General features: G+C 41.7%; 1 protein-coding gene across 1 annotated transcript; it reads right to left on the bottom strand.

Annotated features, from left to right (window-relative positions):
* Window positions 1-21,409: 21,409 nt before the first annotated feature.
* LOC124625715 (lazarillo protein-like) lies at window positions 21,410-54,763 on the bottom strand. Its single transcript, XM_047149191.1, has 6 exons — window positions 54,630-54,763; window positions 49,132-49,263; window positions 41,267-41,400; window positions 30,748-30,836; window positions 29,871-29,960; window positions 21,410-21,747 (listed from the first exon to the last, which is right to left on the bottom strand). Exons 2-6 carry the CDS (start codon window positions 49,255-49,257, stop codon window positions 21,620-21,622), a joined length of 567 nt encoding a protein of 188 aa, XP_047005147.1. The 5' UTR covers window positions 49,258-49,263; window positions 54,630-54,763; the 3' UTR covers window positions 21,410-21,619.
* Between the last annotated feature and the right edge of the window lie 17,326 nt (window positions 54,764-72,089).

Raw genomic sequence — 72,089 nt, 5'->3', positions numbered from 1 at the left:
ATTCTAGAAATCTTCAAAACAAATCATTTTCTTCCACCATGAAAGCTGAATGGAAAATGGCGCTTCACAGTGATCACAATCGTTCGTACAATCAAAATCGATGGCGAACTCTTTGGGAGTTAGAAACCGTGTAGGACGTTCAGATAGGCATCCACTCTTAAACAATGCATATAGTCATCCTAGTGTAACGGGGTGATGAGAACTGATGGAATGTGACGCCAAGCAGCCGAATGCGAAACAGTCTGTCGTTGAACTTATCATGAAACTGGTTATCCTTTAAGGCGTAGCTACAGTGCGATAATATGTTTTATAGGCACGCAGAAAGCAGGCATTCAGAGGTTGAATCTGTCCAGTTGTTCCAGATGGTATTAATCGCAATGTCACGAAGGAGGGATAGTTTGCTCTAAAGGAGTATGATTTTTGTACGCAGACCAGAAATGAAGCAAAAGCAAGTTATTTTGACGAGATACTGACCAGAAGCAGTGTTTATATCATAGTTGTATTTCTGTTATGGCTATTTTTCCACTCTTGCTTACTGTGACGTAAATAATCCCTTCAACCAGTGCAGGATCACTCACACGAGAACGAATCGTAGGGGCCAGAGCACCTCCAACATCTTGCAGCACAATAAATAACTTTCCAGCCAGTTTACCATCCAGACTAACAGTCGGCGTAACTGTATACGAATGCATTAAGTCATAACGTTGATACAACTCTTTTCGTACCTCTAATTTCCTGAGTTCATTTCATACGCATTTCCTCTTCAAATTCCGATAGAGCGGAGTTCTCAACAAATTGCTTACTGAACTATGGGATAAATTTATCTCATCTACAAATTTTAGGGCCGATTCCGCAGTTTGCTGTACATCGTCATGTTGATGCTTTGTTTGAAATTTCGTTACCTTAGGTTTTCCACTTGTTACGCTACCATCTACCGCTTTCCTTGACATCACTAAAATCGGTTGTGTGCAGTTCGATATGCATAACGTAGTAGGTCACTATCATGCACACCCTGAAAATTGTATAGAGCATCCTTGAAACTCAAATACCCTAGTTTTTGCAAGAAATGTGCCTTGTTCTCCCTTGAATATCCATAGTTTTTCTTATGCACTACACGGTCATATTGCTGCGGGCTTATTTGAAAATTGTTCACAATTTTTTATTGTGCTGCGGATGATGTTCCACGTACATAACCATATTTAGCACGCGCTCCCTGGACAACGATTGTCCTTTACTACGTTTCACTGCAGACGGGATATGCGGCTCACTGTCCGACAAGGATGATGAGCTACATGGCTCAGGTGCTTCAATATCAGTTTCACTTGTTAAGCACGTATCGTCACAATTGTACTCCTCACATACATTGTCCGCACAATCGAGTCTATACGACACCACACATTACACTGACGCATATTGCAGAAACACTAATCCTTTCTCACTCCTTGGGTCCCTCTCTGAGGAAATATCAACTATGGCAACTATTGTAGATATAATGCAATGTTCCCTATGTTTATCGTTGCCATTGCTTTGTTTTGTGTCAACACCACTATCACTGTAGCAGTGTGGAGTTAATCGTTGACTTAGTAGCTGAGGAGGAGGGGATTAGTGTTTAACGTCTCGTTGATAACGAGGTCATTAGAGACGGAGCACAAGTTCGGATTGAGAAAGAATGGAGAAGAAAAGCTGCCGTGTCCTTTGGAAGGAATCATCCTGGCATTTGCCTTAAGCGATTTAGGTAAATCACGGAAAATCTAAATCGGGATCGCCGGACGCTGGTTTTAACCATCGTCCTCCTGCATGAGCGTTCAGTTGCTAGCCACTGCGCTATCCCTCTCGGAACGAAGCATTTCAACTAAGATTTCCAGCCTCATTCCGTACTCACCACTCGATAAATACAGTCCCGCCCCCTGTTGCCATCAGCAGCCAATATTGTTGCTGCATGGTAGGCAGTATGTGGGACGTCGAATGCGTAAACATCATCGGACTTTTGCAACCTCGCACTCAAGGTTGCATGTCATATTGTTTGGAGCAGCAATTCAAATAAAGCAATCAACAGTCCCACATCTGACACCTGTAGCCGATCTAATCATAAATGAGTGCCTTCATCTGGAAATGGAATACGTGAAAAAGTTACTTGTGCACACTCTTTTCTCGCCGAATTGAGCCCGTTACGAAGGGCAGAGGCAGTGTTACATGGTATTAGTGTGATGTCTATTGCAGGTAAATATTCTTTGAAGATTAATTATAGAAGTAAAGGCTACTAAGGAATTCATCTACTTTTTCCCCCGAAAATCTGTGGATTTGCAATTTGTTGCCTGTGTCTACCAACAAACGGTTATAGACTTCGGCACCAGAGCATAAAACTCTGAGTCCTAGAAAGGGGATTATAGTTTAAATAGAAATTATTTTCACTTTTACTATTGAAGTTGTGCATTGCTCACTTCATTCTAAATTTATCTTTGTTATTAACCATCAACACAATTAAGGAAGAACATAATTATATCGGTAATCGAGGATAACAATCCCTACGCACCTGAAATGAATCCTACAAGATGTCTTGTTATCGGTTCTACGCAATGTCGACACAGCACACTTCTGTAGAATAAATTCATTTTGACCTCATCAGCATGCCCTAAAAATTGTGCCATAGGACGGTATTCAGTGAAAGTATGCTTGTATTGCCATCTGCAGTTCAAAATAATGACATTTCCAAGACAAAGAGGTCAGAACCGAGATTTTTCGCTAACTTACTTATTCAAATGCTTGTGCCACCCCAGGATATTATTGATATGGATGTCAAGGAACTTCCCGCATGGAGCCTCGTGCAGTTAATGCCAATCGATCTGTTTTTCTTGTAACTATACGTCATTTCCAACACGGTGGGCTGAGCTGTTTGCTGCGAACTTGTAAACCTACTCTGTCTCCCAATGGAGATATTTTTTCGGGTTCCCATCCAGGAAACTGTGTTGAAATTCCTCGATCTTTGATGAATTGATGAGCGTCACTCCCATCATCATCTGGCAAATTGTTGAGATTACACTTGTTCCATATATACATATATAAATGGTAATACATTATCAATATGCTTGTTATCACTAAATATAATAGTTTTTAAGGAATTTTTCTGCGCATTTAATACCAATTTTTTTTAGTTTCCCTAGTAGTTTTATGATCTACACAGTCCAGCGTTTAGGCAAGATCAGACAGTACCAACAGAAATTTTTTTCTTGTTTAGTTCTACCGGAACTGATACGTAACATTATATATTGCTTTTCCAGTAGAGAAGTATAGTATCTACAGAAGTATAAGTGAACTATTGTTGATAATTTTTTCGGAAGGTTGAGCCAACACTGTTTTCTAAGTCACCATCTAAAACTTCTTTGAGAAACAGGAAGGGAGAAAACAGGTCTATAATATAGGCCAGTTGTTTATCTCCACTTGTATAAATGGGTGTCACAAGTACAAACTTCAGTCTTTGAGGAAGTACAACTGGACGCATTGACTGGCTAACGAAGTTAACTCAATAGTGGTGCAACCAAGTATGCACATAAAATAATGTCGTGTGACAAGGGCCTCCAGTCGGGTAGACCGCTCGCCTGGTGCAAGTCTTTCGATTTGACGCCACTTCAGCGACTTGCACGTCGATGGGGATGAAATTATGTTGATTAGGACAACACAACACCCAGTCCCTGAACGGAGAAAATTTCCGACCCAGCCGGGAATCGAACCCGGGTCCTTAGGATTGACAGTCTGGCGCACGCTGACCACTCAGCTACCGGGGGCGGACAGTATGCACATCATTCTAGTTCTTTGGTTGAAATACCATCATAACAAGAAAAATTAGTGCTTTTTCGTTACCTACTGATTTTAATTAATTCGTTAACAGATGATTGCCGTAACTGATGTTAGTGGTGGAGAATGTAATATCTGGCTAAGTAAAACTAATACACCAATTATGTCAGTGTAATTTCAGCTCCCATTAGAAATAAATCATTAAATTTAGTGGCCAAAGATTTGAATTTAGTGTCATCTCTTTCACTACTATTGTTATCAGGAGACTGAACTTAATTTGTCTCATCAAGCTTGCTTCTTTCAACTTAATAACCCTCCAGACTGCCATTGAAGACATAGTGAAAAAATTTACAATACTGTTTTTTGTCCCCTCTTAAGTGTTGGTTATTGTAGTTCTCCGCAAAAAAACTCTTCTTAGCACAATATGCTTTGAATCTAGATGTTAGCCACCCTTTCTCTCGACTTCCACCCATTATAAACGGAAACGGATTCATAATGTTGCAAGGTTATTTTTTAGAATAGAATTTCACACTGTAAAATCTCCTAGAACTGTTTGCTAAAATATTGGCCTAGCCTGTACTTCTGCTGACTGTAAGTGCTTTTATGGAAAAGATACTAGTCTCCTGACCAATTTTTCCGATGTCGGGATTTTTGTTGAAAAAAGGAGACTGACGATTTCCTAAAGTATAAGATTTTATTGAATCCATCGTAATCCGACAAAAACTATAATTTCACAAACGCCGTAGATGGCATAATGAGAACATTTTGATTACTGTCATTATCTCCATGACTGGTTCAGTGTAAATAAGTTAAATGTGTACTTTGAATGTTGCGTATGCTATTCCACTGTAGCCACTATGGTGAATTCATAAGACGTCCTTTCAATAATTTCAAAACGTTTCACCGACCTTCAAAGGAGCTTATGAATTCAGAATAGCATAAAGAAGTAACTAAAAAGTCAAATATTGTTGTTAATTTTATGACAAAGAAAACTAAGAGTGGAGAACAACTCGTCAGAAACTAGTACAAACTAATCACACTAAGTGGAAGCCAGATGCTTCGCGTATTGCTTTGCGCATTACGTGACTTGCCTTTAAGAGGACCGAGCGAGGTGGTGCCGTGGTTAGCACACTGGACTCGCATTCGGGAGGACGACGGTTCAATTCCGCGTACGGCCATCCTGATTTAAGTTTTCAGAGATTTCCCTAAATCGCTTCAGGCAAATGCGGGGATGGTTCCTTTGAAAGGGTACGGTCGACTTCCTTTCCCATCCTTCCCTAATCCGAAGCGGACCGATGACCTCGCAGTTTGGTCTCCTCCCCCAAATCAACCCAACCCCTTTAAGAGGGAAAACAAATTCATAGGCTAGTTTTGAATATTTGTTTCTGTTTAGAGTGGTCAAGCGACGAAAAACTGCAGAAACATTCTGAAAGTGTCCCTAAAGATTCGACCGATATTTCTCATAAAACACAAGAGGTATAGATTCTGAAAGAAGCTGTACAATTCGGTGTTACGCATTATCATATAGATTGTACTTGAGTGGGAACACGACGTAGTTTACACGTAAAACGATTTTAAAATCGGTTTTGAAGCTTGTAGTAGTGATTCAGAAGTGCAAAATACGAGAACTATTATCCGTTCGAAAGTTTTAATGGCAGGAAAGCACTTAAGAGAACAGGACATACGACGGGACGAAAAGAAATGTCGTTGGCCCTAAATGGCGGGAAAACGTAAAACATAATAACAAGTTTTACTATAATTAACCATGCTGTTAGTTTTTTTATGTTTATAACATTTATCGGTTGCTAAAAGTGCGCTGTAGAAAGCAATAGGAGAAAGTGGTAAGCAGGTAACAATGTCCCACAAATTTCTAAATCACATACATAAGTAAAATATTTTGCCCTTCCTGATATGGAAATCTACGTGCGACCTTGTCTGCAAATATGTACGTTGAGGCTCTCTGTTGGCTTCTCTTTAAAACTGAGAAAGAAATTTAAAGGGAGAACGTCAATTACCAATGGCCAACATAAAGAAAAGAAAGGCCAATATTAACACTCAAATTATTAGCAACCGGAGACACGTTAGTGACTGTATCGCATTTCAGTAGCTACTGTGATTATATATCAGATGGTTTCTGATGTCTGCAGTGACATACGGAAAGCACTTCAAGGATATTTTTGAACGGCGTGTAAGGAAGATAATACAATAAATTATGATTAACGAAATGTGAAACATACATAAGACCTGTCACATAGCGTACTTGGTACAATCTGCGTACAGTTTGTTAGAGAGCAAATAGTGTGATCCCAGTTAAACCATTTTATTCATCAAAAATTGCTAACAGTGATACATCAGCCATGCAATTACAGATAGCGTGAAGTAAATGATGAGAATGATCAGGTCTTTCGTAGATTTTTAACTTTAATCAACACAACAGATATAAAATCGTATTTGTTTACTTTCACGGAAATTTATTGTGCTTCTTTTCTCCCCCTTTTTTTAAAAAAGAAGAAAAAGAACTACGAAGCTTGTGCTTATTGACTCTGTTCCCGTCTGGTGCAAACATCTAATACATTTGTTGTCTTTCTCAAGTACGTAGTTGGGTCTTTGAGAGATTCGGCAGTTTTCTACCAATCATATTTCTCTTCCTTCGGCATCTGCTATTCGTCTCTTAGATGCTGAATGAAGATTGTTGAAGATTAGATAATTGAGATGGTACTGAATAGAATTGGTAAGAGGAGCAATTTGTGGCATAACTTGACTAGAAGGAGGGATCTTTTGTTAGGACACGTTCTGAGGTATCAAGGGATCATCAATTTAGTGATGGAGGGCAGCGTGGCGAGTAAAAATCGGAGACCAAGAGATGAATACACTAAGCAGATTCAGAAGGCTGTAGGGCGCAGTAGTTACTTTGAGATCAAGAAGACTGCGTAGGATAGGGTAGCATGGAGAGCTACATAAAACCAGTCTCTGGATTGAAGACCACAACAACAACATCTCTTCGATTGCGGACGCAGGTACAGGGGTTGGACAAAAACATGGAAACACCGGAGAAACGCATGCATGCATGCGTGAACATAAATGCAGATGCTAACCAAGCTTACAGGTTGTACTGTTGTATCTGGATACGAATGATACCTGTGCAATGCCCTCAATAAGTTGCAAGTGTCAGTCGTGGTCAGAACTGTGTCTCGTGTTGTTGTGAGCGTACTACGTCGGAGCTAAGTCAGTTCGAAAGTGGGAAAATGTTGGTGCTCAAATGGTGGGTGCTTTCGTACTTCCGTAACCACAGTAGCCAGAAGTGTATGGTTGTCGAAGAGGCACCGTATCGCAGATTTTTGACATATAGAGAGAAATCGCAAAACATAATCCTCCAAACAACAAGCCGAAAGAAAGCGTGTGCTGAGCGATAGTGACAGACGGTGATTACAGCGAATTGTGAGGAAAAATAAGAGGACACCGTCTGCAAAATTCACTGCAGAACTGAATGTCGCACTCGCGAACTATGTTACCACCAAAAGAACACGAAGGCCGAGCTAGTACTCCAAGACCACTCATCAGTGATGAAATGCCCGTAAAAGGATGTCGTGGTGCCGAGGCCATAAAACTTGAACTGTGGAGCAACAGAAGAATGTAGTTCGGTCGGCTGAGTCTTGTTTCACAGTGTTTTCAACTTGCAGCAGACTTTACGTCCCGACAGTGGAACAGGCCAGGGGTTCGGCGATGATATGGGCATCCATGTCGTATTATTCCATGGGCCCCATGGTTACTCTGCAATGTCACATTGCTGCCAAGGATTATGAGAATATTTTGGCTGGTCAGGTCCATTCCATAATACAATGTTCGTTCCCCAGTCGTGATGCTGTGTTCCTAACAACAAGGCCCTTGCTGTTCGCAAAGTTTGCAAACTGTTGCATCCATATTCGCAACCAGTCACTAGACCTCAATATTAGTGAGCCTTTGTGATCTACCTTGGAGAGAAAGAGGCGTGATCGCTGCAGCCTCACTCATCGCTACTTCAACTTGCCACTATTTAGCAGGAAGAAGGATAAAAGATTCGCTTGAAAACCATACAGGACCTGTATTTATACATCCTGAGACGACTGGAGCTGTTTAGAAAGCCACCTGTTTTCCTACACCGTGTTAGGCACGATAATGTATTGGGCTTTTGGTAGTGCAACACACAGCTACAGGAAGCATCACATGTGTTGGCTAACAGATACCTTACAGATTGATTGCTGCATAGTTTTTAACAATATTCTGCTTTATGACTGTTGAGGTAACAGGGTTAAATAAAAGTTCATTGCTCTCTTTGATGCTTCCTGGGAAAAGAGAACCATCTGCCTATAATTGACATGGATCTGTTATAGATGATAGTAAATAGATGGAATAGTCGGTTGAGAGGGTTGTACCAAGGTATGATTTAATGGTAGACATATGATGCATTCTAGAGAGAGGGAGATGTTGCAGCATGTCATTTATCACACATATAACCATTTTTTCCGTTTCTCTCTCGGGATGCATCAACTTTATGGTATAACCTGCGTTGCAGTCGTGTACAACAGCGTGTTCTGTGTGTCACTTAGGGCGCTATCTACCTGAGATCGTTAACAACAATCCTATTCATACCGCAGTCAGCAAAGGACTTCCAGCGCTTGTGTGATGAATCATGTCCACCAAACAGATGCGAAACCTGTTTCAGCACCCTCCTCTAAACGAAAGAACATGTGTGCGAAAAGTTCCATTTCCCTGCCACATTTTGGACCTAAATCAAATCCCCATTTTCGTAACTGCAGTGATTCTAAGTTTTGACTTGCGTTTCTGAGGTACTGCAAACCCTGTGTATAGATTTTCTTGACAGATGTGTGTGGAAGAGAGTGTTCCGTTCACGGACTAAGGGCAGCAGGCCGTAATTTCACACGTGAAACACCGCTGCTATGCGTTTGTCTATTTCCTTATAAGATGATGTTCTCTTATGCATTTTCCTCTACTGACCATCATTTTATAGGACTAATGCGAGCATAGCAAATATCCAAACAGTAATCGGAAGTGAACAGTGGGAGTCATATATCTCTGCAACGCTATAGTGCGTGGATCACAAAGAAGGATTTTTGGAAAAAAAACATGTATCGGACATTGGATTGCAGTGCTGACATTTCTAACATTAAGGAGGATAAAGTGGATGATAAAGTCGTTAAGGAAGACAGATTTCGATGCCATTATGACAAAGTGGCTGGTGTAACATCTTAGAAAATTCAAGTTTTAACTTTAGCTCCTCCCTCTTGATTAAAAGTAAAAATGTCAGACTTCAGTGTTGTGGTACAGTAGTTTTTCATACAGTATAGTAATTAGGTTTTATTGGTGATAGATTCTTTTCTTATTTTATAATCTATTACTATCATTTTTTTCTAATACACTTGAAGACTGCAGACAAGCTTACAGAAACTCCTCTCAATTTACTTTACAGTTTTAGTATTTACATGAAAACGGTTTTAAATATGGCATATCGACATAGACAACAGGCTAAAGAAATTTTTGCCTTGCAGCTTAAGGTAGACATCAGGCTACAACGTTGGAGGTGGGAGAGGTGGGGCACTGTCTCACTCCAGCTGCCTTGCCTTACAACTGTACTTATTATAAAGGGCTTTGGAAGTTTCGTCGATCAACTACCATTAGTCAGCTGGTTTATGATTTAGATTTGGCAGTTCAGCTTTCCTTTCTGAAAAGGAAATTCAAGAAGTACAATGACAAATTTGAGTATTTATGGTAGTTTTGTCTTTAAATTTTGTTATTCACACACATTCAACAATTAGCCGAGATATTGGCGCATGCCTTTGTGTCGCAATGGATATCGCGGATTGGCTGTCTGCTCCACGTCACCACTGATAGAGGCAGACAATCTGAGTCTGAATTGTTAGCAAAACTGTCAGTACTTTACGGCATGAACAATCTTTAGACAACCAGTTATCACCGAGCAAGCAATGGAATGGTGGAATTATTGGCATTGCACCTTAAAAGCAGCCATGATGTGCCATGCGACTGGGTGAACTGAAGCTTTACCAGTCGTCCTACTAGGACTCTGAAACACGTACTGACTCGACAAGGTTGGTTCCTCGACCAAGCTAGTATATGGGAAGGCACTGAGACTACCCTGTAATTTCGTAGAAGCAGCTCCATGACAAGAAGTGGATCCTTCTAAGCTCGTTGGGTGTCTCAGAGAGCACATCCAGAAGATAGCCCCCCCCACCCCCCCCCCCTCCCCCACAGCCATCCAGGCACTGTTGATGCACAAGGACCTCAGCTCGTGCTCTCACATGATGCTACTTAGTGACAGCATAAAATGGATCTCTGACCGCCCTACACTGGTCTAGACCAAGTGGTCGTATAGGAGATTGCACACTGGATAAGTCTCCTGAGTGGGAAACGTACTACTGTCATTATCGTCAGAGTCAAGCCGCCAACGTTTTTCTAGAGAACCCCCCAGCGAACAGACAACTACTGTCCCACCCACCGTCTGTTCCAGCGCCGACCCAAGCAGCAGAAACGACCTGCTGACCCGAACCGACTATGCTAGCAGCTCCTGCAACATAACGCACCAGGAAATATGGCAATCATGTGCACTTCCCAGAGAGTTTTCTGGATGGCGTTCCGCTCCCACTCGGGGTGGGGGGGGGGGGGGGGAGGGGGCTGATGTAGTGACCCACCTACCATGTGTGTGTGTGCTAGTGGAAGTCAACACTTCAGCCGCAGTGTAAATGAATTAGGTGCTCCGACTCTGCCACGCCGTTAGTAAAACAGCTACACTGCGTGCCAGATTTTCGCTACATGTCCTGCCTGTACTGACAACCTGGTGTGGACCGGTGTAGGGCTGTCGGAGAGCCAGTTTTATGCTGTCAATACGTAGAATCATGTGAGAACATGAGCTGAGGTCCTCGTGCATGAACAGTGAGCCAGTGTCGTGCCTGGATGGCTGTGGGGGTGGCCGTTCTCCCGTCAGCCGACAACTCATCTAGCATGCATTTTGGCGCATAGTAGCTGTTTTACTAGCGGCGTGGCAGTCGCAGGATCTAATGCATTTACACTGCTGTTAAACCCTCCTTGCGTTTCTGGTAAAAAGAATAAAAAATGGCTCTGAGCACTATGGGACTTAACTTCTGAGGTCATCAGTCCCCTAGACTTAGAACTACTTAAACCTAACTAATCTAAGGACATCACACAGATCCATGTCCGAGGCAGGGTTCGAACCTGCGACCGTAGCGGTCGCGCGGTTCCAGACTGTAGCGCCTAGAACCGCTCGGCCACCCCGGACGGCGGTTTCTGGTCACAGTGGATGTATAAAGATATTACCACTTCTTCTTTTTTGTCGTTTGGCCTCTACTGAGGACCATGGGGCTCATACTACTCTTCAGTAGGATTTTACTCTTTTTTCAAAATGGTTCAAATGGCTCTGAGCGCTATGGGACTTAACTTCTGAGGTCATCAGTCCCCTAGAACTTAGAACTACTTAAACCTAATTAACCTAAGGACAACAAACACATCCATGCCCGAGGCAGGATTCGAACCTGGACCGTAGCGGTCTCGCGGTTCCAGACTGTAACGCCTAGAACCGCACGGCCACTCTGGCCGGCTTACTCTTTTTCTTCTTCTTCCAGTACTTCATATTCTGCCTGTGAGTGAACGTTATCCCTCTGTTCACCCACTTAGTCCTTGTGGTCTTGTTACTGTTAAGCAACATGGGGAAATTCCCTGTCTGATAGCTTGCCAGAGCCACAGTATGTCTTACGTTTTCGCCAGTTGGTTCTCCAGCTGTTCCAGAATCAACTTTACTGATGTGATTCACTTGTTCTTGGAGGCCTTCCCTCTACCTACCACAGTGAAGATCCTGTTAGCGAGCCTTTTGAGATTAATGCAAGTATTATGTCCTTAGAGGGACAGTCAGCGTTTCCTTACAAACATGACAATGTCTCCCTGGTGTTCGTAAAGATCTTCTTTGTGACAGACGCTGTAGGTGAATTCCTCTTCTCTTATGGACCCTTATTGCCAAGCTTGACCTCTCTGCCTTTCTGCTTCGCTTAAAGCTGTTGGCAAAACTGGAGAAACAGACGGGACAAGAGTAGCACACAGCTACTGGATATTCTCGCGAAAACTCACATTCACTCCTTTCAGTCACGCACCGCATGATGTAACAAGGGTGTGGAAGCGATTGAGGTGTCGAATTATTTGCAACATAATAAAGAAAAGGAAAGAAAACATATCCATGTAAGCGACACATTCTTTTTGAGAGGCTAGTGGCACACAAGCAACAGTGTATATAAGAGGTATCTGATCGAGCCCTCTCAAACATAGGCACAAGGTAAGAATCATCAGCCCATATCATCACATGCATGTATTTTGTCCCCAAGGACAAACAGCAGCATCGAACCCTCCGAGTCGACATCAGCCAGCGAAGCGAGTGGAAAATCACGGCTGGAGGAAGAGATTATGAAAATTAACCTCAGATTTCCATGCGCTCTGATGCTGCAATGATGGAACCGAATGTGAGACCATTGGCAGAAGAAACCCCATTCTATGAATGTGAAATTACGTCTGAATCGAATGATCAGGGAGATAAGACAACAAGAAATTCGGCTAGTTTCTCTGGTGAAACAATGCCTCTTAGCCACGAGCAAATAGTTCGACGTGCACAGTCGCTTGAAAATAAAGCAGCTGCACAAGAGCCAGATCTAAACCAACATTCAAAGCGCGGTGATACGAAGTACGTGAATGTAAGGTACCAAACACGAGAAGATCCATTAAAATTAATAATAAACCAGAGAGTGCCGGAAAGGACGTACAAACGAGAAGTTCTAAAATTTCGCGACGGCGCGTTTCATAGGAAGAATATCGTAGAAAAGGTTAAAACATTGGCCTATGCGCGCCACCGCTACGGTCGCAGGTTCGAATCCTGCCTCGGGCATGGATGTGTGTGATGTCCTTAGGTTAGTTAGGTTTATGTAGTTCTAAGTTCTAGGGGACTGACGACCTCAGATGTTAAGTCCCATAGTGCTCAGAGCCGTTTGAGCCATTGGCCTATGCCAGGTGTCCTTGGCAACGAAAACTACTGATTTGGCAGAGTATAGAGAAGGTTAACAGTGCATTCGTTATGTAAATAAGGTAACTAGCATCAATCCAGCCATAAAGTAATATTTTCTCAAGTTTTACTCCAACAAACTTAATGACCGCATGGGTCCTGGGAAATGGATGGGAAAGGTAGACAAACCGAGTGCGATTTCGAGGGAGCAAAATGTCGAATTAATGGATTCATTTTCAAGAGAAAAACTGCTCAAAATATGTTACGCTACTCAAAGGACCGCCTGTACAGTTTTGCTTTAAAATTTGGCATTTTCCGTCTGACACATAGGAGCCCACATGCAACGAAATTCTGCAAGGGATAATGCCACCGTCTGAATTCACCTGAGCAGCCGTAATTTTAACTCCAGAAAATACCAAATTCACTTGCTCTTCAAATATCTGGCCCATGGCCTTGCTCAACACTTATTTGAAATTACTTACAATAACAAGAAACGTGCGCTTAAAATGGCGTTACAAGAAATCTTACGATCCTATCAAAAGTCAGCAGTCTCTGGACGTAAAATGACACCATTTTAGCGGAATATCGGGACTCTGTCCACCTCACGTTAAAAGGTGTCCGTATCTTGTTAAATCCCTCTGCTTCTTTTCCTAATTATTATTCACGTAAGATTTGTTATTTCTCGGATCACACTTTCTGCCATGTGCCACGGACTTTCGGAAACTACTACAATTCTTATTTACAGGAGGAAAAGCCATACTGTATCCCAGTTCCGCCGTGTGCAGTGACATATGAAGGCTCTATGAAAGTTTACTTATATTTGACCCAAGGAATTATTTGAGCCGGCCGCGGTGGTCTAGCGGTTCTAGGCGCTCAGTCCGGAACCGAGCGACTGCTACGGTCGCAGGTTCGAATCCTGCCTCGGGCACGGATGTGTGTGATGTCCTTAGGTTAGTTAGGTTTAAGTAGTTCCAAGTTCTAGGGGACTGATGACCACAGATGTTAAGTCCCATAGTGCTCAGAGCCATTTGAACCATTTTTTTGAATTATTTGAAAAACGTAACGGAAATTTATATTGATACTTCAGCACGACGATCGAGGGAATTCATTTCGTTAAATATTTGTTATTCATTCCTCAGGCACGAATATTTTAATCAGTGATTTCACAGGGGATATAGGAAAAGTGGTGGCATTGCATGGGAGGAAAATTATGGATGAATTATTTTCCATGATATAAACATTTATTGGCTAGACAGACCTTTCTACGCGACTTGCACATAGTATATCAAGAAACGATCATACTGATGCGGTTTCTTAACAGGTGGGCCCATTTCCCCTTAAAACATACTTTACATTTAATATCAGCAAGTGACCTTTGCTACAAGACAATTGGATTTGGATACTTTGCTATTGGGAAGGTAATAACCTCTGCACACAGCAACACATGACACTCACAGCACCAGGAAAAAATGTTACATGAGAAGCTTGCACAGGACTTTTGTACCAGCATGCACTATCTCAAAAGAAGCTGACAAAGGTCTAATACTTGCAATAAATCCCAACCCATTATCATCTTCTCTGGCTTGTAAATATTCTTTTCGTGCAGGAGATGGAATATGATACGGCTGTATGGTCTGTTGTGAGTGGACACTAAGTTCAAAGTCAACTTGCCAATAATACGCTAAGACTGCCAAAATTTGTCACACATGAATTTGAATATATATCTAGGTATTCCTTCCACTCAGTGGAAGAAGCGTTTATGGATTTACGATACCAGAGAGCACTAATTCGCTTGATTATTAATTGAAGTAAGGGCGAAGATTACCTACATTGGAATATTTAATGAATCCCAATCAAAACTGAAATTTCTACTGCTTTGTTTGATGGCTTGCTTGACCCACCGAAGATGTTCAATGTCCTCGGCCATATCAACCCACTACCGACGTTTGAAGAAGGTTCAACAAAATGTTCGTAAGATTCTACAAAGAGAAAAAAGATCTGTACTGGTACATATGTGCATCCAATAACCCTCACATCCACCCATTACTGAATTTGTTCATGGTAGTGATTACGTCAAAGGGTTAAACAGGTTGTTGATGTGAAACCCAAAAACAGTAACAGATAAAAAATGACTCCTTATGCAGTCCTTCTCCTGACATTGAAATATAAAAAAAAGAAGGAGACTAGTCCGCTAGACGAATTCAGACTGGCAAGCTAGGTACTACGAATTACAGTTATATAAAACGGGAATGAAACAGGCATCTTTCAACAAGAAAAGCTCACATGTATCTGGCTGTTGCCTTTTCAAATTTCCAAATAGTGTACGATAGACTCAGTTACAATGCCTTTCTCACTTCATGGATAAAATGGGATTTAATAAAGAATTTACGATCGCAGTAACAAATTGTATGCACAGTGCTAGATTTAACATAAAAATAGGTCACACCTTCACAGCTCCACATTGAGCTCCTACGGGGACTAAGACAGAGATGTCCTTTGTCGGCCTCACTATAAGTTATGTATGCAGAGCACCAACTGAAGAACTTGCAAGACTATCTTCAGGAATCTACGACTTTGCCGCATAAACTGTCCGGCGCAATTATGCTGATGATCTCTCCATTGTAGTGAGCAGCTAAAGCAATGGAACACCAGCAGAACAAATCACAGGTGAATAATCGGACTAGTGGCGTGGTGTTAAACAAAAAGAAATACATCATTCTCCCTGTGAGTCTGACGGTTCACCATTCACATGGCAACTGGCTGAATACAGGCGACTATAGACGCCACATGGATGTGGTCGTTACTAGACCGCGGATTTTAGGTAAAAACCTATTTTGTTCCTGACTTCCTATTTGCATAAAAATTTGTACTTATGCCTTTCATGACTATTTACACTTAATAGCGTTAATTCTATAGGACCTAAAAAATCCTATTTCGACGTTAGTGCCAATTTTTGCCTATTTCGGTTTTAACATCCTAAAAAGTGCCTATTTCATCATATAAGACAGTGGCTCCAAGTTTTTCCACACTATACGACAGATGGAAAAAATTATTTTCTGCCCAGCGTGCAGCAAGGTGGCTAGTTGATATGCGCTCATGCTTCGTATTTGCCTAACACTTCGGTCTTTTTTTATTTTTTTATATCGCTATCCCTGTTAATACCAAATACTCTTTATAGGTATTTTAATATTCATATGTAAAATATGGATCACGGATCTTTAGGTTAAAACCTATTTTTTCTCCTAAGCTCCAATTTGCATATAAGTTGGTACTTATGCGTTTCATGACTAACTAAACTGAATACTGTTAGTTCTATAGGGCCTAAAATTGCATATTTCGACGTTGACGCCTAATTTTGCCTATTTCAGCGTCAAAATCCTAAAAAGTACCTATTTCGTTTATCTGACATAGAGTTCTTGTGTTTTCAAAGATTAGAAAAATGAAGTAAACTTAGGGCTTTACGTCTCGTCGAAGGCGAAGGTCGTTAGAGACTGTTTACGATTCCTTTGCTTGCCTTACTACCAACAGCAGCCGGCACGGTTGAATGGTCATCCATCCAAGTATGCGCCGAGCGCGACAGTGCTTAACTTCGGTGAGCGAATGGGAACCGGTCAAAGATTTGAGTTACACATTAGAATCGAACGTGGGAGTACTAAATGTTATATTTGAAAATATTCCGTCCGTAGGATTCTGGCCAGCTGTGTATTTTCACAAAGAAACGGTTTCATAGGCCTTAAGCTGAGCACGGAGTAACAAATCACAATGTTAATCGTAGACGCCCTCTATAGCTAAGTTACTGCCCTTCGCGCATTTTCTCGCTGCTGTATACAGGCAGTCCTATCAGACTGCGCTGTTTCGTGAAAGCTATTATACGTGAATTTTCCGGTTCGAAAAATAATTTGCCAGTAGTGAAATGTTTTCATCTGAAGCACCGGTAGATTCCATTCGCTTGTTCAGAAGGGGCGGCCATCTGTCAGGTGCCATATGTCCAGCAACGAGTACGGTACTTCCCCTCCCACTCCTATGCACCGCAGTAAAAGAAAAAAAAACAGGTCATCGTTCACTTTTTCCCAGCGAAAACAAATCCGTACATTGTGTAGTGACCGACGTGTTAAGTGTTACTGACGTTCTAAGTGCAAAATAAATTCTAGTTTCTGTGTGAGAATACTAAGCCATGCCGAAAACAGCTAGTTCAAAGTCTACTCATATAAGGCAGTGGCTGCAAGATTTTCCGCATTATACAACAGATGGGAAAATTATTTTCTGACAAGCATGCAACAAGGAGGTTAGTTGATGTTTTTCTTAGACTTCTTATTTTCCTCTCACTTAGGATTCTTTTTTATCGCTATCCTTCAGTAATACGAAATACTCTTTATATGCTATTCTATCTGCATATCCCTTTTCTCTTGTATTAGGTTTCGAGTGTTAAGAAATCTCACTTAACTCAGCATGCAGATGGAAGCGCACATAAAGCCAATGCTCAACGAAAGTCAAAATGAAGCAAACTCTTTTAACCAATAAATCTGGTGAATCCTCCGAAAAAAACAAGTTCTACAGTGATTTGTGTCATGCACTTGTGGCAGCAAACATCCCCCTTCGGAAACTAGAAAACCCTATTTTCAGAGGTTTTCTTGAGAAGTACTGCCATCAGTCTATTCCTGCAGAGTCAACTTTACGTAAGAATTATGTGGATTCAGCTTACAATGCTGCAATGCACAGAATCCGAGAAGATGTTGGAGAATCTTGTATATGGATTTCTGTGGATGAAACTACTGACAGTCTTGGCCGTTACATTGCAAACCTGATTATTGGCAAGCTAGATCCAGATGCTTCATCCAGGGCTCATTTGATTTACTCAAAACTGCTTGCAAAAACGAACCAACAAACCATAGCACAGTTTGTGAACAATGGGCTTAAGGTGCTATATCCAAACGGAGTGGATGAGAATAAGGTGCTTCTGACCATCACTGATGCCGCTGCATATATGATAGCAGCGTTTCAACTGTTAAAAGTATTCTACCCATTGATGCTGCACGTAACTTGTCTAGTGCATGGGATCAACCGCATAGCAGAGCAAGTAAGGCTACAATTTCATAAAGTAAATAAAGTAATATCTATGGTGAAGAAAATTTTTGCTAAGGCACCATCAAGAGTACAGGCGCGCAAAGAACAATTCCAGATGTCCCATTGCCGCCAGAGCCTGTTGCCACCCGCTGGGGCACGTGGCTGATAGCATCAGAATACTATAGCACGCATCTCTCAGCTGTCCAGAAGGTGGTTGAAAATATACCGGAGGATGCTGCATCCGTAACTGCAGCAATGGAGTTACTTAAAGATTCTTCTTTAAAACGGAACTTATCTTACATTAGGGCCCACTACACATTTATGGCAAGAATGATTTCACAATTAGAAGGCTCAGGGAGACCTATCTACGACAATATTTCTTTGCTTGAAGAAGTCAAAATGAAAATTAATGAAGCGCCAGGTGAAGTAGGGGAAAAAGTACGAAAGTACGGGCAAAAATGCAAACGGTTTTGCAGAAGAACACTGGCCTGAAGGAGTTGTGTGCAGCTGCCGACATACTTAGTGGAAAATCCAGCACTCCTGACTGCAGCATTCCTGTCCAACATGTGCCGAAAATGAAGTACGCCCCTGTCACATCTGTTGATGAAGAACGTTCTTTTTCAGCGTATAAATTGATTCTGACTGACAAGCGCCACAGTTTTTCACTAGAAAACCTAGAAAAGATTTTGGTTATTTATTGTGAAGCCAACTATGGTCAGAATATGTGAAACTACGAACGTACTAATTAAACCATTGCCACATCGTTTTTATGGAGATCTTTATCTTGCAGGAACTCAAAAATATTTGGAGTTATGTTCAACATTAATGCTGTAGATTGCTGTGCTCTGTAACTGTGTAAATATTCATTCTCCTTGTTTTAATGACTCATAAGATGTTCATACTGTCATTACTGTGTATTTTAATTTATTTTTATTTTCTCTGCATCATTTTTATTAGAGCCTATTTTAGGTTTTATATAGCCTAAATGAACTACTGAAGGAGCCTATTTTAGGTGCCTAAAACACACTTTTTTACGACCTAAAAATCCGTGGTCTAGTCATTACAGTGTAGAAATAGTACAGGTTACTCTGCTTTTGTGTCCTACACATACGACATGGTCTCGACATAACATACCTCATGGACGGTTTGTAAGGGATCAGGATAAATGAAGGACAATTTCTCACCTTACATAAGAGTTTTATACATCGTAACAGGAAGGTGAATGTGATTTGTAACTTACTAGGGCAGTAATGAGCAGATTTGGCTATAAGTATGCAATGCAAAAGGAATGACACTCAATCGACAGTATTAACACACCACTCCTATATAATGAATGTCAACGAGCAGAAGGTGAAACAAGCAGCGAGAGGAAACGTTTAGTGTGGAAGCCAGTGTGGGCAGATGAGAGGCCGCATCCTGGGAGGCACTATGGAAAGCACTTAAGGGGGGCATCTCACGGCGGGGGTCAGCGACCAGACAGTTGACGCATACTGCAGAGCGAGTAATGGGCCACCAGAAGTAGGACAGAAAGAAGCTTTAGAAAACTGCGTTTCAGAGTTCCAAATGGATGCAAACAAAATCAGTGACGCAGTTGATCATGTGAACAGCAAATCATACACATGTGAGCGGGCACAAAACGTCTGATTGGCGGAAACGAACTAAGAAAGAGTAAAGCGCCAAGATTTCAACGCAGTTCAATGGTAGGTCCCTTCTGATTGGTAGAGAGAGTTTCCACAAAATAAGAGCAACGCTCCTATTGGTCGAAAGAAGCCATGATGTGGACATCGAAAGAACCAAGGTGGGGAGAGAGTTTGGCTACGAGATAGACGAGAGCGAAATTTTCGTGGACTTTTCTCTGAACTGGCGTCAAGTGCAGAATGGAGCGCATAATGCTCTGTACGGTGCAGAGGAGAAATTTGAGTGAACAATGCGTTCACTGCTAGATATTAGCTGTAGCGTTGTTGAGCTCCCACTGTGGAGAAACGAACCAGCCAGATGGTTAATTGTCCTTGTGAGGACTTAGAGGGCATTTTAATATGCATGCTGCTCCAACCATATGCATGCACATCGCCATATTCCAAGACTGGGGTTGAGTGCATTTATTCTCGAATCATGAGAAACATAGGGAAAATTTCTGTGGAAAAAAAATCAGCAAAGGCTTAATTAGATGTTATATGAATTTCAGTGGGCGAGAGCAGCCATGCAGACAACAGCTCATCGCAGCTAAAGCAAGTACCGCACGTAGAGGTGTCATCTTGTTGGGTCATCCGCTTGCGTCCACTGTAAACTCGAGCAACCTTGAGTAATTTTTGCCGGCCGCTGTGGTGCTTCAGTCCGGAACCACACTGCTGCTACAGTCGAAGGTTCGAATCCTGCCTTGGGCATGGATGTGTGTGATGTCCTTAGCTTAGTTAGGCTTAAGTAGTCCCAAGCCTATGGGACTGCTGACCTCAGATGTTAAGCCCCATATTGCTTAGAGCCATTTGAACCACTTGGGTAATCTTTTGCTCAACTTGCCACAAATCTAACCATCCTACATAGACTTCATTGTCATCCTAAAAAGTACCGAACTTTGAACCGGAATCAGATGCTTTATCGTAGTACTGGCCAACATCACGATCAAGTCATAAGAATAATTTTGTAACGAAACTTCTGGTTAAAATTTGCCATTCTAGAGTTTAGGATTATTTCACTTTATGAAGGCCGAGATGCATTCGTTTGACAACTGTTCTAACATTGTAGCATTGTAAACTGTGAAAATGCGTGTATTTCTGTGATAAGATTGTAACATTAAACCATAGTTATTTACTGCTTACACAGTTCTTGTTGATCAGACACGAACCTTACAGGTTTGAAGTAAAATAGTCATCATGTCCTCCAGCAAACACTGCTGGGGTTTTACGGCCTTGCATAGGAACCGCAAAGTGGCAGTTTTCACATGAATGCATCCAATGTCCTCATAGAATTGCTACAACGATGTTTGTAGGCTCTATGGTACGGGTGGGGATCACACCATACTGATTCCCAGGAATCATCAACAGTACTGTAATCATAAACATTTCTATATTGCCCTGTATCTAATCTGTGGTGATGAAATAATTTTAGTTACAACTATGCATACAAAAATTCTTCAAAGTAAACTCGGATACTAACAAAATACCACTGTTAACCTTCAAAATTATCTCCCTGAGCACAAAACACAGTTAGCTACTTTACCTGTGCTCCTTGTTGCTGTACATCCGGTTTTCAAAGCTAATCTTGAAATACTCTTTCTCTCCAATAGACCACAGCTTCAATTATCAGAGTACGCGAATTTTCAGAAAAGCAGCTGTGTTCTCAACTCCAGCACGGACGGGCCTGCTCCACGCCGCCAGGGATTCCTACAGTCATCGAGAAATGTAGATCTGATGCTGATCTCTGTAGCAGATCGAAAGCGGTCGTCCACAAATAAAAAGGTAACAACCTATACGTGACGACGACTGCGTTTACTAAATAAATTATAATACCTCAGTAGATACAGAAATGGGTAACTTTTTTTATTATTTCTCATTCTGAAATGAAATTTCTTAGAAATCGGTCAACCCAAACTTGTTCTCAAGCTTGCATAGCTCTGAGATACCTAAAATACCCAATTAAATATGCGAGAAGGACCACATATGAAACTAGAGCCATTAGCAACTATTCCAACACAAGTTAGTCGCAATTCTGCGCGGTCTTTATGTAGGGCCGCGTTGTCAGACCGTTGGCTCTCAGAACGGCCTCTATCTTCTTTACTGTCTCTCTGCTTGGTTTCTTCTGGCGCGTTAAAATCCATGAGTATTCTGAAACAGGAGAAACATCTATATTGGTTCATGTAACATGGAATTCTATTTCTTTAATATAGTAAATACTAACGAGGGCTATGTTCGTGACATTGCTTCGTTGTTAATATATAGAGTTTATTGTAGATCTAGACCAATCGAAACAGAAATGCTGACAACAAAGTAGACAAAGAAGTCGAAGTACATCCAACCAACTTCTTTTCCACTACGTAAAACCAGAAAATCTGAAATGAAACCCTGCGCAATACAGTTCTATAGCGTCAGGGCCACAAACAATTTCCCTCATTTAAGTTACGGATTCTTTTGATGTAATCTTATACTACAAACTCATATTGTTCCATATTGGTATCTTGGTATTTATGTTATTATCATTGTCCTAGAAGGGTCTTATGCCAAAAACTAGCAAGTTATTAATCTTTAGCACTTAGTGATATTACAATGATATCGTAACCTGATCATAATGGTGATTTTAAATTTTAGGTATTACAAATAATTTATTGTTATTTAATCTTAAGTTAGTTCTAATGTCTCGAATATAGAAGACTATATAATTCATAAGATGATCAAAAAACCCATTACTCAAGAGCTGCCAAGTTTATGGAAAAAGGGGTTTTCACAAAAAACTAACCCCACTGGGTAAACGAAGTGAAGAAAATAACGGTTTCTTCTTTGGATATCAAAAGACATCATTTATCATTATATGAAACCACATTGTACTAAAATAAACATTTATGTCTCTCTTGTCCAGCTGAAATAATTGCTTGCTGAAATAATGGCTTGAGATATTAGGCTGTAAATAGTCTCAACGTTAGAGATTGAGGGACCAAGATTCAACAGAGGTTACCATCACGCAAGTCAGTTTTCTTGCCCACCAGGATATTAGCGATTTTATAATCTCCTGTTCTCGCTTTTGTCCTACTGTGATTACTTTCTCTTCCGTCAAAATGATGAGTTCCAAGGATACCATACTATAGAGAAATTAAAATTTTTTTGGAAATTAGTGATAAGTTCCTATAGGACCAAACTGCTGAGGTCATTGGCTCCTAGGCTTACACATTACCTCATCTAACTTAAACTAACTTACGCTAAGGTCAACACACACACCCAGTAAAAGGTGTGGCAGACAGTAGAACAGTTGACGATGTCATTGGTGGTTGTTTTGATTTTCTCAAAGATGTGTGTTGTGTGTGTGTGTGTGTGTGTGTGTGTGTGTATGTGTGTGTGTGTGTGTGTGTGTGTGAAGAGTGAGACAGAGAGAGAGAGAGAGAGAGAGAGAGAGAGAGAGAGAGAGGGGGGGGGGGGTTTGAGGACATCATTACTATTATAAATATATATATTTATTTTTAGTTTTATGTGTGTTTGTATGTAAGTATGTATGTGTCTGTGTTGTGGGGGGGGGGGGGGTAGGGGGGGTAGGAAGAGTTCTATAATTTGGTATTATCTAATAATTCCTTGAAGGCAGAGAACAGAGTTCTATTGCAGAGAGCTATGTATTCATTTATTTCTTGCTTTCCTTCAACTATGGCTTCTTGTATTTGATAATTTTCTTCAATTACTAGCTTTTGTTTTCAAATGCAGCAACAGCAACCCACAAAACTAGAAACTGAAGAAAATTATTAAATATAAAAAGCCATAGTTGAAGGAAAGCAAATAATAAATGAATACATAGCTCTCTGCAATGGAACTCTGTTCTCTGCCCTCAAAGAGTTATTAGATAACAACAACCTAAAGATCTCCTCCCCCCCCACACACACACAAAACTGAAAATACATAAATATAATTATAATATAATTATAATAATCCTGAAACCTACTCTCTCTCTCTATCTCTATCTCTCTCTCTCTCTCTCTCTCTCTCTCTCTCTCTCTCTCTCTCTCTCTCTCCACACACACACACACACACACATACATACACACTCTCTGGCGCTGCAGTCTGGAACCGCGAGACCGCTACGGTCGCAGGTTCGAATCCTGCCTCGGGCATGGATGTGTGTGATGTCCTTAGGTTAGTTAGGTTTAACTAGTTCTAAGTTCTAGGGGACTAATGACCTCAGCAGTTGAGTCCCATAGTGCTCAGGGCCATTTGAACCATACACACTCACACACACACACACGCGCGCGCGCGCGCACGCACACTCACACGCCTCTCTGAGAAATTCAAAACAACCGCCAATGACATCTTCAACTGTTCCACTGTCTGTCGTCTTGTTTTCACACCTTCTACTGTTTCACTGTCCGCCATCTTTTTATTACAGCTGGTAAACAGCGACAGTGACAGTGATGGTGACAGGACAAATCAATAAATAGAACCATAAGTGAAACATAACGTAAATAGATACACACACACAACCTTTCACATGAATTATTAATCTCAGGCATAGCCATAACAGTTTATAAATCGTAATTTTTGCATAAATGCTTAGCCTACTTTAAGTGGTATATAATTGCAGGTGACAAACTGTAAAGAAAAACAATCACTGTAAAAACCATGTGGTAAGAAGGTATGAATATATAATTTTATCTGCTCTTCAAAAACCTGAAATTAATATTTATATGTATTTAAACAGTAAAGAACATTCCTTATATTTAACAGCAATAATAATAAAAAAAACTACTGATGCTACTGCAACTCCAGTGAAACATGTCTGGCACAAAAAAGAAAATTGTGTTTCGTTAAAGGCAGACTCCACTCAAAAACATATGCTATATTTATAGCTAACAGGAACATTACAGAACAATTAATGCTATAAGCCATGGTTACAAAATACTAAACTAAGTACACTTATCACAATATAAACAAAGATTCCCAACGAAAGAATCATCCGAATGGGACGGAAATCTGTAGATCTGATGTACAAGTGCGGAGAAACAAATGATTACAATTTCAGAAAAATTGGATGATTTATTTAAGAGAATCAGAAATTGAACAAGTCACTAAAGCGTTTATCCAACTCTGGGCCTTATTCAAACCGTTATTCAGGTAGGCATTGATTGATGGAGTTGATGAATGTTCTCCTGAAAGATATCGTGAAGAATTCTGTTCAATTCGTGCATCAGATCGTCAAAATATCGACCTGGATGGATGGTCCCGCCCATAATCCTCCAAGCGTTCTCAATTGAGGAGAGTGCTGGAGACCCTGCTAGGCAAGGCAGGTTTTGGCAAGGACGGAGACAAGTAGTAGAAAATCTCGCGCTGTGTCGGCGGACATTATCTTGCATTTCCTTGTTGAAATTTAAGATCAGGGTAGCTTGCCTTGAGCGGCAACAAATGGGGCTTAGAATATCGCCGACGTTCGACTGTGCTGTAATGGTGACGCGGACGACAACCAAAGCGGTCGTGCTATGAAATGAAATGGCACCCCAGACCATCACTTCTGGTTGTCGGGTTGTATCGCTGGAGACAGTCGTGTTGGTATCTCACCGCTGTCCAGGGCGCCTCCAGACACGTCTTGTCATCAGGGCTCACTTCGGAGTGGAACTCACCACTGAAAACAATTCTACTCCAGTCAACGAGATTCCACTCCGAAGTCGTGTCTGGAAAAGCCCCAGGCAGCGGTGGCGTACCATCCTGACTGTCGCCTACCATAAGGTCCGACAACCAAGAGTGATGGTCTGGCGTGCCCTTTCTTTTCGTAGCAAGACCCCGTTGGTTGTCATCCGCGCCACCTATACAGCACAGCCGGCCAGAGTGGCCGATTGGTCTCTAGGCGCTACAGTCTGGAGCCGCGCGGCCTCTAGGTCGCAGGTTCCAATCCTGTCTCGGGCATGGATGTGTGTGATGTCCTTCGGTTGGTTGGGTTTAAGTAGTTCTAAGTTCTAGGGGACTGATGACCTCAGAAGTTAAGTCCCATAGTGCTCAGAGTCATTTGAACCATTTTTATACAGCACAGCAATACGTCGAGAGCATTTTACCACCCGTTTTGTTGCCATTCATGGCAACACAACCTGGGCGTACATTTCAGCAAGATAACGCCTGCCCGCACACGGTGAGAATTTCTACTGCTTGCCTTCATGCCTGCCAAACTCTACTATGGTGAGCAAGGTCACAGGATTTCTCCCAATTGAGAACGATTGGAGCATTATAGGAAGAGCCCTTCAACCAGTTCGGGATTTTGACAATCTAAGGCTCCGGTTGGACAGAATTTGGTGCAATATCACTCATGAGGACGTCCAACAGCTCTGCCAGTCAACGCAAACCTGAGTTAGTGCTTGCTTAAGAGCCAGAGGTAGACTGACATGTATCATTTGTTTCTCTGTACATGTATGACACATCTTCCGATTTGTCCCATTATCATAATTCCTTCGTAGTGCTTCTTTTATGTCTTAGATTGTCGGAAAACTGATTGAAACTGATGCAGGGAACAACAGTTTGGGTTCTGCAGAAATGCAGAAATACGTGAGGCAATATTGATCCTATTGCATATGTTTAAAGCCACATTTTTTTTTAAAAAAAAGTTCTTAAGGCAGCAGGATTAAAAACATGACTTAAAGGTTGTATGCGACACAAAAACCAGAGTGCACTTATAACAGTCGATACACATGTAAGGGAAGCAGTAGTCGAGAAGAGAGGAGACATGGGACAAACAGTAAATGGGGCAAAAGAGAAATTTGGAACTGGTATTAAAGTTCAGTAAGAAGATTTCCTGTTGATGCTACATTTTTGGCAGAGGTAGTAAAGAACTTTGAAAAATTGTTGAATGAAATTCATAGTGTCACGAAATGAAGTTATAAGATGAACGCCAATAAAAATCAAACTATGGTGATGGAATGCAGTCGAATTAAATCATGTGTCGCTGAGAGATGTAGACTGGGAAATAATACACTAAAAGTACCTAGTAGATGCGTTCTGCTACTGGTCCAAAACAGTTCGTTTCTTCTAATATAAATTTAAATTGTAGGAAGTCTTTCCTGTAAATATTGGTCTGTAGTGTAGCCTCGTATTGTGTGAAACGAGGACGTCAAACGGTATAGACATGAAGAGAATAGAAACTTTTGAAATGTGACGTTTCAGGAGACTGTTACGGATTATGTGGGTGGACAGGATTAATGAAGAATTACTTAATCGAACTGGTGAGAAGTGAAATGTGTGGCAAAGTTTGACATAAAGAAGGGATCAGTTGACAGATCAAGTCGATTGGGCACTGGAGTAAAGGACTGGGGGTGAAACTTTTAGAGGCAGAGGAAGGGTTGACTACAGTAAGAAGGTTCACATTCATGCAGATTCCAATAGTAGCGCAGAGGTAAAGCAGCTTCAACAGGGTGGACTAGAATAGAGATACGCGAAAGCAGTCTTCACAACGAAGACTGCATCAGTACCGATGGATAATTTCAACATACTGCCTGTTTTGTGGTCTTTCGGAGTAGTGTTAATGAAAATATTCCCCCCTTTAATTGGTGGAAGTAGTACAAATGCTTATTCCAGTTACATGACTTTTAATAATACAACTAAAATTTACACGCAGACAGCTGCCACCACCCTTCACAGAGGAATGGGGTACTTAAAACTCTAGTACATAGGGCGTGCACTATCTCTGACGCAGAGAGTCTACCACAGGAATTGGAACACCTGAGAACTGTATTTCGAAAAAATGGGTACTCAGAGTGGCAGATTAAACGTGCTTTCCACCCAACCACTAGAGCACAACCTGTGGAGATGGATGAAATCACGAGGGAGGAGGTAGGCACTGCCTTTATTCCATATACAGGCGCACTCTCGGGGAAAATCGCCCGCGTTTTGAAGAGTGTGCACTGGTGGGGAGCGCCAAAGATGACCTCGGTTTGAGGAAGGCCGGCGTGTACCAGATTCCGTGTCAGTGTGGTAAGTCGTATATTGGTCAGACGATGCGTACCGTCGAGGATCGATGCCGTGAACACCAGAGGCACACTCGACTGATGTATCCGAGCAAGTCGGCGTTCGCTGAACATTGTTTGTCGGAAAATCACGCTATGGAGTATGAACGCACGAGGATTCTGGTACAGACGTCGAGATACTGGGACAGCGTTGTTAGAGAGGCCATCGAAATTCGCACCAATGACGACCTCATAAACCGTGACTGTGGCTATAATCTTAGCAAGGCTTGGGAACCAGCGATTGGGTTAATCAAGAGTAAATCGAGCAAACGTATAGTTGTGACGACCACGGCGGACAGAGCCATCACATCGACGTCATCTCAGACGCCGTCGCAATCTGTTCCACCGCGCGACCGTGGCGCGGGGCGCGGACAGCGCATGGAGCGCGCCGCGGGCGGAGGGTATTTAAATCGGCCGCCTCCGCGACCGAACCCAGTTCACTCTGAGCAGCCATAGCGTACGGATCTCCGTGCCGGCACGTTCACAGGAGCCCAGTTCGTCAGTTCACCTGATGATGGCGACATGTATGATCGCCGAAATATTGTGCCCGTTGGACACTATAGACCGGCAGTACACACGTGGATAATTTGATTAAAATTTATGTGATTTATACACTAACGGAAAAAAATCAAATCAGCAAAAAATAATTGATGTATAATAATGAAATTTCGTAAACATGTTTAGTTGAATAACATTGCAAGATCACAGGTTAGTGTAAGCGCGAGATATGCCATGGCAAATGTGTTATGCTGGTGTATTACAAACTGGTCTAACCTCCCAAATGCCGCGCGGGATTAGCCGAGCGGTCTCGGGCGCTGCAGTCATGGACTGTGCAGCTGATCCCGGTGGAGGTTCGAGTCCTCCCTCGGGCATGGATGTGTGTGTTTGTCCTTCGGATAATTTAGGTTAAGTAGTGTGTAAGCTTAGGGACTGATGACCTTAGCACTTAAGTCCCATAAGATTTCGCACACATTTGAACATTTTTAACCTCCCAAATATTGAATTTTGTTGTACGGGTGCCGGATGTCAGTTCGTGGGATGGGTTTGCATGCCTGTTGTACTTCGTAGGACAATTCAAGGACGGTTAGTGTTGTTTGTAGATGGCGCTGAAGTTATCGTCCGCTGACGTCCCATATTTGGTCGATGGAGACAGATCGGGTGATCGAGCAGGTCAAGGCAATGTGTCAACACTCTGCAGAATATGTTGAACTGCAACAGCTGTTCTAAAACACTCCCTGGAACGCTATTCTTGGATGGCAGCATATTAGGTCGAATCATCAGACTGACGTACAAATTTGCAGTCCGGATGCGTGGGATAATCACGTGAGTGCTCCTACTGTCATACGAAATCACAACTCCAGACCATAACTCCAGGTGTAGGTCAAGAGTCTCTAACATGCAGAGGGATTGGTTGTAGGCCCTAAACTGGCCTCCTTAGAACCAACAAACAGCCATTACTGGCTCCAATGCTGGACCAGCTTTCATCGGAAAACACAAGAGACCTCCTCCGTGTCCTCCAATTAGCTCTTGCTTGGCACCACTGAAGTCGCAAATGGCGACGTTTTTGGGTCAGCAGAATCCACGCTAGACGCGTCTGGCTCGGTGCTGTCCTTGAAGTAACAGATTTGCTATAGTTCTTTGTGTCACTGTGGTGCCAATTCCTGTTCAAATTGCTGTTGCAGATGCAGTACGATTTACGAGAGCCATAAGCGGAACACCATGGTTTTCCCTCCCGTTTGTGCCGCGTGGTTGTTCGGGACGTGGTCTTCTCGTGAGCGCCGCTGCCCAAAATCATGTGCAGGGTCTACATTTCCGCCATGTCTTCTGCAATATTGCAGAGGGAAGATACAGCTTCTCCTAGTCCTATTACACGACCTCGTTCAAACTCAGCGAGGCGTTGATAACGGCGTCTTTGTCGCCCTGAAGGCATCCTAACTAACGTCAGCTCATCGCGTCCAACCTCAAAGGTAACTAACGCTCACGACCGAAACAGCGTCCATTTAAAACAAACCTACTTTTCGTCATCGTAATGACGCTACTAGCGTTAGTCTTATACGACTGGCGAGAAATTTGAATAGACATCCTCTTTCAGATGTAGAAACACGCCTACCATCTTCTGTTTATATCGCATAATTCTGTCTTGGTGTTGGGATTATTTTCTACGTCAGTGTATGCTGTTGGTGTTTGCACTGTTTCCATTATGACGTATCTGTTATTCAGTATACTTCTATCGTCTGGTTGAGTGGAACATATGACAAATAAATAACTACTTACTGTTGTGGAGAAGTCCGATTTTGTTGCACGACCATAAAACAGCGTAGGCGTCATAATCCGATTCGAGAATCATCACTGCACCAGAAAAATCTGCAAATGAAATTTATTGTGAACAGGTGTTTCTTCATGCGTAATAAAAGTCACAAGAAAAACAGTACTGATGGGGAATAAATCGGGATCTCTCTTGTTCTGTGATTGCCGGAGTGTAGTCGTAACCTCCAAGACAGAGTTTATTTTGCTTCAGTGCCGTCTCATCCAAAACTGTGTGTCATTCCCTGTGCTCACTATTTTCTGCATATGATAGGCCAAATTTCCTTGCCTTTGCAGGGAACTATGACGAAACGCCTGCCAACAGTATCCCAAATTACTGTCACTCAACGTTTCCTCAGGGTTCGCCAAGACATGTAAATGAAAGATGACTGGCGACAAGTTCCCGTTTTAGACTTCATTTACAACTGTCAAGCAGTAGATAACGTGGAAGAGAATGTGCTTCACTATGTTTTGGAGAGACTTATTTGTCGTATAGTAATCATGTTGATATAGGGAATCTTTGATAATTATCGATTATTTCAACTATAAAAATTAATACCTTTCCTTCATTTTTCTTTCAACACATGGATTAGCAGCTAGTTGTTTGATACTCATCAGACGGTAAGTAGCAATATTTTTTCTTTGGGCTGTTGGCGTAAAATGACTGCGCTCCTTGTCACTTGAAATATTCTTTTGAAAAGTTTCCGTGCATCCTGAGTGAATTGGTAGATAGTAGCGCATTTTAGCGTAATAGCCTGTCATTGAACTAAATTGGCGGAGACCTCTTACGTGTCAGTATGGTGCAAATCGCTGTATCAATCGTCCAACAAGTGTGGTTCCCACTTACTTAGCTCAGGGTAGGTGACGGTGAAGCGTCCGCTGCCATCACCGCCGAACTCAATCGCAGTACCTTTGATGGTATCCTGCTGCCAAAACCTGAGAACAAGAGTATCAGAGAAACATGGCATAATCGAATTTAAAAGCCCTACCAGTATACATTTTACATAAGTAATACATACAGAAATGTCGATGAGCGTTTCTGAACAATTTCACCAAAATTTTAATCAGTTATTGATTCTTACTCTACTTTTATTGTAATCGAGCTGATACGTAATTCGGGCAATGAAATATGACAAATTTTAAGAACTTAAAGTCTTTCAATACAGCATATCGACCCCCGAGATATTGATTGATATTGATATGTCGATATCAAAATGGGTTTATCTAGTGCCGATATTTTTATTTTATATTATATTTATTTGCAATTTTCGGTAAATATCTGGAATTTTTTTTAAAAATCATAGCAGAACATAATTTTACTTTCACTTTGTGTAAGATTCTTACTACATTTTGACCTTTCATCACGTACAGTCTTTCTCTTTGATGTGTGAAACAAGCATGGGTGGCACAAAGGTAGTAGTCAGATTTCACTGGGACGGGGGAAGGGGGGGAGGGGGGGTGGGGCGGCGGTGAATGTACTAACAAGATTTTCGATGTAAAGAAGTAGCACACCAGTTACGTTAAAACAAGTGTGCTACTTCTTCACAATGCCATTCTTCAAAAACAGTTGCTAAAAATGATGAACAAGAATCTGAACAACAAGACTGGTCTCCGTGCCGGGTGGAGACGTGTGGGGGGAAACGCTGACGTAATCGCTGCTCGGCGCTACCAACAGAAATTGCAACTTCTAGCTTCATCACGCAATTTTCATACATCAGCGTGAAAAAAGCATTATTCCGACATGTATCCAATTACAAATGAATAAAATAAGGTATGAGAGGTTCACTGGAATAAAATACTGCATGACAGTGCACCATGTAAACAATTGTTAATTAACAAGACAACAGTCGACCAAAATAGTATCGGAATACAAGCTTTTCATCTACACAAAGCCCCAATATTAACTTACACGTCTTGAAATTATGTGTTTTACTGTCAGCTCTTGCTCTGAGGGAGGATGCTCGCTTCTTGAGGTGCGGAATACGTAATACTGAATCATTACTTAAATACACAACATTAAAACCGGCAGTATATTTACAACGTGCAGCCGATATTAGTAAAGGCAGATATGTTGGTATTATTTCTTTCGATATATTGATACTTCCTAACGATGTATGGAGGGCGGATAATGATATTTTCTAAATATCGATTGATGGATTCGCGATATTTTTTAAGATATCAATAATTCTTGTTACACCATGGAAGTCGTCAGGGTTTTTAATATGCAATGTATAATGTCTCGCTTTCCTACAATTTTTATGAAATAAACACTTTTGTAGATTTGAAATTAAAATATGTACTGTTCTTACAATGGATACTGCTACAACAGTACATTTCTAATATTATCGGAAAGGTAGACATTGCATAATGTTCATAATAAAATTATTCCGTAGGCATGATGTTGTACTCATCTGTTTAACAGTTTCAGATTCGAGGCGCTTTTCTTCATTGTTCAGGGGTGAAATAGGTCCAAATTTCGTTTGATCACAATATTTTCTAATTTATTACACATTTGTGGTTCTTGTTAGCAAACCAACATTTCATAAAGGAAATTCTTTTATTACTAAAGAGAACATGTTTATAATTGCTGCTTTTTTCATGTTAACTGCAAATCACAGAACGTGGATATAAACACACGAAGCAATACTTTCTCATACATGTTGCCTATTACTACTTGAGCCAAAGACAGATCACTTCGTGCACAAGTTATATAGTAGATGCCGTTTCAACGATTTTCGAACATCGAGTGCCGACTGTAGCGCGCAATTTCATCTACATGTTTGAACATAGCATTCTCGAATGTTCCAGAAACGGTAATGAGTCGAATTCCTTTTCTGTTTTTAAGTTGTGTGTAATTTAAGCAGAACCCTATTTTTTAAAGTTTGCAAAAATGAAAAGATAAATTTAATAACGTAGTTTGCTTTAAATGACTGAAAAATATAGTTTTTGAGATTTATAAATTTTTCACGTGCTTAAGGCAATGAATATTTGATTTTTTCTACCACGTAATTGTGTTCATGAAAAATTACGTCTGTTTTTGGTATACATAAACAATTTTCTATTTATTGGTCAAAAAACATCTGTGAATAATTACGTAAGTGATCTGCCGGCAATTACCTGAAATACATGGCCTTTTTGGTAATTCATGTTTACACACCATCAATGCTGCGTATGTGTACAAAATTACAGTGACATTTGACCAGATCTTCTGGGCGAGTCACTTTTCCCCATTTTATTCCTCTTTTTCTTGAATATAATTTGGTATCACATATTTTAAGTTAGCTAAAATCACAGTGTAGTATTGATTCTACAACTGCTTCCAATACATACTCTGGAAACCACTGTGAAGTGCAAGACACAGGTTAATTAACACAATACCGCATGCTCGAGTACTTCCGTCGCGTATGGAGCACAGAGACAATGACTGCTTAAAAGCCTCTGTGCATAATGAAATTTATCTAATTTGGTCTTTCTTCCCACTATGAGAGCGGCACTCAAAAACCCGAGGAAGATCTCTAGACTACTCACTGAATACTGGTCTTCGGAATTCTGTAAGTGAGCTTTCTGTGAATAATTTGTGTCTGTCTTCAAGAGTTTGCCACTTAAGGTTTTTCAATATTTTCGTGAATCTCTCCTATCAGTCAAACAAATCTGTAACTATTCTAGCTGTCTTTCTTTCTATGTGTCAAATATTCTCTGCTTGTTCTATCTGTTATAGGTGCCACACACTTCAGCAAGATTCTTATGTGGAATGCACAAGTGATTTGTTAGCAGAGCTCTTTGTAGACTAACTGCATTTACCAAGTATCCTGCCTGTGGACCGAAGTCTGCCACTTGCCTTACCTAACTTACATGATGATTCAATTTCATATCCCAACAATTTGTTGCACTGACGCATTTGTATGAATTGACTGATTCAGATTGTGAGTAACTATATTGTAGCCATCCCCTACACTTAGAACTACTTAAACCTAACTAACCTAATGACATCACACACATCCATGCCCCAGGCAGAATTCGAACCTGCGACCGTAGCAGTCGCTGGGGTTCCGGACTAAAACGCCTAAAACCGTTTGGCCACAGCGGCCGGCATTTACTCCATCAGGAAGCAGGTACACGACTCGTGTTGTCTGTAGTTCAACCATGCCTAGACGGTCAATACCACGGTTCGATCGCGTCCGCATTGTTACTTCGTGCCATGGAGGGCTCTCAGCAAGAGAAGTGTTCAGGCGTCTCAGAGTGAACCAAAGCGATGTTGTTCGTTTTGTGAATTGTATAATTCCACATAGGTGTACATTACTAGGCAGCTACCAACCTTTTCAATCTTCTGAAATATTATCAAGATCTGGCTGATTATTTCTGCAACTTATTTTCAGACATATTTCGTTACAGACGACTGCGTTTTCCGCGAAAACTTTGAGGTTGCTATTGATACAGTCCATAGAGACATTATTATACAGCATGAACGATAAGGGCCGTGTTACATTCCCCTGGGCCATATTAAAGTTAGTGATAATTCTGTCGATGACTCTCCATTAAAGACAACAAAATGCATCCTCCCTACGAATAAATCCCCAGTCCTGTCACAAATTTTGTTTGATGTCCCATACAGTCGTACTTTTCTTACTAATGATTAGTGTAGCATCATGCCAAATGATTTTCAAAGCTCACGAAATACTGATTCCACTTTGATAGTGGACTTTAGAATTTCATGTGAGAAAAGCGCAAGTTAGGTTTCATTAGATAAATAGTTTTGGAACCTTGGCTGGTTGGCTTGGAGGAGATCACTCATTTCGTGTGAATCATTATTTCTGGTCTCAGAATATGTTCTAGAATTCCACAATAGCTAGGTGTCTATGAGGTAGGATGGTAGTTCTGTAGTTCTGTGGTCCACCTTATCCTTTTCGTAGACTGGTGTAACCTGTGCTTTCTTCCAATCAATGTTCACCTCTATTTTCTTTTGTTTCAGGGATCGACACTAACTGAACTCACTATCGATTGACTGACTAAAACTAAACTCTTCGCGAACAGACCATGAAGGCCCAACGGTACCGACCATCCTCAGCCCGCAGACGTCAATATATGCGGGTATGAAGGGGCATGTGGTCAGCACACCGCTCTCCCAGCCGTATGTCAATTTACGAGACCGTAAATTGACTCACTGAACATGACAAATATCAAAAGGTTGTCTTATGTCTATGGATCTCTGGCCGACGTTTGTTTAGTATTTCGCCAACATGAGTGGCTGGTATTGTCAATCAAAGGTTCATTCTCTATTGCTGGTGGCAGACTGAAGTTGAACCCACAGAAGGAGATTACACGCCTCTGTCACATCAATGTATGAGGGCTTAACCTTAGTCGGTAGCATTGTGGTTCTGCCACTGTTACCTGCAACGGCCGTTCGCTGCAGCACAGAAATCCAGGATCTGAAACTTCCTGGCAGATTAAAACTGTGTGCCGGACCGAGATTCGAACTCTGGACATTTGCCTTTCGCGGTCAAGTGCTCTACCGACTGAGCTACCCAAGCACGACTCACGCCCCGTCCTCACAGCTTTAATTCCGCCAGTACCTCGTCTCCTACCCTCCAAACTTTACAGAAGCTCTCCTGCGAACCTTGCAGAACTAGCACTCCTGGAAGAAAGGATATTGCGGAGACATGGCTTAGGCACAGCCTGGGGGATGTTTCTAGAATGAAATTTTCACTCTACAGTGGACCGTGCGCTGATATGAAACTTCCTGGCAGATTAAAACTGTCTGCCGGACCGAGACTCGAACTCGGGACCTTTGGTAGAGAACTTGCCCGCGAAAGGCAAGTAGCATATTATGCAGCCTTCTTCCTTCATTATTGGGCCACAGATTTAGCGTAGTATTTTCCGCTCAAAGATACTTAGCGCACTTTTGTCATGTTCTGTTAACGTCCGTACCTCTGACCCACATGTGATAACTGGGTTTTCTTGTAACAAGGCTATTTCTGAAGAGCTGCATATTTACCAATTAAGCTCTGTTTCCTGCTTGTATTCTTTCCATTACAGCCTTTCCAATACTGTTATCATTTGTTATTAAGGCTCCCAAGTAGTTAAAAGAGGACACGCCTTTGAGGCATTTCAAAAATGGTTCAAATGGCTCTGAGCACTATGGGACTCAACTGCTGTGGTCATAAGTCCCCTAGAACTTAGAACTACTTAAACCTAACTAACCTAAGGACAGCACACAACACCCAGCCATCACGAGGCAGAGAAAATCTCTGACCCCGCCGGGTGAGGCATTTCCTATTGATGCTTAGGTCTTTAGGGGCTATTCTGGTCTCAGATTGTGACGTTACCATATGTTTTGTTTTGTACTCATTTACCATGAGACCAATTTTTAACGCTTCTGCTACCCAGATGTTCCTTGTAGTGTACTTATATTTTTTCCTAATATATCAATGTCATCAGCGAATACACGTGTCTGGATAGTTTTCATAAATTTGCTGATTTTATTTACTACACTATGCACGGCTATATTGAATAGCACAGTGGAGTGACTATCACCTTACTTCACGCCTTTATCAATGTGAAAGCTTTCACTTGTTTTGCTAAAGACCTTTGCTTTTGCTCTTGCCTCTGTCACTGTCATTTTGATTCGCCTTATTAGTTTAGCACATATGCCAACTTTTTCCAGTACTCTGTGTAGTCCTTGTCGGTTTATCCTGTCAAAGGCTTGTTTAAATTCGATGAATAGGAAATGCAGCTCTATATCACATTCATAGAAATATCCCATAATTTATCTTATCACAGATATTTGATCAGTTATTCCTCTATCTGGTTGAAAGCGACACCTATATTCCCCTAATATGTCTTCTGTGAACTTCTGTATCCTTTCATTTAATATTCTTGTGAAGATCTTATAAACTCTGCTTAGGAGTGTCATACCTCTTCAGTTTTCACGTGCTATTGTGCTACGGTCGCAGGTTCGAATCCTGCCTCGGGCATGGATGTGTGTGATGTCCTTAGGTTAGTTAGGTTTAAGTAGTTCTACGTTCTAGGGGACTGATGACCTAAGATGTTAAGTCCCATAGTGCTCAGAGACATTTGAACCATTTTTTTTCCCAAGAGCTCGACTGTTTTTGGTCTTGTACGCAGCCTGAGAGACCTATTGTAGTGTTGGATTTTTTGCCCCATTGGCAACATTGTCTGATTCTAGCTCCACTCTTTCCTCCTGTGCAGTTGTCTCTTCATCTTCTAGGCTGGTATTTAGTGTATTTTTGAAATACTGCGCCCGTCTTCCCACTAGGTGTTCTTCCTCCCTTATCATTTTCCTATCTTTACTGGAGCATACCATTATATTTGGCTGGGATCTGCTCCTTTATTTTGCCTGCAGTATAATTGAACTTTTTTATTTCACATTCTTCCTTTAACTCTCCTAGTTCTTGAAATTTCTTCTTAGTCCACTCTCTTTTCTTTCTCTTGCATAGTCTGTTAGCTCTTCTCCTTAATTCTCTATATTGTTTCACATTAGTTTTGGTTTCTCTGTGCAGCACTTCCATCCTTGCCCTGTCCTTTTCCTCTATTGGTGATCTGCAATCTTCGTCAAATCATTCCTGAGTTCTTCAGTCCCTTCTTATGGCTATTATTTCTTCTGCAGTATCTTTAATGGCTTTTAAGGTCCTGCTCCACCTTTCGTCTACTCCTTCTGCAGTCTTTTAATTTCTCAACTTTCTAATTAGTGCTACTTCGCACTTTTTTACTTCATCAGGAATTTTCTGTTTGTCAGAATTCCAGTTCGTCTTCTTTTCTGTTCTGTTTCCATTTTTTGTTTATCAAATAGTGGTCTGAGTCACAGTTTTGTCCTCTGCAGCTCCATGCAGCTATAGCTGACGTCGAGTGGTGTGAAATCAGTAAAAATATGGTTAATCTGATTGACCACTCCATTGACTGCAGATTCCAAGTACCCAGATGGACCCTTTTGTGTAGGAAGCAGATACTTTTAATAATCATGTTATTCCTTGCTGCGAATTGGCGTAGTAAGTCTCAGTTCTCGTTGTTTTCCTCATTTGATGAATATTTCCAGAAACTATATTAATGTTCATTCCTCCATACTTTTGCATCAAAATCTCGTACTACTAACACCAGGTCTTATTTAGCTACTCCACAGCATGCTTTTTCCAAGTGTTCATAGAACTGTTGTTTTCTTACATCCTGTTTTTTCTCTGTTAGTCCATGTGCATTTACTATTGATATATTCCTAAATTTACCTCTTAGTCTGACCCTGCACATCCTTTCGTCCATGGGTTAAAATCCTTATAGGCTTTTCCTAACTTTCCTAGTTTTTATAAACCCTGTTCCGAAGTGGCCTGTTCTTTCTTATGGTCCACTATGTACCAATGAGTACTCCAGTTTATCTATCTGTCCATTTCCTTGCCGTCTTATTTCCTGTAGCCCTATGACATCATAATTAAATTTAAAAATTTCACTGGCTATTTCTTTAATTTTTCCAGGCTGGAGCATTGTTCTCACATTCCATGATGTTGTTGTCAGATCCTTCATCCGTTTCCATTGCCGGGGTCGTGATACATGTTTTCCGTCCAGTTTCCAAGGTTTCTGCTGAATTTCCATAATATTCTTTTTTTCTTACAGCATGTCTTTATTAGTCCCATGCTCAATGCCTAATACATATTAATATACATAAAGATTTAAACCTTCGAAATGCCTTATGTAAATGAATAAACAGTGACTGATAACAGTAAATTTGTAGTTTCATTCCCTATACAAGTCACAAACATGACAAGTAATTCAACATAAAAGACGTAAAGCTTACAATGAACAGATACTGTGTTCTGTACTGCTGCAAATGGACAATGCAGGTTGTTGTTGTTGTGGTCTTCAGTCCTGAGACTCCATGCTGCTCTATCCTGTGCAAGCCTCTTCATCCCCAGTACCTACCGCAGACTACATCCTTCTGAATCTGCTTAGTGTATTCATCTCTTGGTCTCCCTCTACGATTTTTACCCTCCACGCTGCCCTCCAGTACTAAATTGGTGATCCCTTGACGCCTCAGAACATGTCCTACCAACCGATCCCTTCTTCTAGTCAAGTTGTGCCACAAACTCCTCTTCCCCCCAATTATATTCAATACCTCCTCATTAGTTACGTGATCTACCCATCTAATCTTTAGCATTCGTCTGTAGCACCACATTTCGAAAGTTTCTATCTCTTCTTGTCCAAACTATTTATCGTCCATGTTTGACTTCCATACATGGCTAACTCCATACAAATACTTTCAGAAACGACTTCCTGACACTTAAATCAATACTCGATCTTAACAACTTTCTCTTCTTCAGAAACGCTTTCCTTGCCATTGCCAGTCTGCATTTTATATCCTTTCTACTTCGACCATCATCAGTTGTTTTGCTCCCCAAATAGGAAAACTCCTTTACTACTTTAAGTGTCTCATTTCCTAATCTAATTTCCTCAGCGTCACCCGACTTAATTCGACTACATTCCATTATCCTCGTTTTGCTTTTGTTGATGTTCATCTTATACCCTCCTTTCAAGACACTTTCCATTCCATTCAACTGCTCTTACAAGTCCTTTGCTGTCTCTGACAGAATTACAACGTCATCGGCGAACCTCAAAGTTTTTATTTCTTCTCCATGGATTTTAATACCTACTCCGAACTTTTCTTTCGTTTCCTTTACTGCTTGCTCAATATGCAGATTGAATAGCATCGGGGAGGGGCTACAACACTGTCTCACTCCCTTCCCAACCACTGCTTCCCTTTCGTGCCCCTCGACTCTTATAACTGCCATCTGGTTTCTGTACAAATTGTAAATAGCCTTTCGCTCCCTGTATTTTGCCCCTGCCACCTTTAGAATTTGAAAGAGAGTATTCCAGTCAACATTGTCAAAAGCTTTCTCTAAGTCTACAAATGCTACAAACGTAGGTTTGCCTTTCCTTAATCTTTCTTCTAAGATAAGTCGTAGGGTCAGTATTGCCTCACGTGATCCAATATTTCTACGGAATCCAAACTGATCTTCCCCGAGATCGGTTTCTACCAGTTTTTCCATTCGTCTATAAAGAATTCGTGTTAGTATTTTGCAGCTGTGACTTATTAAACTGATAGTTCGGTAATTTTCACATCTGTCAACACCTGCTTTCTTTGGCATTTGAGTTATTATGACAATGCAGGTAGGAATGGAATAAACAGTAGCATTGACCAAGGGAAAGCCCTCAAGCGTTGGCGGAACATGTTTTGCACGTGTTGTCTCCAACGGCTGACCCAACGGTGGCCAACATCTAGGAGGCAGTGGAAGACGGCACATGCGAGCCAGAAAGTGTGCTGGGGCTAGCTCGGGAGAGGAGCTGCGAGACGAACCCCCAGCGGGAAAACTCGGCCCCCAATAAACATCAGCAACACGCCAGTAGCAAAAACGCCACAACCGCTGTCGGCGCCGAAGCAGCGTAATACAAGCGCCGCTGTGACCAGCGACGACCTGGCTTCACAAACCGCCTCCCTGAGTGCAGTTCTCAGCAAGGTTTCCAGTCCACCACCAGTAACAGAGACAGCCATTTCTGCTGGCGAAATGTCAGGAAAAGCGTTAAACAAGTGTTGGTCGAAGATCCCCGAGACATTAACAAGTTGCCACGAGAGCTTCTAAAAAAACACTCTTAATGTCCTGAAAATATTATTTTTTTTAATCACAAACCAGTTTTCGACTTCACCGGTCATCATTGGGTAAGATTTAAATGTCGCAAACACAGATAAAAGGACCTCTGACTTACGCAGATATTAGCGACAGATTGCTAACGAAGGAAAGTATTACTTTTTTGTGTTACAAAGGAAATCACTACAGTTAAAAAATCATAACAATAAAGTGAATTTTTCTATTGCTTTACTGTAACTCAACAGAGAGAAAAAAGAATCAGTGTTTTCTCATGTAAAACTAAGCTAGTGTACCAAATTATCAAATACAGTTTCATAATTCTCACTGTTAAATTAACTTTCGGATTCGCGAATTTTGTAGATTTCAGAGGAACTATTTTAACCTGTTTATCAACTGTAGCGATGTATAATTAAAAACAATATAATACTTCCCTTATTAAACTCTTTTTATCAGTAATAGCTACGTAAATCACACATAATTTTATTTGTGTTTGCGATATTCATTGGTCACCTGATGAACTCCTTTGAAGCTGGAAGTGAAAGCTGGTTCATGATTAAATAAATAATAGCCGTAGAAGATCAGAAATGATTTTGTCTTTGTTAAGCTACAATTATTAGGCAACATTATTTTAGAAATACTTATACAAATATTTATGTAGCACTCCGCCTGAGTTGTTCAGAGCTCGTAATAAGAAGAGGCAGATAAGAAGGGGGAAATGCTTACGCATAGTTGAGCATGGAGGCGGTGATTTGGATGGTGCTGTTGTCGGCGGCGCGTGCTAACGTTGCAGTGACGCACTTGCTAAACAGCTCGATGTTATTGAAGTAGCGCATGTACTCATACCACGTGCCCAGCATCTGTCAACAACGGCAGCAAGAGTGTGGTGTAAATATCTGAAAATAGCTGCAAACAATGTAAGATCTGTCAAGGGAACTGTGATATGTTACACGACAAAGCGAACCATAGACGTGGCGGTGGTGAGAAGTCTCTTGATCTTACGACTAGGTCCAGCTGCGTTCCTGTTCAAAGTAGTTCATGCTGCCAAGCTGTCGCTGAAAACTTCATGAGCGGCCGCTAGAACTTGCTGCTAACGTCATTAAATTTTAGAGCTCAGAAATTGCAAAACAGGCAGGAGGAACACAATATGAGAGAGAGAGAGAGAGGAGTTGGATTCAAGTATCCATCTCAAAGAAGAAGCGAAGTGCACACAACAAATATCCATTGACTATATGAGTTAAGTATGATATTAGGCAGTAATTTCTGCGCTGTTATTAACAATGTAAAGAAAGGCAAATTTTGCGAAAACTTGGCAGACTTTGTCCACAGAAGCGGTACTCGAGGCTAGCAAGGAAGCTCTGAGAAAAATTGTTCTGTGTATGGGATTTAGTTTTAGAGAGTGCAAGAATAAGGAAGAGGCGAAGAATTTACACACAAAAAAAAGATACATCAGAATTTTATGAGGAAATGAAGCATCAGAATCAAATCAGCCATTGATTTATTCAGACAAATTTTTCTGCGAGTATATGTCATAGCAATTGTGTCCGAGGAGCATTACTAAACAAACGTGCTGCCTAGTACTAACTCTATACGAGTTATGAACACTCCCAATTTTTTTTCTCAAACTAATCACACGTAAGCAGTGAAGCTTGTGTTACTTCTTGGCGTAATCTCCCAGGAGACTTACACTACATTTCAAACGTCAACGCCATAATTTCATGGCTCCTCTGAATGCTTGTTTTGGAGTCTGGCTCGACAAAGAGGACAACCGCTGATGCAAAAGCAGTATGACTAGTGAATGTGCGACCATGGAGAGCGTGTTTCGTCATTGAAAACAGCTGAAACTCGCTAGGAGCCATGTTAGGTGAGTAGAAAGCACGAGAAAGTGCTTCAAAAATATTGTCAAAGGAAACCACAGTGCCGCGTTCGGACAATGCTCTGGTGCATTGCCTTGATGAAAGAGAATACGGGCAGCCTTTTCCGGCCGTTGCTCACGCAACCCTACGCTTGTTCTTCAAACCATCTTGGCAGTATTCAACTGCCACCATAACGCCCTTTGGAAAGCAATGAGTAAAGATAACTCCATCGCTGTCTCAGAAAATGGTCACCAACCTTTTTTCAGCACTGTCACTTATTGTTTTTTATGGCAGTTAGGATAAGTGCTTCCATTGAATTGACTGACGCTTCGTTTCATGATTGAAAATCGGCTTCTATGCCTTATCAATTATCGCAATCGACGAAAATAAAGCCGGCCGAGGTGGCCGAGCGGTTCTAGGCCCTATAGTCTGGAACCGCGCGACCCTTACGTCGCAGGTTCGAATCCTGCCTCGGGCATGGATTTGTGATGTCCTTAGGTTATTTAGGTTTAAGTAGTTCTAAGCTCTAGGGGACTGATGACCTCAGAAGTTAAGTCTCATAGTGCTCAGAGCCATTTGAACGAAAATAAAGTCTCATTCATGCTGTCATCGTACAACAACATTGCCTGGCAACATAGCACGTGTGCAGCCTTTTGGTCATCCACCAGAATTCGCAGAAACCACCTGGAGGACCGTTTTCACTTTTTCTGGTCTTCATGCAGGATTGCGTGCGCAGGATCCAACTTTGGAAGTGACTTGTTCCACACTCATTCGGAAATTCACTAAATCAACTTCCTCCACTCGCTCGATCATGTAGTCCAACCGCGGGCCGAGATTGTCTTCGTTTGTTCTCACTCATGTTCCACCATCTTTGGAGAGAAGCACCCACGAGTGCACTTTAGACATATCCATGACATGTATCACCACGCGTCTCGCTCAGCTGTAAATTAATTTCAGTCAGTATCACACCACGCAAATGCAAGAGACGAATTATTACCCACTGTACATGAAATGAAAACGCCACCATTTTAAGTATCAAAGACATTCATAACTCTCGTAGCACCCGCTAGAGAACAAGGCGAGTGCACGCTTATTTTAAAACGAGCTGCATGTTCCTATGCACAGACCAGTAAAAAAAGGTGCCATAACTTGAACGCATCTCGTATAGCCGAGTAGCAGCGCTCCACTTGCGAGAACATTGGAGTATGCACACATCGCACCCGTCGTCCTCTCCCTGTGTCTGGGTCGTTATCATGACAATGCTCCAATCCTGGCCAGGTCTTACGTTCGCTGCGCCGGGAAATAAGTTATTACTAGTACTGAGGGATCTTTACCTACTGGCATAAACATACCGTATTGTAGCAGCTATTAACAGTTTGTCCCATAGAGCAAATCACACCATATTTACAAATACGAGACGTGACTGTGAGTGAATCTTGCACTCTGCAGTTGTGTATACGTGCTATTGTGCAACTTCTTGGCAGACTAACGTGGAATGTCAGACTGGTACTCGAATCCGGGGCCTTGCGTTTTTCAGGTCATGCTCTTACTAACTTGGTTACCCAATCACGACTCTGGACGCCCACTCGCAGCTTTACTTCTGTCAGTACAGCTGTCTTACGAGGCGCATTCAAGTTCTAAGGCCTCCGATTTTTTTTCTCTGGACTGGAAAGAGATAGAAACATGCGCATTGTTTTAAAATGAGACCGCGTTCATTGTCAATACGTCCCAGAGATGGCAGCACCGTACGGCAGATGGAATTTTACCGCCAGCGGCGAGAATGAGAACTGTTTTAAATACTTAAAATGGCGACGTTTTCCTTACTTGAACAGAGTGCAATCATTTGTTTTCTGAATTTGCGTGGTGTGAAACCAATTGAAATTCATCGACAGTTGAAGGAGACATGTGGTGATGGAGTTATGGATGTGTCGAAAGTGCGTTCGTGGGTGCGACTGTTTAATGAAGGCAGAACATCGTGTGACAACAAACCGGAACAACCTCGGGCTCACACAAGCCGGTCTGACGACATGATCGAGAAAGTGGAGAGAATTGTTTTGGGGGATCGCCGAATGACTGTTGAACAGATCGCCTCCAGAGTTGGCATTTCTTTGGGTTCTGTGCACACAATCCTGCATGACGACCTGAAAATGCGAAAAGTGTCATCCAGGTGGGGGCCACGAATGCTGACGGACGACCACACGGCTGCCTGTGTGTCATGTTGCCAAGCAAGCATGAATGGGACTTTCTTTTCGTCAGTTGTGACAATGGATGAGATGTGGATGCCATTTTTCAATCCAGAAACAAAGCGCCAGTCAGCTCAATGGAAGCACACAGATTCACTGCCACCAAAAAAATTTCAGGTAACCACCAGTGCTGAAAAAATGATGGTGTCCATGTTCTGGGACAGCGAGGGCGTAATCCTTACCCATTGCGTTCCAAAGGGCACTACGGTAACAGGTGCATCCTACGAAAATGTTTTGAAGAACAAATTCCTTCCTGCAGTGCAACAAAAACGTTTGGGAAGGGCTGCGCGTGTGCTGTTTCACCAAGGCAACGCACCCGCATATCGAGCTAACGTTATGCAACAGTTTCTTCGTGATAACAACTTTGAACTGATTCCTCATGCTCCCTGCTCACCTGACCTGTCTCCTAGTGACTTTTGGCTTTTTCCAACAATGAAAGACACTCTCCGTGGCCACACATTCATCAGCCGTGCTGCTATTGCCTCAGCGATTTTCCAGTGGTCAAAACAGACTCCTAAAGAAGCCTTCGCCGCTGCCATGGAATCATGGCGTCAGCGTTGTGAAAAATGTGTACGTCTGCAGGGCGATTACGTCGAGAAGTAACGACAGTTTCATCGATTTAGGGTGAGTAGTTAATTAGAAAAAAATCGGAGGCCTTAGAACTTGAATGCACCTCGTACTTTCCAAACTCCACGGAAGTTCTGCATACCTTGGTGGACTAGCTGTCCTGAGAGAAAGTGCTTCTAGGAGAGCTAGCCTAGTAAGTGATGCAGGAGAACTTCTGTAGAGTTTCGAAAGTAAGACAGCGGTATTGACAGAAGTAAAGCTGTGACTAGGCGTCCTGAATGATGTGTATGTAACGCAATACGTCGGTCTGTTGGCATATACACTGAAGAGCCAAAGAAACTGGTACACCTACCTAATATCGTGTAGGGCCCCTGCGAGCACGCAAAAGTCCCGCAACAAGACGTGGCATGGACTCGACTAATGTCTGAAGTAGAGCTGGAGGGAACTGACGCCATGAATCCTGCAGGGCTGTCCATAAATCCGTGAGAGTACGAGGGGGTAGTGATATCTTCTGAACAGCACGTTGCAAGGCATCCCAGATATGCTTAATAATGTTCATGTCTAGGGAATTCGGTGGCCAGTGGAAGTGTTTAAACTCAGAAGAGTGTTTGTGGCGCCACTCTGTAGCAGTTCTGAACGTTTACGGTGTCGTATTGTCCTGCTGGAATAGCCCACGTACGTCGGAAAGCACAATGCACATGAATGGATGCAGGTGATGAGACAGGATGCTTACACACGTGTCACCTGTCAGAGCCATATCTCGACATATCAAAGGGCCCATATCATTCTAATTGCACACACACCCCACGCGATTACAGAACTTCCACCAGCTTCAATAGTCCCCTCCTGACATGCAGGGACCACGGATTCATGATGTTGTCTCCATACTCGTACACGTCCATCGGCTCGATACAACATGAAACGAGACTCGTCCTTCAGCTCCGAAAGCCCATATTGATGATGTTTCGTTGAATACTCCGCACGCTGACGCTTGTTGATGGCCCAGCCTTGAAATATGCAGCAATTTGCAGAAGAGTTGCAGTTTTCTCACATTGGACGATTCTCTTCCGTCGTCGTTGGCCCCGCTTTTGCAGGATCTTTTCCGGCCGCGGCGATGTCGGAAATTTGATATTTTACAGCATTCGTCGTATTCATGGTACACTCGTGAAATGGCCGTACGGGAAAATCTCCATTTCATCGCTATCTCGGAGATGCTGCGTCCGAACGCTCATGCGCCGACTATAACACCACGCTGAAACTGACTTAAGTCTTGATAAAATGCAGTTGTAGCAGCAGTAACCGATCTAACAATTGCCTCAGAGACTTGTTGTCTCGTATAGGCGTTGTCGACCGCAGAGTCGTCATCTGCCTGTTAACATAGCTTTGTATTAGAATACGCTTGCCTACTACGGTTTCTTTGGCTTTTGAGTGTAGCTGAATGTATTATGTGGCGTATAATTTGCGTTCAAGTTTTGAGTTATGTGTAGCTGCTGTAGGTGTCCAGTTGAATGTATTATGACTGGTACACGATGGTGGAAATGATGGGAACCCTTCGTTAGATCTCTGTATAGAATATTGAATTTTAGTAGTGTACATTTGGTTGCGGCAGAATTGAGTTTTAGTCGTTATGTTTACCACGAGACTTCTAGAGGTGGTTTAAGTTTGATGCGTGGGTGTTAGGACAATTGCCTTTCAGGATGTTCTCGTGTGGTAGTTGGTTTCAGAAATTTCTCTCATCATCTAAGTATTCGGGCGTTTGCTCACAGAAACAATATTTCTCTTTATTACATACACGTTCTGATCATTGCAGTAGAACTTTGAGTAGCTTTATTACAGGCGTTTTAACAATACATACGCCCACAATGAAAAATCAAATAAACGGTTCCCAAAATATCTTTATGTCCTGAATCATTTGTTATTGTAATGAATAAATTAGATTTCGGAATCTTGAAAAATACTGGGTACCACAGCTCGCCGAATGAGAATTTATACATGGAGCTAAACAGTCAGTTTCACCTATATCCCGGGTGATTTGTCAAGATTTGAAGTGTGTATTGGCGGGTCTTCTGACAAGGAAAGCAACAATCAAGTTTGCTATTGAAATATCATGGAGTGGTCAGGACAGACCACAGTTAGTTTCACAGAAATTGTTCAGAAGGAAGACTACTAGGGTTGACTCTTTCAGTGTTTCACCTAACTCAGTTTGTTGTACTTCCAGTTCTTGCAGGATAATGTCACAACTGCTAGCTACTAACTAGTGTTCCTGTTGGTTTTACATAATATTTGTAACCCTTAATTTGATAAACGACCTAAATCTAAATGTGTTTAGATGTAAATAATGTTGGTAAGAGCATTGGCAGCGAAAGGCAACGTTACAGGATCGAGCGCCGGTCTGACATACCGAAGTTCCAATTATTATTGCACCGAAATATTCCATTCACTCTGGTTATATGAAAAGTGTCATCACAGATATGTTTAATCTAGTTTCCACTGCTGTTAACATACGCCAGGAAGTTTCATCCGTCTAATGCCAACACTGACTCAAAGGAAGGCCTCGGCGCTTGTTGCTGACGTCACGTCAGCTAGGCACGACGAACGCCAGGTCTGTTGCAGGCAGAAACGCCTGGGCGTGTTTATCACTATACATCTCTTGTTTTTTGACGAAATGTTTGGTATTGTTTTGGATTCTGCAGTTTTATTTAGATGAAAGATTTTCTTACCATCTTAAAGTTACAAATGAAGATCATAGTTCTGTATTACTGAATCCTGTAGCAACAAACGTAGATCAATATGAGAGGATGCTTTGCCCCATTGCAAGCTTCGGAAATTTTACATTCAAGTAACTATATTTACTTGATCCATTTTGCTATCGAAACTTACCCCAATTAACTCGTTTCTTTTATTTATTTATTTATTTTCGTTTGACATCGTCACTGGACATGTGAATTAATTTACATGTGTAAATGTCCAACTGTTGCCAGTCATTAGATTACAGTCGTTTTCAACGAAAGGAATTCTAAACAGGAAACAAAATAGCTTCATACATGGACAATACTGCTGAGCTGAAACTTTTTTAAACATGCACATTAGAAAAGATAAATATTCCCCTCTTGCAACTGAAAGGAGAAACTTTATAAGATAACAAAAATTTATTTGATAAAACAAGTATCTCTCTTTTGCCTCTTCTTCTGTCCCCCATCCCCTCCCCCAAAGTGTACAATCGCAAGATATTTCATTAACATTCAGTGCTCCTCACCCCATAGTCAACCAAGATACTTAAAGAAGAGCACCAATATGTTCACAGTGTCTTGTAAAAGCAACCCAGTACAAATAAGGTAAAGAAACACAAATTCTGTTCCTGCTGGACCATGAAGCTGTTTTTGTATGTCAATTCTTAAAACAGGTGGAAATTTAAGTTCAGAAGTACACTATTTGTTAAGAAGTGTAATGAATTGCACAATTAATTGATTGCAGAAATCTCTCAGAACAATGTGTGTTGGTCAACTACCGCCAATAGTTTAATATTTTCCTGTGTCAGAGAGGGAGACACCACCATTATGAGTATGCCTGCAACAGACCTGGCGTTCGCCGTGCCTAGCTGACGTGACGTCAAGAACAAGCGCCGAGGCCTTCCTTTGAGTCGGTGTTGCTAATACACCGAAATATTCCATTTACCATGGCTACATGAAGAGCGCTGACATAGTAAGTATCTCTAATCCAGTTCCCACTGCTGTAACACATTTTTCAACTGTTTAGTATGGCCTGCTGAATGGAAGACTGGGCATATACGGCGTGTCTGATAGTAAGCAACGGTTTACAGCTTGAAGAGCAGTACATTCTGGTGTCTTTACTGTGAAACGGGATAAGTTAGCTAGACAGAGGTACCACTGAACACTCGCAGCCAGAGAACTTCCGTAATACTCACAGAAGTCGAGTCGATTTTGCTCAACTGAACGACGTCGGGACAGGACCCAACTCCTAGTAGTTGACTCAGCGCTGGAGGTGCTACCACCATAAGCAACAGCAGTACTGACGTTGTTCTCGAAGTCATGGCCGCCTACAACAGTAAACATCAGGTCACCATCACAGTGGAGAATTTATTTCAGTGTGTGAGTTTATGGTTAATCTGTTACATTTTAGTCGGAAGTTTACGTAAAGAAAATACAGAAATTAATAGCTACAAAAGACAATCTCATGTAAACAGAAAACAATACTAGAACTCAGAGGAAAAAAACAAAAGTATTCGAAAGGTTTCACTATGCTCAACATTAACGTCGTTTTGTACTGTAATTCGTCCTTCTTCCGCTCACTAAGTTATCACATTAGCTTCTCAAAAGTCTACCAACCTTTACCTGCATGCAGCAGATTTTTCTGCAGACTTTCTTCTACACATATTTTTCTTAATGTGGCTTTGTTTCTTATTTTGTGAGCCTTTTCTTAGAGAAATCCTCACTTAAACATAACTTCACTAAACGCCTTCAGAAGTACGAGGTTGTCTACTTCTACATCTACATGGATAATCTGATAATCATGCTTTAATTGCTGGCAGAGGGTTAGCGAACCACCTTCACAATAATTCTGTACTATTCCAGTCTCCAACAGTGCGCCGAAAAAACGACACCCATATCTTTCCGTGAGGGCACTGATTTCCCTAATTTTTTGTGATCATCGTTTCACCTTAAGTAGTTCGGCGTCAACAAAATATTTTCGCATTTTGTCACTGAATTTTTGTGAGAAGATTCCGCCACAACGGAAAACGCCTTTGTTTTAATGACGTCCACCCCAAATCCTGTGTCATTTCAGTTGCATCCTCTCCCCTATCTTTCGATAACACAAAACGTGCTGCTCTTCTTTGAACTTTCACAATGTTCTCCGTTAATCCTAGCTGGTAACGACCCCACACCGCGCAAAAGTACTCCAAAAGAGGACGAACACGCGTAGTGTAGGCAGTCTCCTCAGTTGGTCTGCTTTATCTTCTGAGCTTTCTCCCAATAAAACACAGTCTTTCGTTCGTCTTCCCCACAACATTTTCTATGTGTTCTTTCCAGTTTACGTAGTTCGTAATGGTAATTTCTAGGTATTAAGTCGAATTTAAGGCCTTTAGATTTGACTGATTTATCGTGTAACCGAAGTTTAACGGATTCCCTTCAGCACTCATTTGGATGACCTCAGACTTTTCATTATTTAGGGTAAACTCCCATTTTTCGCACCATACAAATAGTTTTTTCTAAACCGTTTTGCAACTTGTTTTCAACTTCTGATGACTTTACTAGACGATAAATGACACCATCATCTGCACACAATCTAAGAAAGCTGCTCAGATTGTCTCCTGAATCGTTAATATAGATACGGACTAGCACAGAGCCTATAACACAGCCTTGGGGAATGCCAGAAATCACTTCTGTTTTACTCGATGACTTTCAGCCAGTTGCTACGAATTGTGACCTCGCTGGGAGGAAATCACGAATCCAGTCGCATAATTGAGACGATATTCCATAAGCACGCAAATTGACTACAAGCCGCTTGTGAGGTCCTGCGTCAAAAAGCTTCTGGAAATCTAGAAACACGGAAGGAATTTGAAATCCCTTTTCGATAGCACTCAACACTTCGTGTGAGTAAAGAGCCAATGGTTTTTCACAAGAACGATGTCTTCTAAATCCGTGATGACAATTTATCAATAGACCGTCCTCTTCGAGGTAATTCATAACGTTCGAACACGATATAGGTTTCAGAATCCTGCTGCATATTGACGTTAATGACACGGGCCTGTAATTTAGTGGATTGCTCGTATTGTCTTTCTTTATTATTGGTGCAACTTTCCAGTCTTTGGGTACGGATCTTTCGTCGAACGAGAAGCTGTATATGACTGTTAAGTATGGAGCTACTGCACCAGCATACTCTGAAAGGAACCTAATTGGTATATAGTCTGGACCTGAAGACTTGCTTTCATCAATAGATTTAAATGGCTTGATCACTCCGAGGATACCTGCTTCTAAGCTATTCCTGTTCGGCAGCTGCTGTTGATTCGAATTCTGGAATATTTACCTCGTCTTCTTTGGCGAATGAATTAGGAATTTCGGAAGGCTGTGTTTAGTAACTCTGCTTTAGCAGCACTGTCAGGATAGTATTTTCATTGCTATTGCGCAAGGAAGGCATTGATTGTGTCTTGCCGCTAGCATACAACCAGAATCTCTCTGGATTTTCTGCCAAGTTTCTAGACAAAGTTTCACTGTGGAAACTATTACAAGCATCTCGCATTGAAGTCCGCTCTAAATTTCGAGCTTCTGTAAAAGAGCGCCAATTTTGGAGATTTTGTGTATGTTTGCATTTGGCATGCTTTCTCGTTTTTTCTGCAACAGCGTTCTGACCCGTTTTGTGTACCAAGGACGATCCGCTTCGTCGTTTGTCATTTTATTTTTTATTAATCTCTTAACTGCTGTCGATATCATTTCTTTCCGTTCATGCCACCTCTGGTCTACATTTACCAGTACGCTGTTAATTTGAAAGGAGTTCACGCAACACACTGAAATTGCATAGTGCCGATCTCTGGTCATATAATTTACTGCTACTGAGTCCCAAACCTGCATTGTAGGTTTCTACAGTTACAGTTTTGATATATTGGTAGAAACGTTGTTGCTACAATTATTACAATTCTTCACGCTTTTATGTAGTGATGGAAAAAAAGGTAACACCAAGGAGGAGATGTGCTACGTAGACGGAAGTTGGTTAGCGTGTTTCTACATCTGAAAGACGAGAGCTGTTCCAATTGCACGCCAGTCGCACAAGAATAGCGCAGGTAGCGCCACTATGAGGATGCAAATCAGGTTTGATTCAAATACACGATGTAACGATCGTGAGCGCTAGTTCCCAGTTTGAGACTGGACTTGGAGAGTTGATTTAGTATGTCTTTAAGGCAACAAAGAAGCCATTATCAACACCTCATGAGTTTGAACGAGGTCCTGTTCAAAAATGGTTCAAATGTCTCTAAGCACTATGGGACTTAACATCTGAGGTCATCAGTCCCCTAGATTTACAACTACTTAAACCTAACTAACCCAAGGACATCACGCACATCCATGCCCGAGGCAAGATTCGAACCTGCGTCCGTAGCGGTCGCACGGTTCCAGACTGAAGCGCCTAGAACCGCTCGGCCCCTGCGGCCGGCGTTTGCATTCATCATTCTGCTGGTTACACCTGTTATCAGTGTACCGACGTATGACCTTTGCGATGGCTTATCTCGCACTTAAATTAACCTACTATTTTTCTTTCTCTTCCTTTGACCATTAGCGAATTCCAGTCTGACATCTGAATTAAATTTTCCTTTTCTTTCTGGAACTGTACAATTTCTTTCATCTGATCATATATATCTGCAGTTTCTTCATTGCATGAGAAGCTAGTAGGTACATACAGATGTATTTGTATTGTTGTGCTCGGGCGTGGCTTCGTATCTGTCTTTACTCTCATAATACCACTACTAAATTGTTTATAACGGTGTAATCGCATTACAATTACAATTTTCTTGTTTAATATTCCTCGTGCATTACGTCTATTTGAAGTGTGTTGATAACCCTGTACTAGCCTGACTTGATTTTCACTTCTTCCTGCCACTGCACGTCAATAATTATCGCTATATCGAACTCCAACCTGTCCAATTCCATTTTAAAACTCTGAATCCTACCTATACGATGAAGGGCTCTAATATTTTACACTCCAATCTGTAGAACGATAAATTAGCTTTTTCTCATAATTACTGACTCCTGAGCGGAAACCACTGGAGATCTGAATGGAGAAATACTTTACCTCAGAAATATTTTACCCAGGAGAAGCTGCATAACATAAAGAGACATAATGGCTGTAGTTTTACCTTGCTTTCAGTCGTCCTACAGTACTATCACAGAAATGTCATAATGGCTAACGTTACAAAGTCTGATCCGTTATTCATCCGGGCATCCAGGCTGTTGGCTCTGTAGCTACCCAAAATGCTACTGTCAAATGCTACCACCCCTCTTCAGGAATGATGCTAGTGTGGCCTCTCCACAGATAGCACTCCTGTCTGGTTGGACCTATGGTACCTTTGAGGCACGCAAGTCACCCCACAGTGACAAGGTCAACGTTCTCGACAGGGAGAGAAAGGGGTGGGGGAGGGTCTTAGTGGAAACCAGAAGAATAGTTCCGTCACTGCTTCGCTCATGGCAGGTCGCTCTATCACACACCTTTCTAATTCCAATTGTTTCAACATCTTCTATACATCAGTTGACATGTTAGTAATTAGCGAATACCACTAGGTTAATGCCCCATAGTTGCCTTAGCAGAATATCTGTTTCCTGTTTCCCTTTCAACTAACCACCACATTGTTTACTTCAGTTGTGTTTGTCGATTCTCATTTAATATCTTCCACTGACAAGCAAAGAAGAAAAATAAACAGAAGCAACAACGACGTTGTATGCCAGTAAAGCACCATATCTGACAAGTTTAAGAAAACATTCAGTAAATATCGTGCATTATCAGATTTCGTAATTTTATGGTGCGAGAGAGTGTATTACCTGGGTAATAGTGCAGCTACAAAAACACAGTGTTTTCTGGTCGGTGTTTCCATCTAGTGACTGACTTTAGAATCCTGTAGAGACCACCATAAACAGTTTTCTGCATTTTCTACTGCTTTTGTGCTGTGAGACATGAGGTTGTGTTCTGCACAGCCTTTGTCAGTATTACGAGCTGTAAGTATTTCAGTGCTGTACAATATATATTTGCCGGCCGAAGTGGCCGTGCGGTTAAAGGCGCTGCAGTCTGGAACCGCAAGACCGCTACGGTCGCAGGTTCGAATCCTGCCTCGGGCATGGATGTTTGTGATGTCCTTAGGTTAGTTAGGTTTAACTAGTTCTAAGTTCTAGGGGACTAATGACCGTAGCAGTTGAGTCCCATAGTGCTCAGAGCCATTTGAACCATATATTTGAATATATATTTACTGTTTTGAGGACATTATTAACACTTCAGTTGCAGAGTTTTATATTCATCATGGAACTCGTGATATTTACAAACGAACTGAGTTTCTTTAAATCTTAACTGCCTCTGTGTCTTGATAATGGAAATTTGTGTTAGTTGCCATTGGCCTCTGTGTCAAAATATTTTTAATAATTGAGAGTAATAATTGTACTGATTATTATGTCTTTTTTTCGTACAATGACTGAAAAGGAAGAATTTTGCAGTTCCTGTTCGTTCTTGATGATGAGGAAGAATGCCAAAATGACAAAGTTAAATTTATTTTTCCGACTCTCTAGTTTCACCTATGACACAAGTCGTTACACGTTTCTAAGTTTACACAGGTATACAAAGGCTCATAATCCGATTTCTACAACGATAATAATTGAAAACACCAAGCGACGAATGTTGCATGAGCGTCCAGTTCAGCTGACAAGCTCTTACCTTTGATTTACGGATGGACGCCACTGACCAGTATACTCCAGCCAGGCAGTGTCTAGGAGACAGAGTCGGTGAAGAATGCTACAATTTCTCGCAGTGACTTATCTTAGCTTCTGCCTGCCTTCTCCTAAAACACGGATACAGCGTTGGCGGTTTTTATCTTTCCTGTCTCGCAAATGAGTATGTGAGAACTAGGTCATTGTGCTGTGTATTGCGAAGTAGTGTAAATAAATTCCGAGAAGGAGTATTAGTGAATTCCTCAAGCTTTGAGGAAAGTGGTGTTACTCTGAAGGATGCATAATAATCATAAATTAACGCTTGGGTTGTACAAAGTGACGAAGAGGGACAGGTTAATACTCGGGGAAAAATGTGCAGACATGTACTGAGAATGGTTTAGGGAGACACTTGGTCTGTTGGCGTTTGTCTCGGGTTCTTCCGCCGGCGTTTGTTTAACTATTTTTCTGACGTTTCGCCAGCACGAGTGTCTGCCATTGTCTAAGATTCACCCTCCATTATTGCTGGCGGACTGAAGTCGAGCCCACCGCCGGAGACTGTATGTAACCATCCTGCATCAGAATAACTAAGTGCCGGCAGGGGTGGCCGAGCGGTTCTAGGCGCTACAGTCTGGAATCGAGCGATCGCTACGGTCGCAGGTTCAAATCCTGCCTCGGGCATGGATGTGTGTGCTGTTCTTAGGTTAGTTAGGTTTAAGTAGTTCTAAGTTCTAGGGGACTGATGACCTCAGAAGTTAAGTCCCATAGTGCTCAGAGCCATTTGAACCATTTTTTGTTGTTATTGTAACCGTGATACAGTAGTGGTCATTACCGCTGTGATTCCCCCCATCCTACACGAAACGGTGGTTCACTGCGGCACGGTAATCAAGAATCCGTTTACCCTGAGGATTTCTCTTTTTTCTAAACCCTCTGAATGCTACCGTCATAGCTGACGTTAACAATGCTAACAGCGCTGCATGGCGCATGAGGGAAGAGAGAAGCAGAGAAATCTTCAGTTGGGTTCCGAATGGCAGGTCAACAACTCACTGTCAGCGTATTAGTTGCTTTCCTGTAAGTAGCTTTTTTGAAACTTCCTGGCAGGTTAAAACTGTGTGCCGAACCGAGACTCGAACTCGGGACTTTTGCCTTTCACGGATAAGTGCTTTACCATCTGAGCCACCCGAACACGACTCAGGACCCGTCCTCACAGCTTCAATCCTGCCAGTACCTCGTTTCCTACCTTCCAAACTTCACAGAAGCTCTTCTGCAAACCTTACAGAACTAGCACTCCTGGAAGAAAGGATATCGTTTCTTCTAGGAGTGCTAGTTGCCCGCAAAAGGCCAAGGTCCCGAGTTCGAGTCTCGGTCCGGCACACAGTTTTAATATGCTAGGAAGTTCCATATCAGCGCACACTCCGTTGCACAGTGAAAATTTTATTCTGGAAGTAGATTTTTTGTTACGTATTATCGGTCTGTGAGATCACAGAATAGGCAGTAATACAGAAAGGAAAGCAGAGGGCGGCTCCTTTGATATGTACGAGTACAAACATTGCGCTCGATGCCGTGTTGAAACCGAGTAAACGCGGAATGACAGCTGCCTACTGCTACTGCTCGAAATTGATATTCTTACGAAAAGGGAATAATTTAACCGACTAAATGAAAACTACGTTACAAATACACTCTAATGTATCTGCAGAAGTACTGTTACATATTAAACGATCTTTTTCACACTTAGTACATCAAATTTTATGGATAATGTAACCATACTGTTAAAATTTCAAATCTGTAACTTCAATACTTTCTGAGATACAAATTATTAGCTACAACACATAATACCCTTGCTGACATTGTGAAACTGAGTTAGGAGCTGTAATGTATTCATCTACAGTATCTAATGGAACTACAGCCAAGAAGATAGGTTCGCATAGTCCATTTTTGTGGAATTTTCTTTGCTTTCATTACCACAGATTTCTGACGCAATTCTAAATACTTTGGAAAGTTATTATTTCATTGTGTTTTGGTTGTGTGAGTGTTTGAAGAGACCGAGTGCGTAAATGGAGTTCATACGTAAAATGAAAATGTGATATTTTATTAAAGCTATGTAAATGTATGCGTGAGAAAGTTGCTGTGCAATAGGGGAATTTGTGACGTATGTCTGAGTGAGCTGGATTTTGTAAAGGCAGCTGGAAGGGGCGTTGAATATTAGATTTATTACCAATTTATTTTGAGGAGAGAAATCGTACTTTGTTTCCGTTAAAGTTTTTTTTATTTTTGGAATTAAGAGATTCGCAGTCTTACTTGTGGTAACCTGATTAGCTGACATTACAAATATTCGAGATAATCTGAATGGTGTCAATAGGAATTCCGTATTTCCCGCGCATTTGGGTAGGGCTTTGTGCCTCAGATCTCCGAGTCGATAGAGTCGCTCGGGAGCAGTCCTCTGGTAAAAACCTATGTTAAATCACGCTGATCAAACTTGTTCCAGAATGAACAAATTGTCGCGTTTGATCGGTTCTCGTGTAGTTGCTGAAAAGCGGCTACAGTGTTGAGAATTTTGAGAAAGTTTGAGCTCTGTGAGTGGCTTATTTAAGGAGATATTTGCGTGTGAACATTTCACGTCGTCCATAAACTCAGCGTGGCGTATTTCGTGCAGATAACGAGACATTATGGTGAGCAGTTCTTTACAAGAAGCCTTCTGAACGACTTACTGTGTTAACTCGCAAGTAGTCGTGGGTCAGTGAGTGTTCAGCACGTTTAAAATATCTTCTTGTTGCTTTTGGGTGAGAGCTTGTTACACAGACAGTCAGCATCATTGCATAATTGATTTCGGGATACTAAATACGGACTTGATACCCACTTTTCTTGTTTTAAAGACAATAAACCAACTATAAGGAAATTTTTTACTGTTTTCAAATGACTCATGCAAGAATCCCGAACGTTCGATGGTTTAACTAACTTGCAGCTACTACCTATGGACTGGAGTAATGCGGCCTTTATGTGGTAGGTTTTCACTCAACTCTTCGTCAACATTTATTTTGTCTGTTAAACCAGTATCTATCATCGCTGAGTGGAGGGGACCGAAAGCTGAAACCTATCCAGGTAGGTGGGCAGATTGTTTAAAGGATAATGAGAGAACAACCCGCCCTGCCGCACTCTCCCACACGGACAGCCATCCCCAACGCCAGTGGAAGTGGTTGTGGGTAGAGCCGGCCGAGACGCAGAGCGGACGTCGTCAGCACCAACACAACACGAAGTGGAAGTCACCAAGGGGGCACACGATAGTGCAAGAACGGGGGGAAATACAGCGAGCCAGTACCGAAGCTGCGCTACAAGAGGCAGAGTCGAGCTTGAACGTGGCGCTCCATAACGAAATGCAAGCGCCTTGCCTTCTGTTGAGAGTAGCGTACCACTGACGGTCACAAAGGGAATCCAGAGACATACACATTCACCTTGGCGGCCTCCCAAACGGAAAGTCGTTCTCCCTGATACAAAGAGACTGAGCCATCCATAGACAAGAAGGAGAAAATGGTGACCAACTGCCGTGTGCAAACAGCGGAGACCAACAGAGCAGATCACAGTCGAGCATATCGGTGAAGAACGACCCGCAAGTCGTTTCAGACCACAGAGGTCATCTACCATGAAAATCCTCGAGTAACACAAGAAAAACTCCAACGATTATGCAGACCATATAAAGAATACAGAAGGCATTGCGGTGGACAATGTGACGACGGTAGGCGTACGCCGGAGCACTACTGCAAACTATCCTGGAAAAGCCGTACGAAATGAGCAGTATGCAGCGACCGACAATACCTCACCAAGTTTCCCAAAGAACCCTTGTCGCTAGATTGGTGAAACAACGAAAACATCCCATTTTCCTTTTTAATTAAAACAAAAATCTCCTTTATTATCAATCATTGTACTAAAACGGATAAAGAGCACGCATTGTAAACACCATAAAATTAACAGATGAATAATGTCATCTTAGACGCAGAGGTTAACAAAGGGCAATCTCAGCACGCTCTAGAGTAAGGGAGAGAACTGAAATGTGAAATAAAAGAAAAAAAGTTATCTCGACGGCCAATTCAGTTCCGGGATTCCGACAGATCGCAAGTGGCGCGCGAGCCTACGCCGCGAACCATGAAGCCTGCCGCTGCTGCTACCACCCAACCGACAGTGATGTCTCGCGTCTTTTCTATACTACGTCACTGCCGTCCGACAGCCGTTCCTGGACGCCCCGCATCCCCAGCTCGTCGCCAGTACTGACAATCGAGACACTCGTCAGAGTGGACACCTGCTTCGTATCGTCAACGGCATTCCATTTGTATTTGTCTGTACACCTTCGCCTTTCCATCGTCACACAAGAACTTCCCTGCCTATTCATGTATGCAACATCCTCCTCGAAAGTTAAGTAATCTTAGTTCATCGCTACAGCAGACGGAGTCTGCAACTTCCAGTGAACTTGAAGTAGCTCTTCTGGTTGTGAAACTTAACAATCCCCATGTACGCTTGAGACGTATGACCAGGGAATATGGGACTGGCCAGACGAATGTAATTCACACGATCTAGTGACATACACCGGACGGAAAAAACACATCATCGAATGCATAGGAGTGAAATTTCGGGATTACGCTTGTCTAGGTAACATACTTAAGTGATTAACATTGCAAGGTCACATGTTAATGCAAGCGTGAGATAAGCTGTTGTAAAGGGATAGCGCTGGTATTTTAATAACTGGTGCAAGCACCAGAATGTTTAATACAAGCGCGCAGGCGTGCAGGTACCGTGTTGTACAGGTGCCGGATGTCAGTTTGTGGGATGGAGTTCCATGCCAGATGCACTTTTTGGGTCACTATAGGAATGGTTAACACTGTTTGTGGATGACGCTGGAGTTGTCGTCCAGTGATGTCCCTTATGTGCTCCTTTGGGGCAGACCTTTGGAAAACACCCCCTGGAATGCTATTCAGGAAAGTGAGCACAGCAAATAAAATCACCAGAATGACGTACAAATTTATAGTCAGAGTGCGTGAGATAACCACGATAGTATTCCTGGTGTCATACGAAATCACACCCCAAATCATGACTCCAGGTGTAGGTCCAGGATGTCTAGCACAGAGACAAGTTGGTTGCAGGCCATTAATAGGCCTCCTTCCAACCGACAGATAGCTATCACTGGTACCGAAGCACAAACATCTTTCATCAGAAAATACAATAGAACTCCACCTTCCCCTAAAATCAGCTCTCTCTTAAGAACGCTGAAATCTCAAATAGCAGTCGTTTTGGGACAGTGGATGAACGCTACTTCAGGGCGTCGGGCTCGGAGCTGTCCTTGAAGTAACCGATTTGTAACAGCTCGTTGTGTTGCTTTGGTACCAACTGATGCTCAAATTGCCATGATGCGCCATAGCCATAAGCCGAACGCGATGGTCTTCCCTCTCGGTAGTGTCACGTGACCGCCCTCAGCCCGGTCTTCTAGCGACTGTGCATCTTCGTGATCATCACTGACAGCAATCATGTACAGTGATTACATTGCTGCCAACTCGTTCTGCAGTATCACAGAAGGAACATCCAGCTTCTCGTAGCCCTATTACACGAGCTGCCGTCCGCGGTGGTCTCGCGGTTAAGGCGCTCAGTCCGGAACCGCGCGACTGCTACGGTCGCAGGTTCGAATCCTGCCTCGGGCATGGATGTGTGTGATGTCCTTAGGTTAGTTAGGTTTAAGTAGTTCTAAGTTCTAGGGGACTGATGACCACAGAAGTTAAGTCCCATAGTGCTCAGAGCCATTTGAACCATTTGAACACGAGCTGGTTCAAACTTAGTGAGGTGCTTATAACGGAGTCTTCGACGCCTTAAAGCCATTATTGATTACGATCAAGTCACCATGTCCAATCTCAAAGGTAACTAACGCTGACATCCGTTACACCTAGTATTTGTAGCAAATCTTATTTGTATCCCTATAGTGACGCTACTAGCATCACTCTTATGCGAAATTTAAAGAGACATCATCTTTCAGATGTAGATACACCCTTACCAACTTTCGCTCACGTCGCACAACTCCTTCTTGGTGTTGCGATTTTTTCCGTCAGTGTAAATTGCATCCTTATCATCTGTCCTTACGTCATATAGTCGGAGCACGTGATTTCAGACCTCGTATAGAATTTTATCAACTTTCTCTCCAGCATCTGAAAGACGACACGACGTTTTTGCTGCCGGCCGCGGTGGTCTAGCGGTTCTAGGCGCTCAGTCCGGAGCCGCGCGACTGCTACGGTCGCAGGTTCGAATCCTGCCTCGGGCATGGATGTGTGTGATGTCCTTAGGTTAGTTAGGTTTAAGTAGTTCTAAGTTCTAGGGGACTTATGACCATAGATGTTAAGTCCCATAGTGCTCAGAGCCATTTGAACCATTTTTTGACGTTTTTGCTACCTGTGCTCTTTACCGACAAAGCAACTTTTACAAACCGTGCTACTGGAAATTTACATAACATGCGCTACCGGGCAGCTGAAAATCCAAGCTGACTTCGGCAGGAACAATAGCAAAGACAGTGGAGCGCAAACGTGCGGTGCAGCATCATATGAAATTCAACTTTGGAGCCTCCCATCATTTCAGATTTGTTAGATGGAAATACGCACTCACCTTTCTAACGAACATTGTACCTGTTCTTCTAGAAGAGGTGTCGCTGGATAAGCGTCTGTGTGTGTAGTTCCAAAATGATAGCTGTCCGTCTCACTCTTCCCATGCTTCAACGCAAAAAGTCAATGAAAATTTTCCAAACCGTTGGATAACTCGGAATGCTTCAGTACAGTGGTCGGCCTGGTCCCATGCTTTGACTTCTCTTTTTCCTTTCTTTGGAGAGCACTGAATGATGTAGTCTATCATGATGCACCAACTACGGCAGATGATACGCGCAGTCGAATCGTCAGAGCGTGTAGTGGCATATCATCCAATGTACTTTCATCTGTTCATCTGTCTCTCCAATGGCGATAATAAATGCGCCTTGCAATCGATGGCAAACAATTTGAGCACATGTTTAAATAAACTGTAAAACTACTTTTCGTTAAGAAAAGTATCTATTATGTTGGTGACATGTCGTCAGCCATTCCGTATAAGCTGGTTACATTATTGGAAGTATATTTCGTATAATTACGACTTCGAGTAGTATTTACAGATACACATTTGTCTGACATTAGGCTTTGGACCATTAAGAAGAGTTCAGGCGTCTCCAGGCAAAGACAGGTCAGGTATTTTTTTTTTTTTTTATCTGAGAAAGTTAATACAGTAGGTTCTTTTGTTCCGTGGAAGGGTAGTTTATCACTTGGACGTATGAACGACCGACACTTTAGTTTCGGCAAAGTAAGCATCAAAGACGAGGGTTTCGACGGGAAACTGCTTAATGAGACTCCAGATATTTCCACAAAAAACAGGAACCTACACACATTTTAAACAGTTTCCTAAGTCTCATTTGATGCACCAGAAGCTAGTATATGCCGTAGTTCCATAGTTACATGCACAAAAATCATAGCTGACCCTGTATATATGACGTGTAAGAAATGATTTTTATCTTGTCTTTATCTGTCTAGCTGAATACAACGATGGAGCCTGGCATGAGAGCTGTGCTTGGCGGTTTTTACACCGCAATAGCAGACTTTGGCCGCATTGCCTTCAAGTTTTAGCATACATCTCTGACTCTGTTGTGAAAGGTTTCGACGACAATATTAACATACCCTGTATCATTGTAGTTGTCAATCCAACAGCTACAGAACGTAGTTTAGAGAAGTATACGGTCCCATATGGGAAACACTTTCGGTATCTCGGTTGGTACCAGAGTTGACAGGACTGTCAATATAATACATTATGTCCCTCAGTATATTATCAATTGCGGAAAGCTTCTTTTCGATGTGTGGAACCGTTCGCGATGTAAAAGGGGTGTTACATCGTATATGACTCACCCTATATATATATATATACATATATACGACACATTGCTCAAGTTTGATTCACATCAGTATTTGGCCGACTATCAGCAATGATACGCACGTGTGAAGACGTGTCTGGAGATGGTGATGAGGGGCGTAGACGCCCTTGTCTGGATGATGACCAATGATCACTGTTCTCGTAAGTACCACTCTTACGTACATGTGCTGAGAAAATTATTTATGCCTGCATAGAATGGTTACGGTCTATTCTTTCTTTCCAGGATATCTGAATGATACAAGTCAGACTCACACATGACAGTATTACACGTGTTATGACCGAGTGCAGTCTGTTGGTAGTGCATATGATTATAATTGAGCAAAAGCTGAATGAGACCAGTCCACCAGCTGCAGATGGTCATATTCATAAGTAACATGGCTCTCTGCCTTGTGTTTACGTGTCTATACATTTAGGCTTGATAGCTATAGGTCATTGTCATTTATTTTTTAGAAATACCAAACCGAACATCACAAGGCCAGCGATGCATGAAGGCGAGATTTATGGAGGCCAGCCAGCTCTCCAACTATGACGAAAAATAGGCACCCAGCCCTTGCATAGATGAGCGTGTTCAGTGACACCAACCATTAGCTTGCAAGGTTGCGATCCAATTGTGGAAGAGTGAATACATAGGTGGTAACTCTATAATTACTTCGACAAGAACAATTTACACCTGCAAACAATGCTTGTCAGATATTTTGTTTCTAGGAAGCTCGAATAGTAACACAATAACGTCTGAATAGCGTAGGCCACAGAAAATGATAAGGTGAAAGTAGAAGATGACTGCGATGAGGACATTTATGGTCACCTTATTGAGAAACGTGACTCAATTTTAGATGAAAGTGTGGACCAGTACTGCTACTGAAGTTGTTTTATGTCAGTCCAAGATGAGGCGATTGGTGAGGAATATAAAAGTATCCATCCCCAGAGACTATAATCCTATAAAATCGTTGAAATGCAGTAGGAACATGGAGCAACGATAGCAGGCCGAAGGTAAACCAGTAACAAAAGTAGGCAGGCAAGGTAAGTTCTGGAACAAAGAACACCACTGCTGACATCAACTTCAGTACTTTTTTACCTTCAGGGTCGTGACACCTGGTTTTCAGCAGTTTCTCTTTTCATGATATCAGCATGAGCACTTTCTTATTATCAAGGCCACCCCATGCCCACACTGCCCTCCTTAGTCCAGCTCCCCATGCACCCAGCCTTTGTCCCCAGGGACCCCATACCAATAACTGGTCAACTGTATGCCATGCAGTTTCCCACCAGCCAGTTGCATGCACGTTCAGTCGAGCAATATTTTTTATAACAATTTGATTGTGTGTATGTTGACTGTCCAGCATGGAGCACCACTGGCAGCAAGGCTCAGCTGGGAAGGGGAAGGCTATCAGTATGTGTTTTGACATACTGTCTCTTATTATTTTTATTACTATATGTGTATGTTAGGGTCTTAATATTGTTGTTACAGATGAGGTGTGCACACATCACAGCAGCAGCCACTGTCCGTGAGATGTCTTCCTGACCTAGTGTCCTTCAACTATGCAGTAACACAATTGCTGCAGCAGCAGCCCAGCAGCAGCAACAACAGAACCCTGATCCAATGCTGGGTGAAGACGCTGAGATGTTCCTCCCTCAACCACAGCATCAGTTACAATCCACAGAATTTCTTATGGACCTGGTGCTGTCTGACTATATCATAGCTCCACCACAACAGCCAGGACCCACCAGAATACTGTTATTCCTCACTACATACAATGTGACTGCCAATGGCTGTAGACACATGAATGTGGGTCTGGCACATGACAATGACTTTGAAGTAGTCACAAAAGTAGGAAATGCACAACATTCAGTGGTATGAGCGGACTGTATGTCCAGTGTTATGGGGTATGTAAAGCACAAGATGACAGACAAGTATGACTCATCTCATACTCCTACTCACGTTCAAATTTTAGGGTGGAAGGTGTCTTTAGATGATACATACAGGTATGAAATGTCGGAATTAACCTCATGGAGCACAAACATGCACCTAAAACATTCAGCTGTTGTGAATTAATATGATCACTACTGTGCTTTAACCAATGCTATAGATGGACTGATTGGTTGGTGCTCATACATAACAGGGTCATACTGTGACTTTCTTGAGATTTTACGCAGCAACAGTGCAAATATAGACCAAGTGGAGCAACGTATCAATGTCCATATTCCCCCTGTACCAAAGTGTGTAAGTGTCGAACCCTATCAGATTCATGGAGGCTGAGTTTATGAATGGTATTCCGATGTATATATTCGTACTGTTGGTCTCAATGCAAGACAAGTTCAATTCAAGGTTTATAGAAGAAAGCTGTTTGTGAAATATAGTGGTACAAGGCATTGGTTGTGGATCAACCTCTGTTATTTCCTCCCACCCAGGTTTGCTGCTTAGCAACGAGCCCATGTGTCAGCGGCTAACAAATCAATTTTGTTATGTTTGAATTTTCGTTTGCTCCTCGGCAACATGCTAGGCAAGATTCATCCCAAAAAGTTATGGTGGACGTTATGAAAGTTGGACTTCTATGATTCTGGTGTGTGCATACGCAAACTCTGAGTCTGAGATATTATTTTCGCGTGTAGTAGCGAGCGAGGAGTTGTCGGGAGTGGTCGGACGCAGCATGCCGTGGAGAGAAGCTGCGAGAGCTCGCAGCCTGCCGCGATCGTGCAAGTAGCGCCAGAGAAGACTTTCGTATTAATTGAGGATTTTTGGTAGTTTGCCTTTTTGCTACACGTAGTTTGTTGGTTGCTTGTACACTGGAGGAATTTTGTCAGACTTGTGTATGCATACATTCAGAGTAATACTCATACCTTCGTTGTGGCCAGAAATATATTTATTGAGTACAGACGTTGTGGAACAATTGAAGGCTGTGTGAAGATTGTTAGTGTTTAAAAATCTATTTTGCAAATATAGTAAATTACAGTCTTAATTAGTTCCTTTCATCTTTTACACCGTTTAAGGCTAGTTGACCTAACCTCTCTTGATCATTCAATTTCTCTATCAAATAAGAAAATATGGCAGTAGTTGTTGCAATTAGTTCATGCATTGCACTCTGCAAGGATCGCAGTATTGCTTTTGAAATATTTTAGCACGTTGCTGATCATGCAGTTGCAGCAGCAGGAGGAGATAACTGGTCCGTTGCCTACAGGAGGATTGCAGAGCAGTTTTTAGGAGTTGTCAGACAATATTTTTAAACTCGCAGTCAGATTTTTAAGAAATGATTTCTTTATAATTTGTAGGAGGAGTAGTTAATTTTTTTCAATTCGAATACTATTTTTGTCAGAGACAAATATTACGCCCGTCTGTAAAATAAGTACGTATACTACATTGGCTGTTCTTAACTACCATAAAAGAACTGTATTAATCTCCAACTTCAAATTCTATTTCTCATTCCTCATTCAGAAATGCAGCCTACGGGAATTCGAATTACCCCTGGGTTCGGTTTCTGCAAGGCTTGCTATTTCAGACAGGGAAAAGCTAGGCAGAGCAAAGTCAGTGTCACTATGGCGATACGAACTTTGACACTCAAGGTCAGAGTTGTCTGATGTCTACCCTCTCGATACTGTTGCGCCTGCTGCAGCAATTACTCTGCAGTGATTTGCCCGTCCTGAGTTCCTATCATCCAGCTTAGTGAAGGTACGGGTTTGGTTCCCAGGTGTCGGTTAGGAAGGTAAAGTTTTGTTTGGAAAACATCTCTAGGGGTTCGTCTGGTCTATATAGCTGCTGTCGTGTTACATTCAATAGATTAACTTCCGTTATTGTTGCTTGTAAATGAAATATAGGACCCGCCGTAACACACAAGTCCCGTTGATCAACAATTCACTGCCTTGTAAATCCAAATATCTTGCTCCCGTGAGCTTTTATGATTTTTATCGTACTTATCTACTCTATATTACGAGCCTATAGGCTAAAAGGAGACACAACAAATGATTGTTAATGGACGAGTAGGCCATGGTCTGTCACACGAACATTTTTGTAGTCTGGCTCTCAGAAAAGAAAGCTAAGAAAATAAAAACTGAAGAGTCTGAAACTCTCGCTGAATCTTTATCCAAATACCTTTCCGCTCGTAGAGGAATTAAATACGGCAAAGGAAAGAATGATCTAACCATTGAATCTGACTCCTGTAGACTACAAACACAGGTGAAAAGCCTACTGCATGTGATTTTACCGAAGACTTTGACGTAAATGATGACGAAGACAGTAATTATGACAAAATTACTGAGAACGAACGTATTTCTGATGCATCCAACTTCGACTCCTCTTCATCGAATGCTACTGCACATTGGCCAATAGCTGTTCCAAAGCATAATTGTGATTACTGAAAGGATTAGTGAAGTATATCAAAACAAGAAGAACCTTTTGAGTCTATAGAATGTCGATGTGAACACACCAACATCGTTGTTTAACTTCGCCGTTGTCTTACTAACATTTGAAAGAGACTAATTATTTAATTATAGCTGTACAGAATCTTCATAAGTTCCCTAGTAGACCTTTAATAACAAAGAAACGTTACTATCATAAATATAAATAATATTTATTTTGAAACCAGGGTAAACATTTATGGACTCCCTATATAATCCGGACTGGGTCTTACTGTAGCCCTCTAACAATTAGCGGGTATTAGGCTAGGAAGATCCTGAGTCTGCAGTGGATCATAAATCGAACTGTCCTTTGTATTTTTAAGGGTAAAGAACGAAAAGTATTTAAATAAATAAATAAATAAGTCGGTTTTTCCCTGATGGGACGAGCATGACATGGTCAGTGCTCACTTTTGTAAACAATGTTGCACAGGGTTGGAAGTTTTTAAAATACCTGCCAGTAGTGATAACTAGTTATTATGACAACAGCGAATTCTCAGCAACCGGTTAGCTACAATTGTTTAAATTTGGCACCTCTTCTGCTAATCGCGTCAAAATGTGCCTAACCTCAGTTTCCGCCTACAGTAGCGTATTTGTCAAATCGACAGAATTTTAATGTAGTGAGAGAGCAGTTATTTCATATTAGTGAAAATATAAACTTCATTGTGTTACACGGTTTTACAGTATGACAATGGTTATCAAGCTTGAACTCGAAAGTTTTTATGATAAAATTTGTAGCTTGTAACCTTGAATCAGGGCGGGTGCCACAGCACACGCTACGACAACACACGGGATACTCGTAGCTTATGCTGTCAGCTACTATGTTGTCGCATTTTTCTCCTTTGACATAGGCCGATAGTAGCATGTTTTAATCTGAAAGTGTACAGTTCGCGACTTAACACTGACAAAATATCCAACATTGACGATGGTGTTTTATCAACTGACGATGGTTTTTTATCAAATGAGGAGTGATAAAAACTTTACCTAACCACACCAATTGTTACACTGCGGCAATCTAACCTATGACATAGCATTTATATTTGCACCAGAAGATGCACCTTAAAAGTTGCGAAACGGTTTGTGTGGATTCATCAGTGACCTGAACAAATACAATCAGTTTCATTTTTAAAAAAACGTTCGCTGTGTGAACTGTCAAGCAACTATGTACGCAAATTAACGGTGCTTCCACGCTGCTTCCAAACCGAGCAGCTTCTTCATTCAACCCTTCCATTCTTTCCGCCAGTGGTAATATCTTCGTTCTTCGTTTTTGAGATCGTTGACCCCCGTAGAAAGTTTACATAAAAGAAAAAGGACATAAAGGGAATGAAGGATGATTGTGAAAAGTGATTAGATCGCGGTTTATATAGTAGGTCTTGGAATTAAGCAGACCCGTCTGCAGGATCGCCAAGCATTTAAAGTACAGTATTTCGCTCCTTTCAAATTGTTTAGAACTTGCTACGTACTTTTAACCACATAGCTCTATGCTTCAACCGTCTACCGGTAATAAATGCTTTACGATCTGACCGGTACATCTTTGCAATTAAACCACAAAAAAACTTGGTGTTGTTTTATTTATTATTTTTTTGGGTATTTGGACATCAGTAGGTAAAAACAGATCCATTATGGGATCACTTTGTTATCTGTCTGGTAAGAATCCTTTTTCTCAGGAAAGAGCTGAAATCTATGTTAGACACTAGGGTCCCCTGCCAGAGTAAAAAATTTAAGCTTCTAAATCGTTATAAACGACAGACACCGCGATTTATGTCATAGATTTTGGTAATCGCAAATTAACTCATCAAAACCTAAAACGTGCTTCCCGTTGACATAAGAACAGGAAAATTTCAGAAAGAAAGGTTTGCAATGCAAGTAAGGCAAAAAGTCGGAAAACTGGTTAGTTGTAATTATGTCACATAAAAATATTTTCCGCCATTTGATGTCTGTCTGTCTGCCTGCCGTCTTGTCAGGAAAGAGTAGAGGTATCGAGTTGAAACTAATGTCAATACGTAGACCTGCGGTTCATTGGCGACTTGAGAAATATAAGCTACTAAGTCAATGCAATCAAAAGATACAGTCATGTATGTCACGTATTTAGGTACTCGCAAACTCGCTCACCAAAACCGCTAGATGAACTAACTTACACACAATTAAGTTCATATGGAACCGAGAGAACGGATCCCACTCGCACATGTCATGGTCATTTTCTTCGTATTAATTATTTTCACTGGAACTTCTATGTGTCATTTGCTCTTCTACAGAGAAAAAAGCAGCGGACTCATAAAGCAGAATTCAAATCCCCTTTTGGGCATCCGGACTTAATTTTTGTTGTTTATAGAACCCTAGAACACTAACAGAGGGGAAACGTTACATTGTTACTAAACCATCGTAAATTTTACTACTACGTATTTTATTCAAAGAACGCATAATTTACAGTTTATGAACAACTTAATTACAATTATAGGTTTCCAATGGCATGTTACATACAACATAAGAACAAAATGTCCTGTTTTACACTTTATACCGATGATACCTGATAGGCGGGAACCGCGAAGTGGTACCAACTGCAATCGTAAATTTTACGAGTGTATAGTAATCTAGAGTTAAATCGCATCAGGGACACAATAGAACGATCCCGTCAGTAAGATCATAGCAGATTTTCTCCACAATCCATTTACTAATGAATGAGCGCGCCAGTCATCCCTAAATGTGGGGAATTGCAGATTGTCTACAAAAAAGATTGCTCACGAAGCAAATGTGTGGCCCAGTCTGCATAACTTGTCATGAGTGAAGGCTCATTCTCAGATCAAACTTACATCAATTTGGTTAGCACGAATGCCCAATGACCTGTTTTCCTCACGAGAAAGTGGAAGTGAACTCTGGAAAATTCTCAGCGGCTAAACAACAAAGAAAAATATCTAATATCTCTAATAAAACTACATGCTGATAATTGAAGTTCATCACCAAAAAGGATAGCAAATAACGAAAGTACACTTACTGTGCATATACAGCAGTAAGAAGAATACGTGATTAAATATGTGTGGTATGAGGGTATTTTACAGAGTGTAAAATTCTATACACAAGTCTGCCACCTTTGGCAGCCTAGCCACTGAGCCAAACTGTGCTTGGATGACACAGTCAGGAACGTCATTCCATGCTGATTTAAATCTGAACGAGAGTTCAATCAATGTGGCTGATGAGCGGAGGAATGCTAGTCAAGGCTGCAGAAGAACGTTCACCCTACTTACAGACTTGGAGAAAAGGCGTGGGTGCACCAGTTTAATGAGGTGGATCTGCGGGGAAGTTTTTAGAAACTTGCCAACCCTTAAGAGACCATTTAAATAAATTCAAAAGACTACCACCATATGACTAGTGAAACGTTTGACCACTTTACTGAAGACAAGATTTGAGCGCTTGGAGACGATGCATACACTTTGATCAGTTACCTAATTAATCCTTACGAATTCCCTGTGTTTCAGACGTGAACGAATGGACTTCAGATTCACTATTAGTTCAGTATATGATCGTCCCTTGCAGGAACCCACATGGTACTCCCCTAGTTCTGAATAGATTTATTGCTCCACGCTATTCTGTGAATTTTTTGGAGGATCTTGTAATTTCTTGGCAAGAGAGAGATGTCATGATAGTTGCTCATATCTGTACCGTTTCTTCTCTTGTGTAGTGGATGAATTACAGCAGAGGTTCACCCATTTGGAACTTTTTCGCTTTCCCTAATCTCTTGAATAACTGCAATAAGTTCATCGATTGCTTTATCACCCGCATGCTACCGCAGTTCAGCAATTGTCTGATCTTCATCTGTGCGTTGTTGTTCTTCAATGCTAGTATGATCTTCCTGATTTCCTCCTTCGTAGGTGGAGACGAATCTGGGTGGTTGTTAGGATTGTGTTCATAAACGGATGTGGACCTTCGGAGTTGACGAGAAATCCAAAATAGCCTCCTAGAATCCGGAAATTATCTTCGTCACTGTGGGCTAATTTCCCCTTGGAATCTTTGAACTGAAGGCTCGGAGACTTGTATTTGTTCACAATTGTGTTTACAGGTTTTATAGAAGTTACGTGTGTTATTTTTTTGGATGTCCTGCTCAGTCTGCAGCATCTGATTGTTACGAAACGCACGCTTCGCCCAGCGGATGGTTTTTCATGCATATTTTCTTACATTTCGGAAGCTGACCCTCGTTAGCTTCATTGTTCTGGTAATTCCATTTCTGCCAAGCAACCTGTCTTAGCAGTACTGGTGCATGCTTCCTTGATTTCGTGACTGGGGCAGCCTCCTTAGCTGCTCTGAGTATATAGCCTCTCGTAGTTGTCCTCGGTTCCCCGGATTTAAACAATCCCAACTTGTGGATGAACTCTTGGTTGCTCTTTAGCTTGTCTCGGTCGAGCTTATCATTTTTTCTGGGGGAAACCTTCATGGTATTTCTTGGAAACAGTCTAATTTTGATCTTCGAAAGGTAGTGATCCGCGTGTAGGCTTGGCGTTCCTCAGAACCACTTCCTACTTGTCGAACTAGGTCAATAGGAGCGAATTAAAAAATTAAAAAAAGCTTCTGGCTTTGTATTCCCTGGTAAGGTAGAATTCTTTTGCTGGTACCTTTCCTTTTTCTGTTTTCTTAATCTTTCTCTTGTATTATAACTGTCTTCTTACATTATCCTTCAGTTCTGTTGTCCGTAAACAACGTTTCAATACTGCAGTTACTCTTCAGTTATTTATGCGTCCCTATTAAAATTACCATATCAGTGTCCATAATTTTAGAAATTAATTTAATTGGAAATAATATTTCATTTTTACTCGAGAAATTTACGTAAGTATCCGCATTTTTTTTTTTTTGGGCGTTAACTGTCATTGATGTTTCTGCCTCTCTCCGCAGACTTTTCATCCTCACATGCTTCCAGGTTCCCATGTAGCCCGTCACTCGTGCCGATTTTCTTGAGAAACTGAGGTTAATTCTCCTTACAGACATGGGCGTTCGCAGAACACTTTATTTGTGGGATGGGGGTGCGAAACTCCAAGTCGGCCTTTTTTTTATGAGTGGGTCAGTTTCGAGGCGTGTCACGTTGTCCTGTCCCTAGAGAGAAATTTTGTTGGTGATAAAAAGTTATTACGTC

The sequence above is a fragment of the Schistocerca americana genome, chromosome 1 (genome assembly GCF_021461395.2).
Source record: "Schistocerca americana isolate TAMUIC-IGC-003095 chromosome 1, iqSchAmer2.1, whole genome shotgun sequence".
Taxonomy (NCBI): Eukaryota; Metazoa; Arthropoda; class Insecta; order Orthoptera; family Acrididae; genus Schistocerca; species Schistocerca americana.
This window is presented reverse-complemented; position numbering and strand designations above follow the sequence as displayed.

Excerpts from the sequence above, each read along its gene's own strand:
- LOC124625715 (XM_047149191.1), bottom strand. The coding sequence starts at position 49,257 with ATGACTTCGAGAACAACGTCAGTACTGCTGTTGCTTATGGTGGTAGCA. Across the intron at positions 41,401-49,131 it reads GCAAAATCGACTCGACTTCT|ATGCTGGGCACGTGGTATGA; the intron begins GTGAGTATTACG and ends CGTTGTTGACAG. Across the intron at positions 29,961-30,747 it reads CGTCACCTACCCTGAGCTAA|ATTTTTCTGGTGCAGTGATG; the intron begins GTAAGTGGGAAC and ends TTTCATTTGCAG.